Genomic DNA, 72,089 nt, shown 5'->3' on the forward strand with positions numbered 1-72,089 from the left:
GGCAGGATTTGTGGTGAATTGTATGAAATGAGTTGTTTAATTTGGAACTTGATAATGATGATTGTTTCACAAATTTTGTGAAATGCATGTGGTCCCCAAGATTATTGATAATATGCAGCCCTTTTTATATATATATATAAAGGTGAAGGGTTCAGGAATGCCCTGGTTTTTCTGATGTGTGGTGTGAAGAACCCAGTTGTGGGGAGGCCTGTGGAATGTTTGCATGGCTTTTATAGCAGGAAGGTGTTCACTGGGGTTAGGGTGAGTGGTTGAACACCTGGGATACCCTAAAATCCACATTGTAAGTGGAATAAATAGAAGTGGAATTGAGAGATCAAATAGTTCTGAGCTACCATGGCGAGAGTATGACTGCATGGTTTTGACTGATGGACAACAGTGTTCAATTATTGGAAAGGGAATGGTTTACATTTTTATAGTTTTTCAGGAGAAGGAAGAAGAATGTGATTCCTGACCCTGAATGGCAGTGGAGGAGTCAAAACCACTGAAATACTATGTTTACCAGACTGAAAATATGTTTTTAAAAATGGAAAGAGTTACTTATGTATGGTTATTTATTAGTAGTTTGCTAGTTTATGAATATTACTGACAGGTTTTGTTTCTTTGTTTGACTATAGGTCCTAATGTCACTTCATGAAATGTTCCCTGCAGTTCACGCAGCAGAAATGGCTGTGCAGAGAAATCCACATTCGTGGGAGTCTTGGCAAACTCTGGGGCGTGCTCAGCTTGGATTAGGAGAGATAGTGTTGGTAAGGAAGTCTGATATCTGATTATAATGCTAACATTCTGTTTTCTTAATATTTACTTATTTATTTTTCAAGATTTTTTAAATTGAATTTTAAAGAGAAAGGAAGGGAGAGGGAGAGATGTGATGGAGAAACATGGATCGGCTGACCGGGAATTGAACCGGCAACTTTTTGGTGCACTGGACAACTTCCAACCAACTGAGCCACACTGGCCAGGGCTATGATGCTAAAATTTTATTTTGACATGTTTTGATCAGCTCAACCCAAACGTTAGTCATTTATCAAATCTATGCAAAAAATAAATAGCCAACCCTTAAAGGTATTAAACCACAAACACAGGTCAGAGTTATTACTGTTATTTACATCATAAACACCAATTCAATCAGGGTCAGAATATTTTTCAGGTAATTTGAATCATGAAAGTTAATAAAAAAATTTCACATAGCCTGAACGCATCCTGACCAGGATCGAAACCGAAACCTAGGTCTATGCCCTGACTGAAAATTGAACCTGCAGCCTTTTGGTGTATGGGATGACACTCTAACCAACTGAGCCATCTGGCCAGGGCAAAATTTTAAGTTTTTTTAAATAAGAGTACTCATTGTTTAACTGTTTTATTTTTTTCTATTTATGTGGTTTTGCCCATTATATTGTGAAGTTCTTGGAGGAATTAAAACTTATTTTGTCCTCCTTTAATGTTTTGTAGGGCTCTATTTGAAAAAATTCTAAATTTGTAATATTTATGTAAACTTAACCTGTTCTTTTGAAAGACTGGAATGGTTAAAAATTACTCAATGTCATAATGAAGGGATACTATAAAAAATATATTGAAAGCAAGCTAAAATTTCTGACATAACAATTCTTATTACAGGGGTGGGCAAAAGTAGGTTTATAGTTATTTGTATGAAAAATAATACAATAATTAATAAATAATAATACAAGAATAAACTATTTTGTGCACTCACAACTATAAATCTACTTTGCCCCACCCACATATATAAACATAAGAAAATACATAGTTAAATGGAACGGATAATAAATTAAAAGTCAATAGTTGGTAGATCTCTATAAGTAATTATTTATATTTTTATATAGAATTGGGTGTATATGTTGGAAAATGAATATAGGCTTGGTTCTTCATTTTCTAATTTTTTGAGGTGTAAAGGTAGGTGTTTTTGGGTTTTTTTTTTTACTTGAGATTGTTCTTTTTTAACAGGCATTTAGTGCTATAAACTTCCCTTTTCTGCTTTTGCTGCATCTCATAATTTTAGTGTATTTTTATTTTCATTTGTGTCAAGATCTTTCTTAATTTCTCTTTGATTTCTTTTTGAACTTACTGATTGTTCAAGAGTGCGTTAATGTCTGCATATTTGTGAATTTTCCCATTATCCTTTTGCTATTGATTTGTAGTTTATTCCATTTTGGCCGGAAAAGATGGTTGGCATGCCTTTTTAAATTTGTTAAGACTTGTTTTGTGGTATAACATGTTTTCTGTCCTAGAAAATGTTCCATGTGTACTTGCCAAGATGTCTGTTCTGCTGCTGTTGGGTGAAAGGCTCTGTGTAGGTCTGTGTGGTCCGTTGCTCAAATCTTCTGTTTCCTTATTGATGTTCCTCCCTTCAGTTCTGTCCGTGTTGACTTTATATACACAGGTGTTCTGATGTTGGGTGCGTATGTTTTGATAAGTGTTATATAATTATGGGGAGTCGACCATTTGTCGTTATGCAGCGTCTGCCTTGATCTCCCGTGACACTCAGTGCATGTTAGCATTACTGTGATCTAAACTCTTGGCTTTAGCGTTGTGGGTTTCTGGTACCTTCCTGACCCTGATTTAGCCCTGGAAATCACTGGATTCATGTATTAGCTGATCTGCAGAAGCTGAAAATGTGTTTGCCTTGTTTTGAGCTATAATATCAGTACCTCTATTTTGATGGACTTTTAATCCTCATCAGCAATTTGTCAATCCCTTTCACAGTTTTATAACCTTTGTTTTTTTCTTCATAGTCATCATCCATGGTTAGGGCACCGCCCTAACTTCCATTTTTACATCTATATACTATATTTTATATATATATACATGCAGATATTGTGGATTATGCTAAACACATTCATTTTTTTTTTTTTAAAACAATGCAAGCAGAAAAACCTGGCCTTTTCTTTCCCTAGGCAATTCGAAGTTTTCAAGTAGCCCTTCATATCTATCCAATGAACCCTGAAATATGGAAAGAAGACCTTTCTTGGGCAAGAAAGCTCCAGGAGCAGCAAAAGGTAGCCCAGAGGATTAAAAAAAATGAAGCACCAGCGGAAGTCACACATGTCTCACCCAAGTCCATTCCCGACTATGACTTTGAAAGTGACGAGATTGTTGCTGTTTGCGCAGCTATTGCTGAGAAACAAAAGCCGGTTTCAGATAATAAAACCATGGTTATTGTGTCCGCTTCTGGGACCGTGGAGACTGTAAGTGAGAAGGAAGATGGGGCCACGGCCCCCGATGGCTCTGTTTTTATCAAAGCCCGATGAAGCTTAGCAGGAGCTCCTTGAATCCACCTGTTTGATTGCCACAAAGTTTTAGGCAAACAGGCATTTACTCTGGAGAAACAGGGTCACACTCCTGTTTGTAAAATCAGATTTTCAGATGAGGCATATACAAACTAAAGGGTAGGATTATTATAGAGTGTTTGGACTCTGCTTTGATAAGTTATGATTTAAACTTAAGATTAGAATTCTGACTACAATGGTTTTTGATGAATAAACTTAATCCAAATGTATGAGTGAATACATTTTAAAGACAGAACTTGGAAGTGAATGCTCCAGTAGTGAATAACTTGATGGCCAGTGTTATTAAAATATTGACTTTTTTATGACAAGGAAGTGGGTGATTTCTCTCCCTCCAAAAAAATATACTGCTATTACTGTTCACTCCTCTATTTTTCTTGTTTTATTAGAGTAACTTCGTCATGAAGCTTGAGTGTTTTGATGTTCATGTTTCTTTCAAAATTGTCATTTGGTTATAGGTAAATTCTTTGCAAGTTCAGCTGGAAATGCATGCAACTGTGTGTGTTCCGGACATTTTCTGTAGAGACTCTTACATCGGATTTATGCTTGTTTTGACTTTAAAATTACTATCACCATGATAGTTGCCACCTTCAGTATTTTATGGATGTGGGAATTACTGATACATTGTCAGAATGATGGTTTTAATTTTTTAATTGTTAAAGTAACCAGTCCTTAACACAAGCGAGCCATTTTTGAGATGTGCATTATCTAAATGAATGGCTCTTATAGCTTTATCATAAATTGTACGGCAATGTTGTCCTAGTCAAAAGCAGTATTTCCTTTATTTTTATTTTTAAAAGCTTAAAAACCTTGTCCTGGTCGGTGTAGCTGAGTTGGTTGAGTGTTCTCCCATGCACCAAGAGGTTGCTGGTTTGGTTCCCAGTCAAGCACATGCCCAGGTTGTGGGCTTGATCCCCAGAAGGGTGTGCAGGAGGCAGCCGATCAATGTTTCTATCTCTCCCTTCTCCCTCTCTTTTCCTCTCACTCTAAAAATCAATAAAAACATTAAAAAAATAAAAAAAGAATAAAAGCTTAAAAACCTTGAAAATAACTTATCTTTTGCTTATCTGTTCAACTGATGCTTTGGAATTCTTTTTCTAGATAACTTGTTCGGAACTGCTCAGTAAAATGAGAAATAACCACAATTTTAAATAACTAAATTATATCTTTCTAAAAAGAAAACAAACGTAGTGATGTTATTAGAAATCCAATGAGTTAATAAACTTAGGCACAGCACACATGGAGACTGAAATGTGATTTGTGATAGGATCTTGTGAATAGAGAAAGGTATATTGAAGCAGTAGTTCATTGAAACAACACAGTTATAGCCCCAAATCAGTATTGTCATTGCTAATGTGAACTGTTATTTTTATAGCACACCCGTTGTAGTACAGTTACATAGAGCTGCTGGGCACTGTTACTTCTGACCCTCAGGAAGCTTTATTGGTGTGAAATTACGTTTATCCTTGGTGGAGATGAAAGTAAGTTACTCTGTTTGAAGAAATCTTCTGTTAAGCATTTGTTGGATGCATGTAAGTACTGGTTTCTATTTTTCTGAGATGATTTAAGGTTTTCTTTTAGTAGAATGTTTACCTCTTTTTTTTTTTCAGAGTCTGAGAAGTCAGCACTTGCCTTGAAAGGTATTACATTTCCCCCCAAAGTTATATTAGAAATTTATTTCTGGTTGGAGAGGTTAATTTTAGAATGATCCAAAAAACAAATATCAATTATATTTTATTTTATGAAAAATATTCTCAAAGGGTGGGTAGTTGGGTGTCTAGAGAAGTTGGTATGTTGTTTTGAGTTAATGGGTATTTGTTTATTATATAATTGGTGAATAAGTCACTTTTTTCTGAATTTTAAAGATTTGCCTATTATTTTGTGTTGTTAGCTTTTGGAAAATTAGGTTTTTTCTTTCTTATGTGAAAATGAAATATGTAAAGCACTTTGTATGTTAAGTTGCATATGAAGTACTTGGTAAATGCTAGCTTTTTCTATGAAGAGGTGGAATTAGTTTGGAGATATTTAACCTCAGTTTTTCCTGATCTTAAGAAAGGAGGAGAACTTCTTTGCGATTTTTTTTATCTGAAAGTGAGGAGTCACTACTTTTGATAGTATAGGACAGATGGTCATCAGTTGGGGGATGATCCAGAAGAGACAAGAGCCAGGATGGGGTGCAGGTTGCCACTAGATGCTGCTGAAGAATCTGTGTTCCCTTTGAAGTGACGTCTGTAGGCCAGGTTCGTCTCCTTCTCACTCACATAAAGGACGTAGGATGGTTTACACATGAGATGGAGGAGGAAGAGAAATCCTGAATTATGGAGAAAGAAAGGCAGCTCATTTCTCCAGGCCCCAAAAGATGCTTAGCTAACACTCTTTTGTGCATGAAGAGAAAATGGCAAACATTATTTTATAGGGAGGTGAATACTGAAATGCTGACATTTACTAAACTGACTGAAATAAATTCTTTTGAGTCTGAAGGAAAAACAATTGATATTCATGGTAGGATATAAAGATGTTTAATATACTTCCTGAAACAACACTACACATTAAAATTACATGGAATACAATTTGTATTTTTCTTGGTGGAAAATTGTATGGCATAGATACTCATTAGTCAGAACACTATACATCCAGACCATGCCTGCTAATTTGAGAGTCATGTATTATTCTCTAGACAATAGGTTCTTGTCTTGTTATTCATCTGAAATCTAAGAAATGCTACATAAACATTGAAAAGTCATGCAATGTATAGATCACAGAACCTAAATCTCTTGTAATTGGGGTTTATGTACAGTATTTTATGGTAGTTTTAAGTTGATGTCATATGGCAAAACTATAATGAAGACTTACATAAAAAAGTTTGTCTCAGAAAGCTGGAGTTTCCATGATTATAACTTATCAGTACAGCCATTTGAATTTGAAAATAAAGTTATGCTTTATTTCATGCTGTCAAAAGCTAGTTTCATTGCCTTTCCCAGCAGTAGGAAAACGGTCAGTCATTTCTTAATTTCAGGCTTCATGAGTCAGAAGCCCTTCCAAATTGACTTTGGACTTTTATTTCATGACATAACGTATCCAAATGATTTGTGAATTGACACAAGAACCAAAGTTTCATAATTATCTTCAAATCAATGATAATATTAAATGTGTTTTTTTTCCTGAGAGATTATTAAACTGATAGTGGATTTTGTAATTGATGGCATTTTAGGATTGAAAAGGTAATGTGTTGTTGTTTTTTAAACCAGTAATATAGAAAGGATGCGAACTTCTTTTACCAAAGTAAATTGAAATATGTCACTTTAGTCATTTGCAATGCAGTAGGCCCACAGGAATGGAAGGGAAGGGGCAGCCCATAGCTGGCCTCCTGTGAATCGTGCCTTAATGTGTGTTGTGTGGGAACTTCACCTGTTGTGTGGGCCAAGGTGGGAGAAAGGTTGAGAAACGTTGGTCTTCACTTTGTTGGGAGGCAAAGGGTAGAGATGGCTTCTTTTCACAGTGCTTCTTTCGACATCTGTTAGCCAAGGAATCCTGATCTCTCTCTTCCCTCCCCCCTCCCTCCCCCTCAGGAGAGGGAATTTAGGATAAATAACTGGACATAAAAGCTCCTTTCTCTCCTTCATTTGGATTCATCTTGCCTGCAGAGAGCCAAGCTTAACAGATACGTAAGCTTGGCCGTGAAGGCTCCGTGCCTCTGTGGTTGGGCAGGACTGCCCACGCTGGTGAGTAGGTCTGTCTAATTCTGGGTTTGATATTAGGTGGTCGTTGTTGGCATGAATCTAAATTACATCCTTTAAACTAGACTTCTTCAGCAGTACATCCGCCATACTGGTTCTCCACCTGCCTGACTCCTTTTGTCTCGCAAATGTTTCAGAAGTCAGGAGGGGGCATGGGTACTATATGCCCCCTCCTAACCCCCACAAAAAATGAGTGCCGATTTTATTTCAAAGTAAGCACGAGACAAAAACCAAATTAGGAAATTTTTTCTAATTCTAGATTTTTGTGGTAAACCATGGAAATTCTATTGAAATGGGTAATGTTAATTACAAGGTAACATGTAAACATTTGTTCAGGATATTTAAAAGGTCTACTGACTTGGAATTGTGATCGACCACAATGTTGACTCTAGTTTTAATTGGAAGGAAAATTTGAGACGAACCATGATATCCTCTGTGAACACGGTCAACTTTCTTACATATAATAAAAACACCCATTATAAACTTACAGTTTGAGGAGTTTAGACATGTGAATGCCTATGCAATCACCATTACCATCAAGATAAAGAATATTTCCATTGCCCAAAAAGTTCTCTTGGGCTCATTTGCAGTCATTCTCTTCCACCCCAACAACCAGTACTGTTCTGTTCCCTGTGATTATACATTAGATTTAACTTATCTAGAATTTCAAATACAATATGTACTTTGTGTCTGACATTTTTTGCTCAGTATAATACTTTTGTGAACCATCCATGTTGAGATTTATCCATGTTACTGTGCATATCAGCAATATGTTCCTTTTTATTGTGGAGTATTATTCTGTTGTGTGAATATACCACAGTTTGTAGCTTTTCATATTGTTGATGGACATCTAGGTTGTTGATGAATATCTTGAGTTTTGATCTGTTATGAATAAAGCTGCTATGTATTACTAGTATGTGTTACAAGTTAGTGTGTGGATATGTTTTCACTTCTCTTGGGTTAACTACTTGGGGGTGGATTTGCTGAGTTTTATGGTAAATATATATGTGACTGTAGAAGAAACTGACATTTTTCCAATTTGTTTCGTACCAGCAATGTATTAAAAAGTTTCAGTTGCTCCATCTCCTTGTCAGTGCTTGGTATTGCCATTGTTTTTTATTTGAGTCACTTTAGTGGATGTGTAGTGTATCTCATTGTGTGTTTTTTTAAAAATTTTCTTTATTGTTTAAGGTATTACATATGTGTCCTCATCCCCCCAGAACCGCCCCCCCCCCATGCCCTCAACCCCCCTGTATTTCATTGTGGTTTTAATATACATTTCCCTGATGATGTTGGGCATCTTTTCATTTTACATTTGTATCTTCTTTTGGGAAGCACTTGTGCAAATCTTTTGCACAATTTTTATTTGGGTTATCTTTATATTGAGCTGTAAGAAATCTTTTTCTATATTCTGGGTAAAAAACCTTTATGAGATCTATGGATTGTAAATATTTTGTCCCTATCAGTGACTTGCCTTTTTGTTTTCTTTTTAAAATATTTTCATTGATTTTCAGAGAGAGAGGAAGGAAGAGGGAGAGATAGAAGCATCAATGATGAGAGAGAATCATTGACTGGGTGCCTCCTGCACACCCCTACTGGGAATTGAGCCTGCAACCTGGGCATGTGCCCTTGACTGGAATCGAACCCAGGACCGTTTAGTCCATGGGCTGTTGCTCTATCCAATGAGCTAAACCAGCTGGGGCCTTTTTTGTTTTCTTAATGTCCTTTGAAGAGCAGAAGCTTTACATTTTGATGGAGTCCAATTTTCATTTGTTTTCTTTTCTGTTATAGTTTCTTTGGGCTGAGAATCTGCTTACTCCAAAGTCAAGACAGAGTTTGTATGTTCTGCTAGAAGTTTTGCAGTTTTAGCTTTTATAGTTAGTTAGGTCTGTGATCCATTTCAAGTTAATTGTATGTATGGTTGGAGGTAAAGGTTGAGTTTTTGTTTTGTTTTTATAGCCAGTTATTCAAGCACTGTTCATTGAAAAACTCCATCTTTGTTGAAAATCAATACATTGAAGGTTTGTCTGAGCTCTGTATTCTGTTACACTGGTATATATGTCTATTCTTATGCCAGTAACACACTGTCTTGATTACTAGCTTCAAAATTGTAGTCTTAAAAAAAATCAGTGTTTTTTTTTTTTCCCAATAATGTCCCCATACACCCATTTAGTTCATCACTTAATTTTGTTCATTAGGTTCCACATATTAGTGAGATCATATGGTATTTGTCTTTTACTGACTGGCTTATTTCACTTAGCATAATATTCTCCAGGTCCATTCATGCTGTCACAAAGTGTAAGATTTCCTTCTTTTCTATAGCTGTGTAGTATTCCATTGTGAAAATGTACCATAGCCTTTTTATCCAGTTATCTGCTGATGGGCACTTGGGCTCTTTCCAGATGGTGGCTATTGTAAATAACGCTGCAATGAACATAAAAGTATATACATTATTTCTGATTGGTGTTTTTGGATTCTTGGGCTATCTTCCCAGAAGTGGGATTGCAGGGTCAAAAGGCTATTCTCTTAAGAGTGAGCCAGAACGAACAATAAAGACATTGATATGGACTGGATTGTGCTCCCACCTCCCAATTCACATGGTGAAGCTCTATCCCCAAAATTATTATTTGAAGACTAGAGGCCCAGTGCACGAAATTTGTAGGGCCCATCTCGCTCAGTCCCAATTAGCTGGACTCCAGCAGCAAGCTAACCTACCAGTCAGAGTGTCTGCCCCCTGGTGGTTAGTGCACGTCATAGTGAGTGGTTGAGCAGCCTTAGCATATCATTAGCATATTACGCTTTAATTGGTTGAACGGATGACTGGACACTTAGCATATTAGGCTTTTATTATATAGGGCCTTTAAAGAGATAGTTAAGGTTAAATGAGGTTATAAGGGTTGCATCCTAATTCAATATGACCAGTGTCTTTATAAGAGAGACACCACGTATTTTGTTATGGCAGCCCTAGCAAACTAATATAGCCATATAATCCAATTAAAATGATTTGAATAGGTCAAATCAAATTTGTATGTTTTTCCAGATAAGACATACAAATGGCATATGAAGCATATGAAGAGATTCTTAACATCATTAGTCAACTGGAGAAATGCAAATCAAAACTACTGCGTGACTACTTCACACCCTTTAGGGTGGCTATAATCAGAAACATGGACAATAACAAGTATTGATAAGGATGTGGAGAAATTGGAACCCTTGTACATTTCTGGTGGGAATGTACAATGGTGCAGCCACTTGGGAAAATTTGCAGGTCTTCAAAAAATTAAATATAGTTACCATATGACTCAGCAATACCACTCCAAATATATAGAATTAAAAACATGTTAACACAAAAACTTGTATGGCATTATTAATAATTATGCTATTGGCATTATTAATAAAAGCCAAAAAGTGGAAACAACCTCAATGTCTATCAGCTGACGCATGGATAATCAAAATGTGGTATTTATACTAAGAAAAGGGTAATATGCTAATTAGAGTCGAACAGACATTTTCCAAATGTCTGACTTCCTTTTGGACAAAACCATGATGGTGGGAGCCGAGGCAAAGGCAGTTAGGGGTGATCAGGCCAGCAGGGGAGCAGTTAGGGGGTGGCCAGGCCGGCAGGGGCAGGGGGGCAGTTAGGGGGTGACCAGGCCAACAAGCAGAGGCAGTTAGGGGTAATCAGGCTGGCAAGCAGAGGTAAGTTAGGAGTGATCAGGCAGGCAGGTAGAGTGGTTAGGGGCAGTCATGCAGGCAAGTAGGTGAGTGGTTAGGAGCCAGTGGTCCCAAATTGCGAGAGGGATGTCTTACCCCGAGGGGTTCCAGATTGGAGAGGGTGCAGGCCTGACTGAGGGACCCCCCCCCCCCCCCCGCAAGAATTTCATGCACCAGGCCTCTAGTATCCATATAATGCAATATTATTCAGCCATAAAAAGGAATGGAGTACTGACTCATGCTTAAATATGGATGAACCTTGTAAACATGCTAAGTGAAGAAAGCCAGACGTTGAAGGCCACACACATATATTGTATGATTCCATTAATGCCTAGAATAGGCAAGTCCATATGGTGGCTGCCAGGGGCTGGGGTTAGAGATTAGAGAGCGAATGCAAATGGGTACGTGGTTTCTTTCTGGGATGATGACTATGTTCTGGAATTAGATAGCAGCGATGGTTGCACTTGGTGAATGTACTAAAATACAGGGCAAATTATAAAATATGTGAATGATATTTCAATTAAAAATAATCCAGAATCAGTGATCTGGATGGTGAATCTGAAGAAAAGGATGAGTGATTTTATGCTTTGATAAATTAGTAATGCTAACTTATGAATGTGGCTTTAGTTTTTCCTCCATGAATGTGGGTGATGAATATATACATTATATATTCATTTACATATAAATCTAGGTGTTTCATTGTGTACATGGGAGAAAAAAGCCTCTTTCACAAGTGAAATATTCTCTGAAAACATTTCTTAGGCACTGATTAGTATAAATTGAGGAAACAAAACTATTTTCAGCCGAAACCGGTTTGGCTCAGTGGATAGAGCGTCGGCCTGCGGACTGAAGGGTCCTGGGTTCGATTCCGGTCAGGGGCATGTACCTGGGTTGTGGGCACATCCCCAGTAGGAGATGTGCAGGAGGCGGCTGATCGATGTCTCTCTCTCATCGATGTTTCTAACTATCTCTCTCCCTTCCTCTCTGTAAAAAATCAGTAAAATATGTTTAAAAAAAAAACCAAAAAACTATTTTCATTGGTAAAATAGGACATTTTAGAAATTTGAGCTGGATGCTCTCTCTCTCTCTCTCTCTCTCTCTCTCTCTCTCTCTCTCTCTCTCTCTCTCTCTCTCTGTGTGTGTGTGTGTGTATAATTTCAGAGAGGAAGGGAGAGATAGTAGAAACATCAGTGATGGGAGAGGATCATCCATCGGCTGCCTCCTGCACACCCTCTACTGGGTATCGTGCCTGCAACCCAGGCATGTGCCCTTGACTGGAATTGAACCTGGGACCCTTCAGTCCACAGGCCAGTGCTTTATCCACTGAGCCAAACCAGCTAGGGCTGGATGCCCTCTTTTTGAGCCATCCCTGCCTCAGCTGAGAATCACTATTGCATCACGTCTGTTAAAATGAGTCGTTTGGCTGACATCATCCAAAAATACATTTAAAAACTTGTGAATAGCAAATCATGACTTTGCTCCTGGGGACTATTGCTCCTTGAAGTGTGTCATTCAGGCAGAGTCAGCATCGCCTAGGAGCTTTTTAGACATGTGCATCCTCCTGCCCCTCTCCCCTGCCAAGACCTCCTGGATCAGAAACTGTGTTTTCAAGCTCTCCAGGTGACATACATGCTGAAGTGTGAGAACCGCTGAGAATTTACAAGCAGGAAGTCATACTGTCTCTCCCACCACCCATACAAACAGGTGAGTTAAGTACCTAGATCTTGGTTTCTAAATACCGTTCTCCACTAAGTCTATCCAAGATTTTCTACTATTCTTGTAACTTTTCTGTAAATTTGACATCGTATCAAAATAAAAATTTAAAAAACTATTCCAATTGAAAAAGATAGAAGATAACCTAAAACAAAGGAAAGTATCACACTGTTCTCTCCAAAACCGAGGATAGGGAACTCAGAGTGAGTGTATTTATTTATTATCATCTCCAAAATAATTTTAGTTGGTACAACTGCTTCTTTAAACCATATCACTATCAGGCTCAGAATTTAATTACAACCAGGCAATTCACAAAAACACTTGTAAGCAACAAAACATGCCTAATATTTCTTTGAGAAGGTTTCCTTCATACGTGTATAGCATTACGGGGCATGACACAAAACAGTTAGAAGGTGACCGCACGTGCCCACGCACTGCACCCGTTATCTGGTTAGACTTCTAACATCTGTGAAAGGTTAACCAATCCTTTCACGTTGCAAAGTAAAAGTCATATGGTGCATGCATTCCGTCTTCCTCTTAAGTTTTCAAGGATGTTCTAGATCATTTCTTAGGAAAGTAAAACTATACACAATTTCAGGGGGAAAACAAGCTGCTTAGACTTTTTATTTTTATATTGTACACTTCAACTACGAGTTGTTTATTAAAGACTTTTAAAAGTACCAGTTTGTGGGGACAAAAGTAGAAAATACTGGCCAATATGTTAGGTTCTCCTGAAATCACAGATTTCTGGATAAATACATGTAGCCAGCACTAACCATTTCTCACTATGAAGTACACATAGGTTGGGAAGGAACTTCAATAGTTTGGACTGTAATTTTCATGTCTTAAAATAGTATTTTTCTTTATTCTTTTAATAGTACTAAACTCTTCCTTTTAAAAAAATCTATATCCATTTTATAGGTATTAGTTTCTCTGTTTTCAACACCTCAGCCTGAACTTACTTATGAAAATAAAATCTAACATCTATAACTTCAGCTTGTTATACTGGGGAGGAGAGGGGTTACCATACACTTATACCTTGTATTAACAATAAACCTTCTCACAGAGAAGAAAATACTTTAAATACCTTAAATCATATTTACAACGATAAAATTCACATTTCATGCTTTAGTGAGACACTTCAATCATCCCTAAGACAGATAGTCCTTGTAGTTCACTGGCCTGCAGCCCCGCAGCCCCGCCGGCTGTGCGCAGGTATAACGCTCCGCTCCAAATGTTCTGACGGGAGCAAAACTTGGCCGACTTCCCCTGAAGCAGGAAACTGAGGGTAGATCTCTGCAGTCGAGTTCTGACCCAAATCCACCCCTACAGGTGCGACCAAGAGTTTCAGGCCTCAGGAGCCATGTGAATCAGCTTGATTGCTTGAAACGTGCTCAAAACCCAGATGCCCCTCATGGGAGTCCCAGGACAAAAACAGCCCTTCCGAGCACAGCTCAATAAATGCTTCACCGCGTGTCTGTTGCACAGGATGTTGTGAGCTTCCAGACACAGCTGTACGCCTTCCTTGGCCACTAGATACACTTTTCTGACAAGTTCAGTGTTTCAGTGGGGAATGTGACTTGCAGGGAGCTGCCCTTGGGGGCGGGCCCGGCAGTGCCCGCAACCTCGTCCACCAGTAAGACGCTCTCTGAGTCGTGCCCCTGCGAGGAGTCCGAGGTCTCTGAGATTCGCAAAGTCCTCAGGGAGGTGGTGTCCGCTTGGGGCAGGCTCATGCCAGGCACCCCCGGCAGCAAATTCCTGCCCGCCAGGCCCGCGTCACCGAGGTCTGGCATGTACAGGAGAGTCTGGGACGTGCTGCTGATCTCCCTCAGCTCCCGGGACAGGAAGGAGCGCGAGTGGCCGGACAGGGCGGAGGATGTCCGCCGGCTGTCCGAGCAGTGCTGCCCGGAGGGGTCTCTGCCGGACCCGCCGATGCGGCAGAAGAGGCACTTGATCTTCTCCATGGCTTTGCTGAGCACTGTCTTCCGCAGGAGGATGTAGATCCAGGGGTCGAGGATGGGGTTCACCGAGGCGATTCGGATGGCCTGCAAGTCTGGGTTTTTGCTGATCTCTTTCACTAAGTCCGGCTGATATAACTGGTTGATGAACACTCGCACCTGCACAAACGAGATGGCCACGATCAGATTTTACTTTTGGTCAACCGGGAAACGTTTGCTGCAGCGTTTAATTTAGCAACAGTAGGTAGCTGCCCTCTTCTCTGGTAATAAGTGCCAAAGAAAGAGTATAAGCGTCAGAAACACCATTCGCTGTGCAATTACAGTTATGTTTCGAGTCCATGTAACTTCAAATATTTTTGTAACATGCCTTTCCTAGATCAAAGATGCCATACAAGAATGCAACAGGTGAACAGGTAACAGTGCATAAAGTTCCCTTGAAAAGCATTTTATTAACTTCATTTCTAAGTGCTTTTAAGGTTTGGTAATTCTAATGAAGTATTTTTTAATTTTTTATTTATTGATTTTAGAGAAGCAGAAGAAGGTAGAGAGAGAGAGAGAGTGTGTGTGTGTGTGTGTGTGAGAGAGAGAGATGTTTGTTGTTCCACTTACTTATGCATTCATTGGTTGACTCCTGAATGTGCCCTGACTGGGGACTGAACCTGCAACTTTAGATCCCACAACCTTGGTGTATTGGGACCATGCTCTAATCAACTGAGCCCCCTGGCCAGGGCAATAATTCTTTTTTCTCCAATAGCCTTTTATTTTCCTTATTCCAGCTGCCTCTTATATTGAAGTGAAACTCATTTTGTAAGTCAGCTAACCATCTAGTCATCACAGACAAGCCCAGAGATTCCTTTATTTTAGAGTCTAGAAAGAGTATACTGTAACTGTTGAGCCAATGGCTGAATCTGCTGTCATCCAGAATGACCAGAGAAGTTTTTATTTTTTTTCTGAGTCTGTTCCCCAGTCATAATAAACTCTTCCTCTAAAAACCCGTTCCAATCTTTTTCCTAACTGCATTTCTCACCTGGATTATTGCATCAGCCTCGAAACTAGAGTTCCCACCACCAAAAGCTCCCCTCTCCAATTCACCCTCCGAACTGCCACCAGAAGATTATGTCTAAAATGCAGATCTGATCATGCTACTTAGCTCCCTGTGGCTTTTGAACTCTTGTTCTGCTCTGCAACTCTGCTCAATGACTCCACCCTGAAACTCCAATCAGAATCCTGCCTTTGTGCCTGTCCAGCATTTGAGCTGGTAAATAGCCAAGAGCTAAAAGAACACTCTGGATGCACCAGTAGGGATGACGGGTCATTCTAGTGCAGATGGAGCTGTTTAGGGGAAGAAGCACCTGGGCCAGCCCGCAGACCCACAGGCCAGGTATGGCTTAAACGAAAGAAACACAAGGAGACCCTAACAACCTGCTTGCTGTTTTGGAGCCTTATTTTTGGCAGTTAGAAAATTTTGCTCTTACTATAATCACTTATTTACTCACTTTTTTGGGGGGTAATTTTCTCTCCAGAATGTAAAGTTCTTTCTGATTAAAGTACACAATCCTGTGGGACAAAGCCACTTGGTTTTTCCCACCACAGCCTCGATTGAGGTTCTCAGCTGTCTGGATAGATTCCCTCCCTTACATCTACGGGCCTCTTCTTGGATGAAATGTTGCTGAGATCTAGAGGTTTAGAGGAACTTATCCAGGTCTCCACTCTCTTGGTGGCCAACTCTGGTCTGGGCCCCAGGTCTCCAGATGACTGACCTCCATGTTGCTTTTTCTGTTCTACCAGGCTGGCTGGCTTTCTGTTTAACAATTATTTCCCAGCAATGGAATTATTGCTCAAAAGAATGGGGTTTACATTTTGCTCATATCCTATACTGTTGTTCCTAAAAAGAAAAGAAATGATGGATTAAATCAGGGGCACTCTGGGCGTACACAGACTCCAGGAAAAAGAAGGACCTATGGCCGAGTTTATAGAACTTGAGACTTGCAGCCTCTAGGTGGCAGTGTTGTTCCACTTGGGACTCTGGTCGCACGGAGCATTCCTAGGAAGCATTTTGCCCAGCCAACTCTAAAGACTTTTCAGAACAGAATTTTGGTGAAGTCTGAATTTAGCATTTCTGATATTTTTAACATTTAAATGTTTTGTTGCTGGTTGCTTCTCCCACTACAACCTCAAAGAAAACATGGTTACTAATGAAAGGCAGTTAAAATGGATATAAAAGGAATGAAATTTGTAGCTATTTAAGGGAATGTATTAGGGGTTAGCATTTTATTTTTAAATTTCTACGATCTTTTAGAAAGATCAGAGTTTTGTAGAAAAAAAAATTTAACAATGGGCTTTCAGAATCAAAGGTGATGATAGGCAAGGAAAGAATTATTTCTAAGCCGCACTTCATCCACAGCAGTAATTAATTTTGACTACTGTAGAGGAAATGAAAGGAAGCCCTCTTTATTTATTTTAATAGGATAAAAGAGATACAAATTTATTAATATTTTTTTATGTGCACAGGCATTCACAAAAAAAGTAAAAGAAGTGTATGTATCCTTTTTAACAAAGAAAAGAGGGTTTGGGCTTCCAGAGAGGTCATACATGGGGCAGTAACTAGGGGAATATATGGGGGACTAATGGAAGATAAGAGGTTTTTTAAGGAGGTTTATGCAGGCTCATCTTGGTGCTGGCTGGTTCTGTCTCCCGTGATAAGGGTCCCTCTACTCACCCTGGTTCTGGGAGGGAGGGGGAAATCTATGCCACCTTCATGAAGGGAAATTCATGCCATGCTTTTAGTCAGATAAGGGCAGGAAACTGAGGAAGCCCAATTTTAGAGTTCCATTTCGGGAGTGCGGGGGGAAGCTTACAATTAACACAAGGCACTGAGCCTGGTCATTTAACATTGTTTCAGTAAGGGGGAGTTGACAGAGTGGGAAAAGATAAATAGAACAAGCAAAATGCCAAATTCAGGTAAGAACATTCTCAAAATTCAGATAAATTATTTTAAAAGAAGACGAATGAGTTTGCCTTTGCAGCATGTTCTCAGTGAGACTGACTTAAGTACAAAAAAAAAAAAATAAAAGACAAAAACGAACACAAACTCTCCATGCACTCCATGACACTCGAAAATTATAGCAATGTCTGCCTCACTTTCAAGGCTACTTGATTTGCTCTTCCCAAAGGGGGAACCCCAAATTAAGATGGGAATATCCACAGCAATGTCACGTGGGTAGGTAGATGAAAGCACTTTTCTGGAATTTTCTCTCATCAGGCCATGTATGTAACACAAATAAACATGTTCAGGCAGTTTTCAGTGTTGGAAGAGTGTGCTGATGATTAAAACAGAACCTCTGAGTCAGGAGGGAAAAACACCATAAAAAAAAAAATCACCGAATACAAACATACATAACCTCTTGCAACTTTACAAGTTAGCCTATTTTTTAGTAGCTGCAGATTTGTGCATGTAGTTAATTGTTAGTATTGGCATACCTCACAAGAATCTCAACTTCCTGAAGATGACTACAGCATAGGGTGAAGGAGAAAATATGACACATTCAATGGAATATGTGACTACAGCAAAGTTATGAGGAGGCTGTTTGCTATAGAGGTAAATGCCTGAGCATTGGAGTCAAACCTCTATTCTGGCTCTGCTCCTTCTAATTTATGTACAAATTATGGAAGCACTTAGTAAAAATGGCTAACAGTTCAGCTGGTGTGGCTTGGTGGTTGAGCCTTGACCCGTGAACCAGGTGAACACCAGTTCGATTCCGGGTCAGGGCACATGCCCCTGTTGTAGGCTCAATCCCTAGTGGGGGGCGAGCAGCAGGCAGCTGATGGATGTTTCTCTCTTATTGATGTTTCTCTCTATCCTTCTCCTTTCCTCTCTAAATCAATAAAAAATATTAAAAGTGGCTAACATAATATATCTGTAGGCTCTTCTCACTCTTTTGGTAACCCATATGTAGAAGCTTGGCCACTGTGCAATCTATCAGTAATTTGAAAACTGCAGCTTAGACATAGCTTTTGGGTACAGCTAATGACATGGTATCAAAAACATGTACTTCCTGTTTAAGAAGAACCTGTTGGCAGGGGATGTCTAATTGGAAAAGAACGCTCAAGTCTTGATTGAACCGATTTTTAGTCATCGACTGTCAAGGTAGAAATGCTTTCCAATAAAGGACAAGATCCCGTAGGTGGATCTGTGCATGTGTCTACTTGTTTGTGCACATCGAAGGAATGTCCCGTGTGTGCTCAGCTATCCTACTGCCCCACATTGATACAGCTGTTACTAGAAATTATTACCTTTTTTTGTGTGTGACAAAAACCCACTTTACATAAAGAATAATGAAAAGAGTTCTTGCCTGGGTGGCTGGAACTCAGTTCCCCCTCCCTTTGGGTCACTAACTGGCCACATACTGCAGGCAGATTGCTTAATCCTACAGACAGGCTCTACACTGAAAATTTATTTCAGCATTCTACTAGGAGTCTATAGGAGTCACTCCTGCTCTGGGGAAAAATAAATCTTGTAGATGTTCAATAAAACCCAGCCTAGGCAGGCAGCACAGCATGGTGGGAAGAGCCTTAGAGGAGGACTCATCCACCACCACCGGGTTAGCTGCGTAATAATGTAAATTCTTCGTCTGCAGTTGAGGAAACAGGTGCATAGAGAGTGAAAATGTTGGCCAGCCCTGAATTCTCAGAGCTTTTGTCAATGAGATGCTGGATGCAGTTTTCAAGGTACAAGTCCTGGCTCTGCAATGTGAGGCTATAACTAAACAACCGCTTTGAGGAATTGTTAATTTTTTTAAAACAAAACAAAACACAAAGCTCAATTTATTTGGGGGAAAAAAAAATCCTCATTTCCTTCAGGTTCTGCTGTAACGCACCCAAATCTATGGGTCTCTTGGACCTAGAGAAGGGAATTTTACTCAAGTGAAATCCCAGTAGGTGTTTTATGACTCTACTTCCTGTTTGCCTAAGGGAAACAAGTTTATCTCTCTATGTAGTTCCCATCTGCCCTAATAATCAGAAACACTCACAGGACACTATTTACCTAAAGACCTAAATTTCAGGCAGAAGACTAACCAAATTGGCCAGGCTACCCCTAACAGATGAATACTTATTACTTCAGAGTGAGAAGAGCGGAAATACAAGGAACTGTAAACAATAAACACGGCGGTGCTTGCGTGGGGAAAATGCCTTTCCCCGTCCTACAGTGTAACTGTTTAGTTCCGTGGCAGAGATTTGATTGTAATTGTTCTCTTCACACCAGTGACGGCAAACTTAGGCACCGGGGTTGATCCAGCTACGCATTCACACTGGACCTTAGCAGGCTGTCTTGCTTGCATATTTCTAAAGAATACAATCCCTTTTATTTATCTTTCATTTCTTCAGCTTCTCCTGTGTTTCAAAAAACCGGAGGCTGGTTGACAAGAAGCACCTTCCCACTCTATCCTGTCAGGTACCGTCCCTTGTCGGTTGCATTCACAGCTGCAGTTAGTTGAGTATGACTCACTTTAGAAAATCTGGCAAGTTCAGCACACTTCTTCATGGCCACAACTAACGTCCCAACCTCCCTCACATTTCCAATCCCAGCTCCACTTGTGAGCCATACTCCTGCTGGATAACAGTATTTACTTTGCATCCTGGACTCTGTGTCAACCGCCCTCTAAGAGCCACCCGGGCTGCTGCTTCCCTTTTCCCCAAAAGACAAAAACTTCGCTTTTCAGTGGCTGTGCCAGGCTCCCTGAAATCCTAAGTAAACCGTGTGAGCTCTATGAGCCTTGCTGGAGCTTTTCAGTGTTTTTGAAGGATTTGATTTTCCTTAAATAGAATTAGCAACCAACTTGCTTTGATAAAGTTTTTTTAAAAAAGATGCTTCATTCGTTTTTCTTTGGAACTGAAGATAGGCCCGGCTGCTTTAAATGTCAGAGAAACATCAAAACAAAACAAAACAAGAAAGTTGCAAACAGATGCCAAAGAAGACTGTAGTTGTGGATAAGTTTCCATTTGAATTCTTCCGGTAATTGCAAAGCTGTGGGTGGGTGGGGAGTATGCATGTCATGTCTTGCGTATCATTAATTTACGATTCAACTGACTCTGAAATTCGATTTTCAGGGTGAAATTACTTAATATCTACTACACGTTAATGACTTTCTATAGAGTGGACAGGATTCATTACCTAAAATATGGTTAATCTGCAAACCACGAATAGAGCGCCTGTAATTTCTTGCCTCTGGCTTCTCCAGTAGTTTCAAAAAGGTTTTGTAATAAACGGTCCTGCACCACAGGGCCACATTGGCCCCTTCAGCTGGAAGGAAGCACCTGTGACTGTGCAGTAGTTGGTAGCTTCACAGGCTCACTCCAACCACAACACAACGAAAAAGCAGTGCAGGCTGCTAGCCTTCCAGCTCCAGCGCCTCTGTGCCTGCGAGTGTAAGTACGGAGCGCTCCCTTTGTCATGTACGGTTCTGCAATACATCAGGCAGAGGCCCAGGGAGGGGGCCCCCGCCGGAGCTGCGTTGCCTCTTCCCGAATCTCCCTTTCTTCTGAGTTGCCACTGCGCACACTAAAAGATATTTATGTGGCTCAAGTGAGACTTAACTCCCTAAATTATATCGGGTCCTGGAATGGTTCAAAGGCCCCTTTGGCCAATTATATTTACTTCTGTTTATACAAACTGGCAAGAAGCTACTACTGTGCGCTGGCTCTCAGCCCCCTCCAAGCTCCTTCGTCTACAGTCACTTTTAGGAGAGAGATACTATTTTACATCAAAATCCCTGGGCAGTTTTAGGAAGGGGAAGAAAAGAATATATTACATTTATTTGCTCTTGCTCCCAATGAGCGTAAGAAAGAGAAGTCCTCTCCTCTTGAGTTTGTAGTTTAGAATTTCCAGGCATGCAGTGTTTTGAGAGATGAAAAAACTCAGAAGTAGCTGCTTTTAAGGGAAACTCTAGGTGAAGTATTATGTACACCTGCCCATGGGTTTCTGGTGCATTCCATTTTAACGACAGGCAAAGTAGAGGAGAGCTAGGTAGGTCTTCAACATTTCTGCTTATAACGTTTTAAAAGTTAACCCAGAGGCCATTTTAAGAAAGGTGATGCCCTAAAGACGAAGTGTATGGAAACCGAAGCACACACTGGCAGGAAGGCCAAAATTAGAAGCGTCTGTAAGGGCAGGGCTGGGGGTCACCAGCTGCAGAGTGGGGGCCCACAGTGCCTGAGCACCTTTTCCCTAGAATGGTCCTGCACCCCTCAGTTGCTGAGATTCCAATCCGGCACCCACGGCCCTCAGCCTGCCGGGAATAGGTCCCCTGAAGAACCCTGCTTTCCTAACCCCCAGAGAATGCCGGACCTGCCTGCCTGAGCCGCCCGCCCCTGTAGCACCTGTCCCCACAGTGCACCCAGATGTCCTCCCAGGCACTGCGGGTAGAGCAGGGAGTTCTCTAGATTGTTGTAAGCAAGTCACTTCCCATGTAACCTCAGAGAGTTGGGTTCCAGCCCTAAAATTCTGGAGTTTCCCTCCAAACCCTACATAAATCAACACCCCCTAAACCCCCACTGCTCTTAGGCACGGTGTACGCCAGAGACCAGCACCCTGATGTTTCGGATCCTGCTGTTCTCAGTCACCCTACAGCGGTTTCCCCTCCACATCTGACTGAGGCGGGGTTCCGGGAAGGCTCAAAGCCAATGTCAGGCAGCCGGGGGTAGGGGCTGTCCCAGGGGAGAGAGGAAGCCAGGCAGAAGCACCTGCTGCACTCATCTCCTTAGGGATGCGGCCTGAAGGGAAGTCGGGCTGTTCTGAGCTGAGGGTGGGATCCCAGCCCGACCTGGCGGGGATACCTGGAGGAGACCTGCCTGCTGCCCGGGAATGAGCGGGAAAGGAGGGGGGTGGGAGGGGCGAGAGGGAGGGAGGCGGACGGGAGAGACGGCCGGAGCGGGGCCCCAGGCCGGCCACTCACCACGAGCGGGATGGAGCAGATGAGCACCACCAGGGAGGTGGCGATGAGTAAGATGACCATCTGGATCTCGGCGCCCGCGATGCGGCGGAAGCTCCGGCGGCGGCGAAAGTCGTGGAGGCGCGGCAGGGCGGGGGAGGCGGCCGGGGACCCCCGGCAGGCGGCCGCGGCGGAGGCGAAGGCGGAGACCGCGTGGTGCGCCTCGGTGCCCAGCGAGGTGCGGCGCATGAACTGGCGGTGCATGCGGAGCAGCGCGCCGCACACCAGCACGTTGCAGAGCACGGTGGCGAGGATGAGGAAGGAGCTGAAGCCCGCGTACATGTAGGAGAAGGCGGCGTGCGCCGTCACGTTGGTGGTCCAGTCGATGAAGCACCAGGTGTCCGGGTACTGCAGCCGCGAGCTGCCCAGGCCCATGTTGGGCAGCGCGCAGAACAGCACGTTGGACGCATAGACGGCGAAGAGCGTGAGGCCCGCCAGCCGCTTGTCCACGTAGTGGCTGTAGAAATAGGCATGGTTGATGGCCAGGTAGCGCTCGATGCTCATGGCGCAGATGATGCTGAGGCCCGACAGGCCGAAGAAGAGCAGGATGAAGGTGCTGTACTCGCACAGCGCCGGGCCGCCGGGCCACTCGCCCTTCATGTACGTGGCGATGGTCACCGGGCTCACCAGCAGCGTGCCCAGCAGGTCGGTGACGGCCAGCCCGCACACCAGCGTGTAGAAGGTCGTCTCCTTCTGCTCCTTGCGCGATTTGCACAGCACCACGATGGCCACCAGGTTGCCCACCACCCCGAAGATGAACATCACCGCCGGGATGGTCACCGGGCTGTTGGGGACCACGGATTCAGAGGCGGAGGCATTGGCCACAGGGGCGGACATGGTGGTGGCCGGCACGGCGCGGCCTGGAAGTGCGAGGCTGGGTCTGGGGAGGAGAGGAGAGACACAGGAGCTGTGAGATGCAGTCACCACCAGCCAGGGGTCCGATCCGCGCCCCACAAACAGTATGTAGAGGAGAATGGCTCGATCCTACTTTGTGAACTGTAGCCACTTGCCAACTGCGGTTACCCAACTCTCCCGGCTCCCGATGCGTCCTGCCGGCGGCACCCTCCACGCGCATTAATATTTATAAGTGGATGCAGCCATTCTCTCCTCCCCACTCCCCCCCCAACCCCCCCCCCCCCCCCGCAACTCAACTTCACTCCACTGCCAAGATGAACAAGGCCTATCTCAAGGGAAAAGTGGTTCGCTCTAATTCCCGACAGATTCTGAGTCAATAAAATCCTCACTGAAAACAGTTAGGAAAGACAATTTGGAGAGCGCGCGCTCTCCTCCGCGGCTCCGCTCTCTGCCCAGTGCCCCCCGCCCCCCCGCCCCCCCACCCCATCTCACCTGTGGTGGCGGCGAGAGCTCCCAGAGTCAAGCCTCGGATGTGCTGGACACGCCTCCAACCTGCCCTCGGCCTCGCCCCGCGCAAAGGGGAACCTGCCAGCCCTCGCCTCCTCCGAGCCGGGTCTCCAGTGGCTGCCAAGTTTCTGGAAGTGGGGTCAGCGTGGCCAGCTTTCAGAAACGCAGGGAGCCAGACGGGCAGCGGGGAGGGGTCTGTGAGGCCGGCTCCGGGGTCTTGTCCCTTCTATGTTTCCGGCCCTTCACCGATGATCCCAGCTTGGCGGGTCCGGGGGTGGAGAGCCCGAGGTGCGCGGCCGCGCGCAGGTGGCACTGAGCGCCGGTGCCCGCTCGGCCGCCCTCCTCCGCGGTCCCGGGCAGCGCGGGCGGCTACCGGGGCTGGCGGCTGCCGCGGAGGCCGCCTCTGGCTCCCTGGGGGCGGCGTGAGGTCCACTGGGCCGGAGGCTCTGACCCGGGGCCGCTCATCTTCTTCCTCTCGGGCCGCCGCGCTCCGCGCTCCGCGGGTGCCCTTCCAGCCGGTCTCTGGACAAACTTTTCTCCGGCTTCAAGTTTCCCTGCGGAGGCGGGGCCACGGCGCGCGGCCCGGGCGCCCATTGGCCGGGCGGGCGGGGGCGGGGCGCGGCGGGCGGGGCTCGGGCTGTGCGGGTCCCACCGCGCCGCGTGGGGACGCTGTCCGTGGCTTCCCCTCGTCGCCAGGGCGGGAAGGTCGCGGGGTCAGGTTCCCGCGCCTCGCGCTGACGGCGCGGAGAGACCGCCATAGGCGGGGAGTCTGGGAAGCCGGGCGCGCTCCCGGGCCCCCTGGTAGCCCCTCTGGACTCGGCATCCCGGGGGCCCAGCGCTGGAACCAGCATCTCTGACTCGCTGCCTCCCGCTCCCGGGGGCTATTTCTCGCACCGCTACACGCAGGTCGCAAACCCGGTTGCTGGGAGGTGTGGTCCACCGTTCTAGGACTCTCCCTGGCGCGGCCCCAGGTTAGAAGTAGGGTGCGCGCTACGGCCCCCCAGGGCGGGTGGGTACCAGGCTTGGGCGGGGAAACCACGAAGTCATCCTCTCCCGGTGAATGGGGTTAGTTGGCAGTTCCCACGCTGTAGGCTGCGCTGCGTAGGGTAGCCCCGGGCAAAAAAAAAAAAAAAAGGGGAGCTGGGATAGAAAGCTCTCCCAGAGCAGGTGGCAGCGCCCAGCGGCTTGGAGAGGTGGCCCGCGGGTACCACGTGGGAAAGGAGAGAGCGTGGGAGGGCTGTCTAACCGCGGAGACCTTTCTCCTCTAGGCACTCCGCCCAGTAGGAACGGCTTCACTGAGGTTTGGGCCTTTGCCCTGTTATATTCGCGTTCGAGACCTTTACCATGAATCCTTGGACAGGCTGATGCAGGGTGAGACAGGAATGGGAAGTCCTGAGAGTAAAGAAATTCTCCAGGCATTACCTCCATGATTAACTCTTGGAAAAGCCAATCTGCTCTACCTTCTTTTGAAGTAGAGTTTGATTTCTTTTAAGGCAGGAACAGTTTTTCTGTATACTCATTATTCACTTCTTTCTATTCCATTTCCTAAATTCAGAACTGAAAACAAAAAAAAAAAAAAGAAAGAAAAAGATTGTGAAACTTCATGGTGTGATTATAACCGTTTTACCATTTTTTTAAACCGTAAAGTGAGACGTGTGGGCCTTCACAGAATTTAAATTCCTAGAAAAACCTCTTTCCTTGTGCCCCCTTATGCATTTTAACGTATTGCATTTCCTCACAGTTAGTGAATAACTCTATTTTTTAATGTCTGATAAGCAGTCACTGAGTCCTTAAATGTTATTTTATGAATGAACAAACCTAAGACTTTATCTGGTTCTCCAGTTATTCTCAAATGGCACAGTAACAACTGAGCAATATAAACAAAGAGGGCATTGCAGGGTTCAATGACAGGACATTAACTGTCTAGAGCAGACTTACATTGACTGTGGAAGGCACCATGTGGATGTATTACTACAGCATCATTCTATTTATACCATTTCCTCATGAATATCAGGGATTCAAAAACGGAAACATTTGTTATCCAACAAAAAGAATCGATGGCTATTGGTCCATCTCTGGGAGTCCTTGCTTAATCACCACTGTGATCACTTCCTTTGCCCATGCTTCTTTTGAGTAGGAACTTCTGTGATTGTGTCAGCACTGAAAACACATCAACACTAGAAACAGGAAACTGCACATTCTACCCCCATCCTTCTCTAACCACATTGCATCACTGTCACCCTGTCAGGTGCTTGTCAGTCAGTATGTGAAGGTGAGGTGGGAAGTCCCACCTCTTTCACTTTCTGCTGATAAAAGCATCTTTCCATCTGAAGTTCCCAAAATGGAAAGCAATCAAGACTGGTAGATGTTATTTTTTCATGATAGAGTATATTAAATATTAAAAAATGTAGGCACATGGCAGAGATGATTACATAGTAATCAGAGATAACAGGTATTACAGGTTTTAGCATGTCATTGATAACTTGGGCTAATTATCAATGGAGCTGTTTTTCTTTCTAGTCCTTAAAAGTTTTTTTCCACAGTAGCTTTAGGAAGATGAAAATAAATAAGAATCCAGGACACAAAACTAAAAAAAAAAATGTAATGAGGTTTACCTGTTTACCTGCACCCTGTTGGTGCATGATTCTTACAGGTTAAGTTTAGCCTTCAGAAGTAGAAGTTAAAGATTTGGGAAACAAATCATTCTTAATTTGAAAAACTGGGACAGTATAGTTCTATTTCCCACACACTCTGCCAGGAACCCACATTGCAAAATGAAGAATTGTCATGTGTAGGTGGACACTGTTTGTGTATTTCCTTTGAAGAGATTTTTATTTTAAACATTGTTTTCTATCCTCCCCTGCAGTTTCTGCCGGAATCCCACTTCTCTGCACTGGGAGACCTTGGCTCAGCTCTTTAGAACTATCTTGAGTTCCTCTCTGAAGGTTTGAACTAGTGCAAGAATGGCCTGCCTGACCAGTTCCATTGCTCTCTCTGGGCTAATTATTTGACTACTCTTTTTAGTAAACACCATAAGGTGAGAACCCAAAAGTGAAGACTGCTTGGGGCAGCCAACCACATTCTCTTTGACTCGGTTGAATTGTCCTTGGGTCAAAGGAACGGGTAAGAAAGGGGATACTTGCTGGAGGAAGGCAGCAAGATGAATCAGATCTGGCCTGAACCCCTTACTGTACTAGGCCAAAGCTGGCCAGGTCTGACTTAGAGCATTTCTGCAGCACTAGCGTTCGTGGAGCAAAGCCTGTGCAAATGGTGTTTGCTCTCTGTCTTCCATGACAGGCCATGCAGATACTCAAAACAGAGTGAAAAAGGCATCTATCTGGTATAAATAACCCATGGCCTTGGCCACCTTCGCCTTCCACATGCTCACCCAGTTGGTTCGGTGGATTACAAGCATGCCAAGCACTGACCTTGGGCATGAAAAGAGGTCCTGGAGGGTGTTTGTGGTCCTGATGACCGCCCTCCCATGTTAGTGGTGCGTGTCAAATGTGTGGTCTCCAAATAATTTTCATTTTCTAAGCATGAATTTTATGCTGAGTCTAGTGCGTGGATTTGTTACTCACGTGGGTACTAGGATGAACTCCCCAACATCTTCATGTGGTGATGAATTGCTGCCGGGGAGGCTGGTTGCCACCAACTGATGGCTTCGGGCTGCCTCCTTCTCTGGCAGTTACACTCCTCCAAATGATGGCTTTCTTCCCTTTTATTCTTTCCCCCATTTTGCTCCAAATAAATATTTTCACTGTACACCCCTTGTAGATTGAGCTAATGAACAAAGAAAGGGGATTGTTTACTTACTGTTGCTCATTTTTGAAGATACAGTGGGGAGATAAAGCCTTATGAGTTCAGGTGTCTCATCTACAGGATGATGGACACTCTGATTATATTTCAGTTTCCTCTCATCCCTTCCCCCCCACCCCCACCTCCCCCACCTCCCGCCCAGAATTGCTGTATATTTTAGCACTTCAAAAAATACACAGAGTCTCCCTGGTTGAATCAACCACACCACACACTACCATAATCGGTAGCTTGTTAGTCACTTTCCACAGCGTTTTCACACTTGCTATGATCTTATTAGTCACCCCTGAGGCTGTTTGGCAGGTGTGCTGCAGATTGTCACGTTTCACCACATGCTGTTTCCCTTTCTTCTGGAACCTGTGGCTGGATGTCATTTCTCATACTCCTGTGGTTACGTGTGGCCCGGTTGACTGGCCTCCAGCCAGTGGAATACAGGTAGAAGTGATGTGTGCCACTTCTAGGCCTGGTCCTTAAAAGACCCCCAATCCTCAGAGGTGCTGTCTTCCTTCTGCCAACAACATACAAGGCCCTGGTGTATCGCAAAGCCATTAGATAGAAGGTGACTGGGTCGCTGAATGCCTGCATGGAGTGGGGACCTCATTCCAATCCCAGTGGCTCTCATGGGACAATGAAGTGAGAGAGGAACACTCCATTGAGACTGGAGGGGCTGCCTGTTTCAGCAGGTAGCCTATGCTTCATACAGCATGATTGGAATCATCTCGTTTTACTAAAAACAATGTAGGCATAGAAAAGCCATGGAACTTGCTCAAAGGCATGAGTGGGAAGACCAGCTGAAATGTATCCAATAGTTAGTCTGTGTGAGACACTGTGCTGAATGCTTTATGCATGTGCTCTATATACCTAATTCTCACAACAAAGCTACGAGGAAGGTAATATTCCCATTTTATAGATGAGAAAGCTGAAGTTTGATTATTTTTAAGAAGACAGCAGAGCCTTTGGGGATGATGGTGCTGAGGTTCCTGCAGTAAAAGCGGCTGCCGGCTGAGGCATCTTGACGACCCGTGTGCTACTGCCAGGCTTCCCATTGACCCTGTGTGATTGGTTGTCTTTCCAATAAATTCCTTTCCTGCTTAAAGACACCAAACTCAGTTTCTGTTGCTTGTGAATCATAACCCCACCCAGTACAAGGAGGCTGAGTGAATTACAGATCGCATTGTTGACAAATGACAGGGAAAAAAAATTTAATCTAGACCTGTCTGATCCCCAAACCTGCACCCCTAACCTCTGTATTTCTTAACCCAACTGGAACTCCAACCGTATGACTCTTTCATCTCTTTCTTCCTCAGTGTCATGAGCTTTGAGATAAAGAAAATCAGAGTTCAAGGCCATAGTACATAAATTGCCATAGTGAAAAGTAGTTTTTATTAAGTTGGTTCTCTTTAAAATATATTTTTGATTTCAGAGAGGGAGAGGGAGAGAGAGGTAGAAAATTAATGATTAGAGAGAATCATTGATTGGCTGCCTCCTCAAACCCCCCCCTCTCCACCACACACACACACGAACCCTGGGGATTGAGCCCGCAACCTGGACATGTGACCTGACTGGGAATCGAACCGTGACCTCTCTGTTCATGGGTCACTGCTCAACCACTGAGCCATGCCTGTCAGGCTCTAAGTTGGTTCTTTTGAAGTTTAAATAATATAATAATGAATACAAATAAAATGTCATTTCCATATTAAAAACAAATATTAGCCTATGATTGTATTTATTATATACAATTACATCTCCAAAATTGACTTCTAATGATTGTATGATTAGTTGTTGGGCATAAATTGTTTAGAGGGTGTTGTGATAAGTTGAGGATATATAACTTTGATAGAACTTACTTTTGCCTGGGCCTAACCCAAAACACCCGAAGACTGATTTTGTGTATAATCACAAAAGAGGTAATTAAGGTAATTATTCAGATAATTTCGGCAGTCCCTATCCCTGTCTTTTGATGAGAAGGAAATAATTGCTTTCAATGAGATGATTTCTATTGCCTGCTGATACCGCTGCACTGCATTAGCTAATTGCTCAGGAGTACATTTAATATTTATTATGTAATCACTGTGTTAATTAAAGAGATATTAGTGAATTCTACCCCAGACACCTGGTTCTTTTCCAGGTGAATTGTTTTTTTGAGATATTTGTAAGAAAAACTGAGACACATTTGTTTGGGAGAGATGAGTATAAATCTGTCTGGAAACAAGGAGTCAATGTGATGACCATCTGCTTCCCCTTCCCCAGGGCCCACTCAGAAACACCCCTCCCAGTCTGGTCTGTTACAAAACCAAAGACTGCCCTAGCCGGTTTGGCTCAGTGAATAGAGCGCCAGCCTGTGGACTGAAGGGTCCCAGGTTCCATTCAAGTCAAAGGTACATGCCCGGGTTATGGGCTCGAGCCCCAGTGTGGGGTGTGCAGGAGGCAGCCAATCAATGATTCTCTCTCATCATTGATGTTTCTCTCTCTCCTTTTCCCTTCCTCTCTGAAATAATAAAAATATATTTAACAAACAAACAAACAAAAACACCAAAGACCAAAGCCACCACATCCCAATAAAAGATAAGGTCAAACTATGACTAATAATGGTATATCCATCTAGCAACTCACCACCCATCACTGCACTCCTAGGAAGAAAGTGCCAAAAGCAAGAAGCAGAAAATCCTTTACAATATTTCTGACGCACTTATAACCACTTAATTTAATTTTCTATTTTGTGTGAAGTAGTTTACAACTCCTGCAGCTATCAAAGGGACAGACAACAACTTCTATGATGTGTTTTTATTGTTTTGTTTTTGACCACCACACAGCTTTATTGGCACAATCTACATGAGGTGCTGCTGGCCCGTCCCAAGGAGGACGAACAGGCCTTTTCTCTCCTACTGTTACTGAAATGTAAGGCAACACCATTGCAAAGCAAACTTAATACATTCTTGGCAAACGATTCTTAGCCCCTGTTTTAATTATGATCATATGATCATTGGGGGGCGGGGGATGGGAAGGGAGGAGAACTCTGGTTCCCAAGACACGTGGCTGCAGAGGGCAGGTGTGGCCGTGTCTCTCAGTGGTCCTGCACCTCTCTGGAAAAGATGCTTTCGGGCTCCTTCCCATCCTCCAAGACAGCAGCAAATCCTCCCTCTCGCCTCCTTCTGGCCAAAGCAGCCAAGGATTTAAAAGTTTTCGGTTCATCGATGGCCAAATCAGCCAGCACTTTCCTGTTGAGCTCCACCTGGCACTTAATTAAATTGCCAACGAACGCTGGGTAATGCAGGCCATGTTCCTGGGAGGCAGCTGTAATTCGATTAATCCAGAGCGTCCTCAGGACCCTCCCCTTCCGTCTCTGGGCTTTCGTGCATTTCACAAACGCTCTGATCACAGCCCAGACAGACGGCCAGGCCAGCCGGTAGGTAGCAGCAGTTCTTCAGCACCTCCCACACCTGCCAGTAGCAGTTTGTGACGTGGCTCCACAGCCAGAGCTGCGTCTTGAGGAAGACCATGACGCCCAGGTGATGTCCCTGCTTTTTTTGTCTGTTTTTTTTTAAAAGTGGAATCAAACAGCATTTGTCGTTTAAAAAAAATCTTTATTGCGATTATTACAGATATCCCTTTTTTCCCCTCATTGCCCCTCTCCACCCGGTTCCTGCCCTGCCCCAGGCCTTCGCCACCCTCTTGTCTGTGTTCATAGGCAATGCATATATGATCTTTGTTTAATCTTCCCAACTCCTCACCCCACTTCCCTCTGAGAATCCTCAGTCTGTTCCATTTCCATGCTTCTGATTCTATTTTATTCACCAGTTTATTCTGTTCATTAGATTTCTTATTCATTAATTTTGATTTTTAGTTTCAGTTGTTGATAGGTATGTATTTGTTGCCATTTTGTTGTTCATATTTTTTATCTTTTTCTTTTTCTTCTTCCTCTTCTTAAAGAATACCCTTCAACATTTCATGTAATACTGGTTTGGTGGTGATGAACTCCTTTAGCTTTTCCTTGTCCATGCAGCTCTTTATCTGATCTTCAATTCTAAATGATAGCTTTGCTGGGTAGAGTAATCTTGGTTGTAGGTCCTTGCTATTCATCACTTTGAATATTTCTTGCCACTCCCTTCTGGCTTGCATAGTTTCTGTTGAGAAATCAGCTGACAGTCGTATTGGCATTCCCTTGTAGGTAACAAACTGCTTTTCTCTTGCTACTTTTAAGATTCTCTTTTTGTCTTTTGCTCTTGGCATTTTAATTACGATGTGTCTTGGTGTGGCCCTCTTTGGGTTCCTCTTGTTTGGGGTTCCCTGTGCTTCCTGGACTTGTAAGTCTATATCTTACACCAGATAGGGGAAGTTTTCTGTCATTTCTTCAAATAGGTTTTCAATATCATGCTCTCTCTCTTCTTCTGACACCCCCATAATGTGAATGTTGGTATGCTTGAAGTTGTCCCAGAGGCTCCTTACACATCTTCATATTTTTGGATTCTTTTTTCTTTTTTGCTCTTCTGGCTGGGTGTTTATGCTTCCTCATATTTCAAATTGTTGATTTGATTCTCAGAATCCTCTAGTCTACTGTTGAATCCCTGTATATTCTTCTTTTTAACAAAATTTTTTTTATTGATTAAGTTATTACATATGTGTCCTTATGCCCACATTACCCCCCCATATTCTTCTTTTTTTTATGATGTTTTATATCAACAAAGATTTGAAATATAAATATTCACCAATAGGGGAATTTTAGCTAAATTATTTTTTAAAATTTTCATTTTCTTTCTTTCTTCCTTTCTCTCTCTCTCTCTCTCTCTCTCTCTCTCTTTCTCTCTTTCTTTCTTCCTTTCTTGTCTAAAGTTTTACATATGTCTCCTTTTTCCCCGATTGACCCCCACCTCCAGCCATTCCCACCCTTGGCAAGCCCCCACAGTGTCTGTGTTCATTGGTTATGCTAATATGCATTCATACAAGTCCTTTGGTTGCTCTCTAACCACCCCTTCCCCTGCCATTTGTCTCTGGATCTATTCTTGTTCATCAGATTATGTTGATCATTATATCCCACATATGAGTGATATCATGTGATCTTTATCTTTCTCCAACTGGCTTATTTCACTTAGCATAATGCTCTCCAGTTCCATCCATGTTGTTGCAAACAGTAAGAATTCCTTCTTTTTTACAGCAACGTTGTATATTAATTGAGCATAATGGGGTTAATTTCTGGGTTCTCTGTTTGTATATTATTTTTTATTTCAGTCAGTGTATGCTTAAATTCTGACTGGTGTTTTTCCATTTTTTTGGAGGTTTCTAGAAGATTCTTGAGTAACCTTATAACCATGGTTTTGAACTCTATATTCAGTAGTTTTCTTTCTTCCATTCCTTTCATTTGTGACACGTTTCTTTGTCTCCACATTTTGCTGCTGTTGTTGTTACTGGGAGAAATTGACCTCCAGGCCAATTGGCTGTGAGGATCAGCTGCGACTACAGTGGGAGAGCTGCTATGCAGGAGACACCCCTATGGAGCAGGACTTGCTTCAGTGGGGCTTTAGTGCTCATTGAGTCTTCCCCTTGAGTGTGTTGCTTATGGATGTGCAGAGTTGTAATCTTGTATGGTCTGACACTGACCACTGGGAATACTGGCTCTGGGTCTCCAGGGAGGTGCAAAGTGAGCAGGAGCTACCGAGAGATCTGCAGATTCCTCCTCTTTGTATCAGGTTTGGAAGTGCCCAGATGAGGTCCAGCTGTGAAGCAAGGCAGGCTGGTGGTGGTGCCAGGTCTTTGGCCTTTTCTTGATAGAAAGGCTCCCTGAACCAGCTGCAGCTTGTTTGAGATATTTTAGCCTGAGTAAGAACAGGCCATTCATACGCAAAAGTCGCTGCACACAGCTTGAGTGGGGTCTTAAGGAATCACCAGGGTGGAGCAAACAGAAATGGCTGCCAGTCAGCCCTGTGACTGGGGAGGTCCCAGTATAGGAACAATGACCCCTGTAAGCACCTCCATCTGGGAGAAAGCTGCCCCCAAGTTCCTGCCCTGAGGCCAGACAATCCAGTTCCTTCTTGCATGTATCTGTGTTCTCCAGAGCCTCATCCTGGTGCTGGAGCTCAGAGGAAGTGGGACCTTGTAAGTTCAGTTCATGGTGCTGGCAATTTAAGAGAAACAGTTGGGTCTCCAGCAGCCTCTATGTCACTGAGCCCGAATAGCACTGGTTTTACTGCCCATAGGAACTTCTTTTCTCAGCCCTGGGACCCTGGACTGGGTGTCTGGTGTGGGGATGGAACCCCTTGCTCCTCTGGGTGGCCTCTGCAGAGACGCTCTTCCTCCTGATTAAAAAAAACGGCACATGTGGGTGCCAGACCAGCTGGTTCCACACCTCTGCACCTCCTATCAGTCTCAGTGTGCTTTCTTATTTACTTCTATAGTTGTAGGACTTCAATTCAGCCAGCTTTCCAGTGGTTTTGGATGATGGTTGTTCTGTTTTTAGTTGTAATTTTGATGTGTTTGTGGGAGATGGTGAATACAGGCGTTTACCTATGCTGCCATCTTCTTCTCTCTAGGATGTTTAAATGATGAAATACTTCCTTGTGAAGCCCTGGCTTATTCTGTTCACAAACACACAGCTAAAAGCAACTTCCTTGCTTGTTTTGAGCCAATGAACAACAATAAAGTGGAGAGTGTTGTCAGTAACATGAAAAAACACCAATAAAGTATAATCTATGTGCCAGGGATTATACTAAGCCCTTTATCTTTATCTTAGATAAGCCTATGGAATGAATACCTTCAAAGGAGGTGACATTATTGCACTTGCAGCTCTATCAGGGTATAAAGGCACTGAGAAAATCTGTTCATTTGGTGCATCTCTTTTACGGAGATGGTGTGGGGATGGGCATAAACAAGGCTTAGCGTAAATTTTGGGATGCAAGTAAGGGGAGTGGGAGATGATCATCTATCGTTTTTGTCTTTCTCTACTCATTATAGACCTTGCTAATCAATAATATCCTCACTTTCTTCAGGGGCCCAACACCAATCTATGAGAGATGGCAGAAGAAAGGAAAGTTCTTTGCTCCTTTGATCTAGCATATAATGTGTGCAGAGCTGATTCAAAGAGATCTAATATTGTGCTTTTGTAAACCTGCATAGGTAGGTGTGAGGTCCTCCTTGCCTGGGAAGTTCTGGAAGGGCTGTGAGAAAATTCTATCAAAGTTTTTTTTTTTTTCGTGTGTGTTGGAGGGCAAACTTTCTGCCAAGAGAATATGAAAGGGGTATATAGCAGGAGAGAGATCATGATCTTTAAATATATAACTAGAAAAAAAAATCTAATCTAGGATAAAGGGTCCTGCAAAGTATATGCACCTATAAAAGAGGAACTTCAAGGATGCCCAGCATGTATCTTCATGCAGAATACCCACATTTACAATTTGGGGAGCAGCAGGACACAAACTGAAGAGGCAGGGATGGACTGTACTTGGGTCAAACTGTGACATTTCAGTCTGAATGTCTTCAGCTCTTAATCAACTAGCTAAATCTTTCAATAACTCATATATAATGTGGGGGAGCCAAGCAGGGAGTAAATGACTGAAAAAGATGAATTGTAACCATTAAAACTAGATTTATGTGATTCAGTAAATACTTTATGATGTTTCAACACACATAAAATGAATATTTGGAAAATGGATTCATTTAAAACCAATGGCATACAGTTTCCTATAATAATGGAGTCCTTTGGGTATTATTTCCCTAAAGGATCAAAAATTTATTATTTATATCTATTTTATCTTTTGTTCTTGATGCTTGTACACTACAATAGTTCTTGTGTAAAGTGGGATACATACATGAATATATATATATATATATATATATATACATATATATATATATATATATATATATATATATATACAATTTTTAAAAATTCCTACCAGAGGATATTTTTCCATTGATTTTTAGGGAGAGTGAGAGAGAGAGAGGGAAAGACAGAGAAAAACATGGATGTGAGAGAAACACATTGATTGGTTGCCTCTTGCAGAAGCCCTGACCAGGGCCTGGGCCAGGGAGGAGCCTGCAACCAAGGTACGAGACCCTTTGGTCCACAGGCCCACTTCTTTCTGCTGAGCCAAACTGGCTAGAGCTAGAATACATATTTTTAGTTATATTTATACAAGGTGAACTCTTGCTGATCTCCTTTGCCAAAAGGATAGAATGTTATTCATTTCTTGATTATGAATGTAGTGCAGTGCTCAGTTGACTACGACCAGAGAGAGGAGAAAACTCAATATTTAGTCTCAGTTTGTATCTACCTTAAATATTTCAAATAACTGAGCTCATTTGGGCTGATCTCTTTGCATCAGTGTTCAACATGGACACTTGCAAGAGCTGAGTCATTTTCTTAAATGTTTTTCTGACCTCCAGTGTTTGGTAAGGAACCTCAGAAGAACACAGCTTTCCAGTTAAATAAACATTTTTGAATAAAAAGTATTATTGGTGGGGTGTTTTCTGTGTCCCCACCTGTTGCTGGCAGAAGTAGGCTTCTTTTGGTGCCATGGGAATGCCCTGAGGCCCCCACGGGAGGATGAGGTGTTGGTGTTGCGGAAAGCTTTATTGGTGATGTAACATGAAGGGGGTTTCCCTTCAAGGCCCTGTTCCCCTCTGTCTCTCCATGGAAGAAGTCCCGTTTTGTCTTCAGCATGGCTAAGATCAAAGCTATTGCCCAGGGCTTCCGCTCCATATTTGCACAATGCAGTCCAGCACCTGATAGCTTAGCTGTGTTCCCAGCTGCAGTCCATTGTGTGTGGAGTCTGCATGGCCTATGCTTCTAGTGTCACATGGCTATGGAGGGAGCACAGGCGAGTGCAAGGAAGCAGGAGTGAAGCAAAATGAATAATAAGAAGAGGATTCCTTTGTCTGGGGATTATGTGTTACTAAATTTTCATGGGTTTGCATTGGCTCCACCCCTCTAGCCAATCCATGGTTCCTCGGGCGAGACCGACAGGCAAGCATCTTTCCTAGTCACCCTGACTTCACTGCACAGACATCCATTTCTCCCTTTGGTGGGCCCCTTCCCCAAGTGGTTTGCAGGGAACAGCCGGTGGTTCCCTGTGGAGCATGAAGTTGCAGCTTCCTGGTGAAGCTGCTCAGATGACCGTGCTTATAATGTCTGGCCTTCCCTTGGCCTTCTTCCTATTATTAATATTATTAAACTGACTAGTTATGATGGTAACACAAGCATTCTATAGAATAAAAATTAACTATATAACTTGATAACTGTTGTAAGGAATGGAGGAAGAATATAGTGAAACCTTGATTGTTGGGAAAAATAAGTAAGAGCAATGTACTCAAGAAGGTCTGTGAATTGGTGCATGGTTGGGTGAGGGCACACCTTGTTCTTTTTAAAAAATATATATTTTTATTGATTTTAGAGAGAAAGGGACAGGGGGAGAGAGAGAAACATCAATGATGAGAATCATTGATTGGTTGCCTTCTGCACGCTCCCTACTGGGGATCGAGCCGCAACCTGGGCATGTGCCCTGAACAGGAATCAAACTGGCTGGTCAAGGAACACCTTGTTCTTAATACATAAGCATTCTTCCTTACTAATGTGATACTTAATTTTATTAACATGAATACTGAAGGTATTATAGCATTTCTTTTTGCTTTGAGTCTTAGTTCTTAATTTTATTTGAACATGCAATAGAAAGAGATATTAATATACTTTTGCTTTAGAGCATTAATTTAGTAACTATGGGATGTTTTCTTGTGATAACACAAATACTACAGGTAAAAATGCTAAAGATGAAGCATTTGAAAAGTAGGAGATCTGGAAAGAGAGAAAGGAAGGAGGAAGGCAGGGAAGAACCCAGGAGGGAGGAAAAGAGGAAGTTAGGGAAAGAGAGGGAGGGAGAGGGAGAGAGAGAGGGAGAGAAAATGACTGGATGGTAAATCAGTTCTACATTTTCTCACAGGTACACCCACAGATCTAAGGTGGTATGGAGGTCCACCTAGAAGTCTTCAATGCAGCAAAGAAAAATCCTGAAAGGAAACCCTGTGTGTCATCAACTACTAATAAGGTAGGAGCCCAACTGGTGTGGCTCAAGGGTTGAACGTCAACCTATGAACCAGGAGGTCACAGTTCAATTTCTGCTCAGGGCACATGCTTGGGTTGTGTGCTGGATCCCCAGTATAGGGCATGCAGGAAGCAGCCAATCAATGACTCTCTCATCATTGATGTTTCTATCCCTCTCTCCCCCTCTCTGTTCCTCTCTGAAGTCAATAAAAAGTATATAGAAAGAAAATCATACAGTAATTAATAGATAATAACACAAGAATGACCTGCTTTGCATGCTCACAACTGTAAGTCTGTTAGCATAGGGAGGTAGTTAGTTAGTTAATAAAGCAAGGGAGCAAATGAATCAAACATTAAGCCTAATAAACTAGGAGCTGAATTGGACATTAAACCTGATTTACTGGGAAGCTGTAACATTCACAAGTTCCTCAAGGGACTGTTGCATCATCTGCCCTTGGGACTTAATCCCTGAGCCATTCGCAATTTGCTAGCCGGCAAGTAGGTACAGGGATTATTGATGGTGGTAGAGAGAACACGTGTGGGAAAATTCCTCTGCTAGGCTCATGAGCAGAAGCCAAGATGGCAACCATAAAGGGGAGATATCTAAGTGGGGAAATAATCAGATTAGATAAGGACATGGAAGGTCCAGGGAAGGAACTGGTTGAGGGAGGGCCTTCCCTTTGCAAGTAGGTTGGATAGTTTGAAAGAAAGCCTGCTCATTCCTGAAAACCAAGAAGATGTATGGAGGAGTATCAGGGATCTTGGAGCAGTTGCTACTAGAGCCTGCTCCCTCTCTACATTCTTGAGGGCATATTATTTCCCTTCACCCCAATAAATCTCGCCACTACACTTAAACTTCTCCCACGCGTGTGCACTTTAAAATCCCTTTCTCATGACACCCCAAGAACCCCTTTTCACCAGCAACAAGCCTGCCCACCCTGTATGTGCAGTAATTCAGATGTATATATTCAGAGGGGTCAACAGGAAACTAAAGAAAGGCAGGTAGTTAACTTTCTAGTTGCGGCTTAAAATGATTTTGTGACCTAGGAGGAAAAGCCTGTTCCAGACCTACCTTTTCTTATCTGTAAATAGAGAGGGGTTGGAGAACACCTATGGTGATGTCTGCTCGCTAGTGTAGATGTGACCAGAAGGTTACTGTGGTGGTCGGATCTGCGCTCTGGGACTCAGGGAAGGCTTTTGCATTTCTGCAGACTGGAGAATTGTAAGGTCCATCGCTGTCTTTGCCAGGAAGACAGTGGGTGAGTTTTGCAGTGACCACACCTTAGTGAATGTTGACCAGGCTGTCATGCTAGTACTTTGTTCCTGGGTGTCAATGAAGCAGCATGTTTCATTGCTTGGCTTGTCGTTATTTGGGATTACCTTAAGCCCTTTTCTCAATCTAGCTGAACCGGATCCAGGATTTGAGCTACCTTTGTGTGAATGGGGCACCTTGCTCCAGGCAGTCCCCTAGGTGTCTGGCCAGAGGGCCAAACTGCCTGGACCTCAAGGCTTACTCTCCTTTTGTTCACCCCCACAAAGTTTTTTCTTATTTTGGAGAATTGACATTCATATAATATAATATTTAGTCTTCTAGTCTGCTTTTGTTTTAAAATTTTAAAAATACGACTTTTTTTTGGTTAAATTTATCCCTTTTGGTTTTGACTTTTGTTTATTTATTTTTTTTAAAATACATTTTTATTGTCTTCAGAGAGGAAGGGAGAGGGAGAGAGAGATAGAAACATCAATGATGAGAGAGAATCATTGATTGGCAACCGGCATGCTCCAACTGACCAGGAATCAAACCTTGATCTCCTGATTCATAGGTCGACACTCAACCACTGAGCCCCACCAGCTGGGTGACTTCTGCTTCTTTTAAATTATTTTTGGTTGTTTTTTGAATGGGATCCTGTGTCCTATTACATTTTCCAACTGTTTAGTGGAGTTACTAGGTTAATGGGTATAATTGTTTTAAAAGCTTTGAACAAATATTGATCATCAAATTGCTTTTCAAAAGGCTTGCATTAGGCCCTAGCTGGTTTGGCTCAGTGGATAGAACGTTGGCCTGTGGACCCTTCAGTCCTGGGTTCGATTCCGGTCAAGGGTACGTACCTCAGTTGCTGGCTCCTCCCTGGTTGGGGCACATGCAAGAGGCAACCAATCAATGTGTTTCCTTCACATCAATATTTCTGAATTTCCCTTTCTCTTCCATTCTCTCTAAAAATCAATGGAAAAATATCCTTGGGTGAGGATTAAAAAAAAAGAAAAACTTGCATCAGTTTATATTTCCAAAAAGCAATGTATATGAGAATGATCATTGCAGTTCAATAGCTGTCAACATAGAGGGTTATTAACATGAAAGGCAAGAGATATACTCTTCATGGGTTGGAATTAAAAAAACACACAACAGTTTAATCTTTTGAAAGATACTCTGTACACAGAAATGTTCACATATCACAAGGGTTTAATTTGCTAAATTTTTGTAAAGAGAACCTCTGTAAATAACAAGTTAGATCAAGAAACAGAACATCACAACATAAACTGATGAACAAAAACAGATCAAGAGACAGAGAAGCATCGATCAGCTGCTCAAACCTCAGAGGGAAGGTAGGGGAGAGTGGGGGTAAGGGGGAGAGATCAACTGAAGAACTTGTATGTATGCATATAAGTATAAGCAATGGACACAGACAACAGGGGGTGAGGGTGAGGTCAGGACTGGGGGAATGAGAGGACAATGGAGCGATAAAGACATATTTGTAATATCTTAATCAATAAAAAAAAAAGAAACAGAACATCATCTGCACCCCAGACACTGTCCTTGTGCTCACTTCCAGTTTAAAGACCATATTCTGCCGAAACCGGTTTGGCTCAGTGGATAGAGTGTCAGTCTGTGGACTGAAAGGTCCCAGGTTCGATTCCGGTCAAGGGCATGTACCTGGGTTGCGGGCACATCCCCAGTAGGAGATGTGCAGGAGGCAGCTGATTGATGTTTCTAACTCTCTATCTCTCTCCCTTCCTCTCTGTAAAAAAATCAATTATATTTACCATATTCTATGCTAAACCCCCTGAAAAGAGAAAACAGACTTTGCTTTGACCACTTTAGGTTTTTTAAAAAATATTTTTTAATTGATTTTTAGAGAGAGAGGAAGGGATAGGGAGAGAGAGAAACATCGATCAGCTACCTCTTGCCTGGCCCTCACCAGGATTGAATCCGCAACCTGGGCCTGTGCCTTGACCAGGAATCAAATTGACGACCTCTTGGTGCATGGGTTGATGCTCAACCACTGGGCAACACAGTCTGGAATGACCGCTTTAGTTTTGACAGCCAGCAGTAAGTTTTTAAATTATGAAGGCTGAAAGATTTTAAATGTTTATGTGTTTTGAATCCTGTTACTCTCCTCATAAAGTAGTGGATTTATAATTCTACTGAAAATCTCTCTTTTTGGGGGTAATGATTTTATGTCTGTCTATCAAACTAGATAATGTTGCATTTACTCAGAAATTTTATTCAAGCCATGATAGTGTATTTTCTGTGGTGCCAGCACTTAAGTTCTAGTGTAAAGAAGTAGGGATTACTTCGGGGGCTTAAGACAGAGTTTAAGGGGCTGAGCTGGAATAGCATCTTCATTCCATGCGCACCTTGGGTGATGTTGATGCATGCAGATGGCCCCCACACCACACTTTTAGGAACATTGCTCTGGAGGATAAATGTCTTTTTTTGACAAATGAAATTCTGAAGCAGATACCTAAGAAAACCCTCCTCAATTGCTTGACCTCAGTTTCTAAAATGTGCAATCAAATAATTGTTGTCCTTTAGTCCTGTCTAGGCTGTCTCTCTGAGGTCCTAGATGCTTGGTGTTTCATGTGGGAGAGATTCAATTAGTGTAACCAGAACAGGAAGCATCTAACTCAGAACATACCCCTTCATTGCACCCGCCTTGGAACCGACCTGGGGGAAAGGGCCAGCTTTTCAAAGGATCACCCTTAGCTTATTTATATCAGCAGTCTTATGGGTCTGTTATCTGTATTATCGCGGTAGCCAGGCAAAACACTATAACTTAAGGTTTTACATGACTACCCAGTAGCAATAAAATGGAAACACACAACTGACTCGCCTAAATAGTATTCTGTATAATGTAAGTTCATCTTGGGTGCTGCAGTTATGTAACTGGATTATTTTATAAAAGCAATCCAAATTTCTAGTAAAAAAAAAAAGTTTAGAAAATGATCCCTCTGTTTCCTTTCTCTAGACATGGAATAACACCAGGATGCATCTATTTTTGGAGAGTAATTTTAGAAAAAGCAGAGTCATGACTAAATAGTCCAACGTTAGGTAATCACTCAGAAAAATTTTAATGGGGTTTGGCTTTTGCGTTCAGTGATCTTAATAAGAAGTTTAGCTTGTTCTGCTGGACTCAGTGGATTAAAGTCTTATTGACTATATACCTCTCAATATTGTTTAAATTCATGTACATCCCTCCATCTCTACCTCCACCTGGGGACAGTCCACCCTCTGTTCCACAGCCAGAGGCTCTTGGGAGGGCTCCCCTTCTGTTCCTGCTCTCCCAGTCAGTTCTCCACATCACTTTCAGAGTGGTCTTTTAAATGAAGTATATTCAGTCATGCCATTCTTCTGCCTCAGATCCTTCCCAGGCCCTGCAAATCCTTATGATGGCCCACAGGTTCCGGCGTGGCCTCCCTTTCCAACTGGGACTAACTCCTCTTGCTCATTATGCCCACGTCACATTGCCTCCCTCGCCCTCGCGGTTTTTTGACCCATCAAGCCCTTCCCTCACTCGGGGTCTTCGTGCAGGTTGTTTCCTCTGCCTGGAGGTCTCTTCCCACAGCTCTCACCTGGCTAACCCCCACCCTCTTTTAGATCTACGCTTAAAGGACCCATCCTTAGACGGAGCCTCCAACTCTGAATTCTGTCTCTCCTTTCTCTCCTCACGGCATGTTCTTTTCTCTTAGTACTTACCTCAATCTATAAATATAAATGCTGGTGTTTATTAATATCTGCCTTTCCCGTTAGTCGGTATCGAGAGAAAGGATTACAGCTGTGTTGGTCATCACTATAGCCTCAGTGCCTAGCATAACACCTGGCCCTGATGTTGGCTACAAAATTAGGTCCAAGGGTGGAGTCTCCTTGGGTGTGGTGCCTTAAGTAGAGCTGCTTTAATACAATTCCTCTAGATCCTAAGACCTACAAACTGAAGAGACAAGTTATCTCATCTTCCCACAGCCAGCCTGCAGTGGGGGTCTGGGCTAGCCTAACCACTGTAGACCAGGTTGTTAACTAGGGAAAATGGAATGTGCATAGGAGTCCTGGGTTCATGGGACTTCTGAAATCCAGCTGGGCACAGGTTATAGTTCTTGATTAGGAATCAAGGCCTGGAAAGAATTTTTCATGGCTCTTGGCTCCACTCTCTGCTCTTATTTCCAACCTCTGAACCATTGTTTTTTTTTTTTTTTTTTTTTTTTTTTTTTTTTTTTCATGAAAAGTAGTATGTATTTGCACCCAAGCAGGGGTGGTTTTTTTTTTTTGCAGCCTACTTCCTGTTTGCAGAAGTTTCTTTCATTTTGTATTCTCTCTGTCCCTCTCAGTCCCAGCTGGCAGTATCTCTGCCAATGTGGTATATGTAAAAATGTAAGTATTAACTGGCACAGAAATTATATGGAGAAAGAGATTAGTTCTGCTATGGGCAAGGAAGGACTGGGAAGGATCTTAGATAGATGATGTCTCAGCAGCATTCCCAAGAATGACTAGCTATCCATTAGGAAGAACACACATAGAGGAGCGATCTGAATGCAGGGAAGAGCATGTGCAGAAGTATGATGGACTAAAACTGTAATGTAGCCCTAGCTGGTCTGGCTCAGTGGATAGAGCGTCAGCCTGGGGACTGAAGGGCTCTGGGTTCCATTCTGATCACGTACCTAGGTTGCAAACTTGATCTGGCCCTGGTCAGGGAGCATATAGGAGGCAACCAATTGATGTGTCTCTTTCACATTGATGTTTCTCCCTCTCTGTATCTCTCCCTCCCTTCCACTCTCTCTACAAATCAATGGGAAAATATCCTCATGTGAGGATTAACAAAAAACAAACAAACACCAAAAAACAAAACTAAAAAAACCCTGTAATGTATATTTAGGTACATACACATAATTTGGTAATAATAGAATGTATGACATGCCAAGACTGGTGTGTGTGTGTGTGTGTGTGTTACTTTGCAAAATCTCTACCTCAGGATGAGCTTGGGACTTGGAGCCAGATGGCCAACTCATCAACTTCACAAACATTTGTTAATGATGTGATTTGGGGCAAGCCACTTAGCATTTTTAGACCTTGATTTTCCTCATCAGTAAAATAGGGACAATAATAGAACCTACCGCACAGGGTTGTGGTGGAAATTAAATGAGCTAATATATGTAAAGCACTCAGTAATGCCTGGTGTATAGTTAGCACCCAATAAATATCTGCTGTGTTAGTATAGTCCTTAGGAATGTGTCCTTCCTACTCCATGAAACATGTCATCCATCTCTTCTTTGTACACAACATTACAAATATTTTCACACTCATTATCTAAGTACTTAATTTAAATTATCTTGTTTGGGACTGTATACTGTATATAGCCACAGTCACCTGTCCCATTTATATGTTTGACTCTGCAAACAAAATTTAGCAGCTATAAAATTTGCATTTCCTCCTCATCTACTTATTAATTCTACTTCCCATTTCTTCAGTGTCATTTCCAGCAAGTTTTAAAATAGGCTCAGCTATCACATGATTATGGGAATGAACACAGAGATTTCAAACACAGAAGACACATACACACATATACAAAGCAATTCTCATGAGAAATAACCTAAAAATTATATATATATCTTCATGTTTAAAGAGACAGAATTTTATTTTCTTAATGGCTTTGCATCTTTTTCCTAAGGCCTGTCTTCATTTCTTTCAGTTCCTGGTAGTTTGACCTACATTAATTTGCATGACTGTATAAAATGTTATCAGAGATCTTTAATGGAGCAAAGTAGATTATAACACAGTAGTCTTTTGATTCCCAAAACTATAGCTCTTGGCCACACAAAAAGGGTGGTTTTAATATGGTGTCTATTACTTCCTACGTGTTTTCTGCGATCTGGCTGGCCCCCTTGGTTTTACGGAGACTGAACTCGCCCTTACGTTGTTGGGAATCAGGGCTTAATTAAGCCGGTGCCTTACAGCAGGAGCAAGGATATCGCTGCCCCATTGTTACCCTTGGCAATCCTCCCTCTTCTTTTGTGATAAATCACCTACCCTTTGGCCTCTGGCTATGTACCAGGGAAACAGGTTATTGCTTTATGGAACAGAAAGGGAAGTGTCTCATTGTTTAATTTTCAACTGCAAGGGTTGGCATGTTGTATCAGGAACAAATAAATCTGACTAGTTACTTATCTAATGTTTAAGCAATTCTGGGCTTCTTTTATTAGCACTTTATAGAAGGCTGTCTGTAAGGGCTGGCATTCTGCGCTGGCTGGCGGATACGTAGGGGAGGGAGGCACCACTGGGTCTCCAACTCTCGAAGCCAGGGAGGTATCTTTTCTCCCAGGCAGTGAGACCTTTGCTAGAGCAGTGCTTACAGAACTAAAAGCAGGAGTTCTACACACTAAATAGCCGATAGTGGCTGTTTTTTTGGAGAAAGATTTGGCGGATGGTCAGCATGTAGGGGTAGCTTCTATTTTTAAGTTTATATACTCAGATTGTTTGATATTTAAAAAATAATGAATGTGAATTAACATTTTTAATAAAAACGACCTGTGACCAAAGCTTCTGGCTCTGAAATGCTTCTGATTTTGGAGAGCCACTCTGACCCTTTATCCTGACCTTGCTAAAAAGAAAAAAGTTGTCCGCATTTATGCGTATCTTTTAGAAATGATCCTCTCCCCAGAGCAGTAGATGGCATTTTAAAACTCGGCATGATCGCGTAGAGAAGAGGAGGAGCAATTTGACATGCGGAGGGAAGGTAAAGAAGGAGATGGGGTGGACAAACCAGAATTCTAGAAACATGACAGTAAGGACTGGCCATTGAGGGAGAGGAGAGCCGTGTCTCCATGGCTGTATTCGTTTCCGAGGGCCGCCGTAATCAAATACCAGGCGGGTGGCTGAAACGACAGAAATTTACTTTCTCACGGTTCTGGAGGGCGGAAGGTGAAGGTAAAGATACCAGTGGATTCTGTTTTTGTCAAGCGCTCATTTCTTGCTTGCAGATGGCTGCCCTCCCACTGTCATTACACGATCTTTCCTCATGGCCACACATCCCTGGTGTGTCCTAATCTCTTCTTATAAGGACACCCATCGGATGGCATTAGGACACACCACAGCAGCCTCATTTTAACTTATTTACCCCTGAAAGGTCTTATCTCCAAATGCAGTCGCATTCTGAGGTTCAGGCTTGGACATACGAGTTTTGGGAGTCACAGTTTAGCCCACAACAATACATACATTCCCCTAGAATGTTTTATGATTATTACAGATTTCAGTGAGAATGAGTTGGGAATGAAAATGACTATAAACATTAAACTCAAACTACCTGATTATACTTTACTGAAGAACAGCAGATAATCATCAATGCATTGTGCATCTTATATCCCCAAATACTTTAACCTGAATTGCTTATATAATGGACATTAAAAGTTTGTTTTAATTTCTTTTCTCAGATTACCTGTGTTAGGTGTAGCATGGTGGTAAAAATATGTGCGGTGCGTTCATCGTCTTGGCGTTGCCACTTACTAGCTGCCTGACAATGAGCAAGTCACCTGCTGACTCTGTGCCTGGTTTCTCATATAAAGTGAGGTAACTAACACCTACCTCTTAGGGGTTTTCTCAAGATGAAGTGAGTTGATCAGTGTAGAGCTCATAGAAGTGTGCCTGGTGCATCATAAGTGCCATATGTGTTTGCTTTTCCAGATGTTTCATCAGTTCCCGGAAATGGCTGTGTAGACACTCCTTGACCCCCAACCCAGTTACTTTTTCTGTCTCTTGCACTTGGTGATGTCACTCAATTAAACAAACAAAACAAAATTATTTCACCGATAAGTATATCCCACAAGCAAAGTACATGTTAACCAGCTTCCCAGGCCAGCTCTGAGGGAGTCTACCAGCCAACAACAAAGGTGTCCTTCTGAAAGTCCCCGGTCTCTGGAGTGTTCTACAGGGAGTGCTGTGCATGACAAATGCTCAGGAAATGAGCCGATGAAAGGGAAGTCCAGACAGGATTGATCTGAGTTTCCCACAAAGGAATCACTTCAGAATTTTTTAAAATATATATTTTTTATTGATTTCAGTGAGGAAGGGAGAGGGAGAGAGAGAGATAGAAACATCAATGATGAGAGAGAATCGATTGTCTGCCTCCTGCACACCCCCCACTAGGGATCGAGTCCACAACCCAGACATTTGCCCTTGACGGGAATTGAACCTGGGACCCTTCAGTCTGCAGGCCAACGCTCTGAGCCAAACCAGCTAGGGCTCACTTCAGAATTTGATTGGAGCACAGAATGAGCTTTTCTCAGAGCTCCACGGGCAGGTGGGCCTTCCATGTTGTGAGTTACCTAACAGAGAGGGTGGAGGACTTGGTAGGACCCCGGGGGCACCCACTCGGCAGCCTCTCTAGGGCCAGCAGGGCAAGGTCAAGCCATTAAAAATTATATTCACCCAAATAGGTTGTGGGACCACAGGGAAGCTGTGTCCATGGGTCTTGATTGCAGCACCTGAGAGTCACGGGCAGCCTGCGGGTCTCTTGTCCTAGGATGCCCTTGGGTGCAGTCCTGAAGGTAACCGTCCAGACATTGTTAGAGGTCCTGACACTGGCTGCATGGCTTCGGGCTGCTCACCTAGCCTCTCTGGACTTCAGTTTCCTTGTGGGGAAGTGAGAGGGTAGGGTAGGGTGTTCTTTAACTTTTCCAAACCCAATAGTCTGCGATTCGCAGTGGAAATGGAAGCCAATAAGATATCCTGCCCTGACCGGTTTGGCTCAGTGGATAGAGCGTTGGCCTGGGGACTGAAGGGTCCCGGGTTCGATTCCAGTCAAGGGCATGTACCTTGGTTGCGGGCACATCCCCAGTGGGGGGTTTGCAGGAGGCAGCTAATCGGTGTTTCTCTCTCATCGATGTTTCTGACTCTCTGTCCCTCTCCCTTCCCCTCTGTAAAAAAATCAATCAATCAATCAATAAAAAAAAGATATCCTTCACCAGTCACAGACAGCTCTTCACGAACACAAGACTGGAGTTTCTGCAATGATATAGTTACTTACTATTTAAAAAAACACAGTCCTGTTTTGTGATGATAAAATGAGAACTGGAAATGAACTAATTTGCACTTCTAATTTAATTTTTTAAAGCATCTTGACTTTTCAGAGAAAGCAAATCCAAAGAAAAAAATTTATTATAAAAACCAAGTAGCCTCAAAATCCATTGCCAATAACCTTGGGGTTATTGATCCATGGAATCTTGTTTTGCTCACTGTTGCACTCCCAAGGTCCAGTTTTGTGGCCATCACACAGTAAGTGCTTGAATCACTGAGTGAATATGTGCTAAGCATTTTGCACGCAGTATCTCATTTAATCCTTACAACAACCCTATAAAGCACATTGTATTATTAATCTAATTTTACAGATAAGGCAAGATATCTTACCCAAAGTCACACAGCTGCTATGTAGCAAGACTGGACCTTGAATTCTGGTTTCTCTGAATCCAAAGTTGGGATTTTTAATTTCTGGGCTATTTAGCCTCTGCCGGATGATTAAATATATAGGAGCCTAGGTGCATGAGCACAACTGTAAGAATATGGAATGGAGGAGATATAAAAGAAAGAGTAGGGAGTTTTAGGGAAATGGAGGTATTTGAATTTGAAGGACTCATAAAGTCCACAGAAACCAACCCTTCATTGCACAGGTAAAGAAAAGCGGTGCCGGAGCTTAGATGCCCGTGCCAAAGCCACACAATTGGTCATTGTTTTATTTTAGCTTCTGGCTCTGTGCCCTTCCTATAGACAGGGCAGATGGGGACAAGTTGTCTGGGGCCAATGAGTAGGCAAGGCACTTCACTGTAAGCCCCAAGTTGAAGGCAGAAGGAAAAGAAATGTGTGCTGTGGGTAAATGAAGTGTTTTATGGAACCTTGTTTGGCTCTGATGACACCGTAATCATCCTTTGTTGTAGCAACAGACTGAGCTTGCCTTTGCCTTTGGTGCCTCAGGTTCCTTGCACTTTAGTCCCCACACTTTGCCGGGATGACTGGGCTAGGGAGCTAATAGGTATGCCTTTGCCTCATGGAAAAGGGTGGGGCTTCTCGAATACTCAGGCTTGTTGTTGCCTAAATGTAGTCCCTGTTCGGCTCCCAACTGCCCCACCAACTTTGCTGATGAGAAAACTAAAATATGAAGAGGTGAAATGACTTGTCACCTTTGGGTAATAAAGTGGGGTAGCTAAGAAGTAATAAAGAGGAAAAAGGGAGATATGTGAACCTGTTACCAGAATTAAATTTTGGATATAGGTCCTACTCTTTATAGGTCTGGGGTGACATAAACTTGTTAATTTGACATAAGTGAATAAATTTCATGTCCTCAGGAGCACCTGCCTGGTCACCTTGCTTCGCACTTTCCCTAGGATCAGACCATGTCTCCAGAGCTCCTTTATTGAACTTGAGACATCTAGGATTAAGCAGGATGAACTTACCCTGGGGAAGAAGGGAGGTGGTGCTTCCTTTTCGGGGACAGTGTGGGGGCTGCCACATACCTGCTTCCATCACTGCCAAGACCAGAGCAGAGGGGGGATTAGAAACCAGAAGTCGAAGGTTCAGTGCCCTGACCTGAACTTTATTTATATAACTACAAACAATGTGGACTGCTTTTACTTTAGTTATCTTCAAGGTTATTCCCTATGTTTAAAACTTGGCTGCTCCTGCGAGCATTTCCTGACATAACAGTCGTGTGCCGCCATTTTCCCGAGGGGTTCCCTCCTTGTCCACTTTCTCAGCACTGCTGTGGGTGGGAGTCAAGCTCCTGTATTATTACTGCTACATGTATTCGATGGAAGCTGAAGGCTAGATCAGGATAATCTCCCCGAAGTTCTGACCAGGGAGAAATTCTCCCACAGCCTGGTCTTTGTGACATTTCTCTAACAAAGCCAGGAACTGATTTGGCATCTGTTTCTCTGGAAATCAAAATGATTAGCAGATGTGATCCAATTATCCTCCTAAGTCCCCAGACCCGCCTGCTAAACCTGTGGGGGACCTGGATGGAGGCGAAAGGTTCCCCCCAGGTCATGTGCTTATTTGGGGTGGAAACCCGAGATTTCTTGCCTTTCAGTGGAGCTTCTTGGTGGCCTTGTCCTCACAGGGCAAGGTGGGCTTGTGGTTCTGCTTAGTCTCCCAAAGACAAACTTTCCCCCTAAGGGTCTGTAGTCCTCCATACAACCATCATAAAAATGGAACAGGGATACAGTCCTCAAGGTCTACACTTATCCTATTTGCTCATAGAGTAAAATAAAGTCAGGATCTGAGCCAGAATGTTCTAGAATTCCTTACCTTAAAAGTTGTGGAAAAGTAGAGAGAACATGACAAAGGCTTATGATTAGAGCAAAGGTATGATTTCTCTTGCCAAACATGACCCTTTGGGAATGGAGGAGATTACTATTACCTTACAACAGGCTTAAGCTGGGGCTGTCCTGAGTGAGCCAGGGTTGTGCAGCCACTCTCTTTCTGATGGTGCTGGCAGGGGGGGACTCTCTGTCAGAGTTGGATGCTTGGTACATTCCATACATTAAGTTAATGTGGAATAAAGTCTTATTGTAGGTGCTGTGAGAGAAATCTATATATATAAAAGGCTAATATGCAAAGTGTCTCCTTGGGAGTTCCACTGGGAGACCAGGAGTTCAGTTGCTCACTATGAAGTGTGCTGACCACAGGGGGAAGCGTGGAAGGAAGGAAGGCCCAGGCTGGCAGCTGGAAGGCCCCAATCAGCCCTGATCACCAGCCAGGCCTAGGGACCCTACCTGTGCATGAATTTCATGTACCGGGCTTCTAGTAGATTTATAATAGATATATGCCTCCTGTCCACAAGGAGATTGCAGTATTGGAAAAGATAGCCATTACTAAAAATCAGAACAATACTGGTATATTTTTTTCCCATCAGTCGTCTATGCTCTCAAGATTTTAATCTCACAGATGATCAGCACTTCCTTATTTGAAAGGAAATGTTGTCATATCTTTCTTAACTTCATTAAGTGAGATATACATATTACAGAAACTCAGTTCTCTTTATCAAGTGTTTTACTTTTGCAGTTGCTTATACAGATGTTTTTGACTATCTTCTTTTTATGGATCATAACAATAGTAGGCCTGATAGAAAAATTTTAATGGTAAATATGAAATTATTTTTTACAAAACTGTGTTCACTTAACATAAGTAAGCATAATGCCTTGTGTAGCACTTTTAAGTTTACAAATTACTTTAACATAAATACTCACTCAAATATTTGCCTGGTAGTGGGTTTGATCCCCGGTTGGGGTGCATACGGGATTCAACCAATCACTGTTTTCCTCTCACATCAATGTTTGTCTCCTCTCTCTCTTTCTCCCTTCTCTCTCTAAAATCAATAAAAAAAATATTTAAAAAGCCAGTTACAGAAGTCTTCATATTGTATAACATCAATTATATGAAATTCTAGAAAAGGCAAACCCATTATGATAGAAAAAAGATCACTATTTGCCAAAGACTGGGGGCTGGGGTGATGAGACTACAAAGATGTATGAGAGAACTTGCTGAGATAATGAAATTGTTCTTTGTCATAATTGTGGGAGTGGTCATACAACTGTGTCCATTTGTCAATGCTCTTTAAATTGTATACTTAAAACATATTTTTTTTTCTGTATGGAAACTGTACATCACTTTAATAAAAAAGTAAAGTAAAAATGATGGTATCCTATATTTTAGGAAATTTGGATTTTCATTTTTATTTTAAAACTATTGTAGAGAATACCAAAGGCAGAAAGAAGGAGAAATTACTTAGAGTTGCACTACACAGAAATAACTATTTTAAAATGTTACATTTTTCCCCTACTAATCTACTTTTACATTCCCTGCCTCCCCCCCCCCCCATGCATAGTTATATCATAAATGACATTCCTAACTATTTTCCTTGTGGTGTTAACATTAGACACTGTACGGATGGAATGAGGTTTCCTTGCCTTCATGGTTGTTGACCTTAATTGGGCTAAAGTATTCAAAGGCTCTTCATGTTTAGGTTCCTATAATGTCTCTCTGTGGAATATGACTCAAGGAATTGGAAATATTTATGATACTTATTTTATTTTTTAAAAATATATTTTTATTGATTTCAGAGAGGAAGGGAGAGAGAGAGAGAGAGAGAGAGAGAGAGAGAGAGAGAGAGAGAGACAAATATTAATGATGAGAGAGAATCATTGATCAGCTGCCTCCTGTATACCCCACACTGGGGATTGAGCCCGCAACCCCGGCATGTGCCCTGATTGGGAATCGAGCCGTGACCTCCTGGTTCATAGGTCGATGCTCAACCACGCCAGTCAGGCTATGATACTTATTTTAAATCATCTCCCCGAAGGATATTGGGTTTTGATCATTGAGAAAGAACTGTAGTACAGAACAAAAATATATTATTTAGAGGGGATTTTAGAACTAAGGCCTAAATATGATTCAATTGTATATATGATTGAATCATTAGGTACAATTATATATACAATTCTAATGACCTGGTGCACAGATTCATGCACATTGAAAGGAAATTAATTAGAAGGTGGCTGGCGGGATGAGACTGGGTGAGATGGGCTGGATGTACTGGAGGCGCCCTGGAGCCAACCTCTCACGGTCCCTCCCAGGCCAGCCACACCTGGGGTGGCACCAAGGCTTGAAAGGTGTCTGTGGAGTAAGTGGGGCCCCTCTGGCAGGTGGGGTCCCTCAGCCTGGCCTGCGGGGATCGGTCTGAAACTGGGTCTCCGACATCCCCCGAGAAGTCCCAGAGTGTGAGAGGGCACTCTACAAAGTTGCTGTCATACCGGGTGTGGAACGCAAATGCCAGTGTGCAGTAAACCAGATTCAGGGCCGACAGTGCCCCAGTAACAACCTAACCCACGGACGAAGATGGAATCACGTGGTCCCATGAGGAATCAGTCTCCCTCCTCTCCGGTTTTGGGGTGCCTCACCTAAGAACCGCTGCTGCCAAGTCACTGCAGCTCAGCAGCTCCTCGTTGAGCATTTGCCCCCTGGTGGTCAGTGTGTGTCATAGCGACTGGTCGGATAGTTGGATACTTAGCCTATTGGCCTTTATATGTATAGATATATATAATAGTTGGGTGATGAGTGAACCTTTTTGAGTGGCTTCATGGAAACTTTCGGTTTAATTTTTACTTGCTTAAAAAAGTTATGTAACAGATTCTATAGCTTTTCGTCAGCAATACAGGGATTTGCCATGGCATATACAGAATTATTCCCTACTTTGACTCCCTGCTCATACCTACCTGATAGACTTATATAAGGGGAGATCGCTTCAGCATGTTTGCATTTAGCTCGTGGTTGTGAGCTCAGGCCCATCAAGGGTTGGGGTGAGGAAGTTTAAAGGAAGAGAAGATTGTTGTCCTTGGGATACAGAGCTATCTGACATTGAATTTTGGATGCACCTTGTTTTGTATAATGAACTGTGTTTCACAGATGGCCCTGTGGCTATGAATGGGGTGCAGGGAAGGCCTATGTAGGATCAGGTGACTTGCTCCTAAGAGCCAGGAGGAGGGAAGTGTTCCTGGGACGGGGCATGGGCGGGGACAGTGGGTTCCAGCCCCTTCTGGTGCTGACAGGGGCCAGTAGCTTCTGAATGTGGAGACTGAGTTATTCCAAGATTAAAGGCTTCTGAATTCCAGTTTCTGAGCCCCAGGACTCTCTCTTCCATTGATGATTTGGTAGAGTTTCTTTTATTCCCAATTTTCTTTCTTTAGTGACGACTACATAGGCTTTTCATAGGTTATCTCATTTAACCCTCACCACCAACTCAAGAGACAACTCTTTCTCATTTCCATGTTATTCATTCTTACCTGAGGATATTTTTCCATTGATATTTAGAGAGAGTGGAGAGAGAGAGAGAGAGAGAGAGAGAGAGAGAGAGAGAGAGAGAGAGAGAAGTGTATCGATGTGAGAGAGACACATTGATTGGTTGCCTTTGCACAATGCCCCGATCAGGGCCAGGGATTGAGCCTGCAACCAAGGTACATGCCCTTGACCAGAATAGAACCCAGGACCCTTCAGATCCTCATAAAATAACAAGTTTAAAGACTAATATTCAAATTACTAACATATCTTATTTGACGCTCCACTGAGTAGAACAGGCTAGGGTCTTCTTTCCATGTTAGAGAGAAAAAAGTTGAGACCCAAGATGGCTTTAGATCCCGCCCACAGCCACACTATTGGTCAATGAAAATGGGCTCCCTTTCCCATCACCCAGGGGCTTCTTCCTGTTTGATGTGTGAAAAGGAGTCAATACCTTTCAACTGGGAGGAGAGGAAGGAATCTGATCTTGTCACCCATGCTTCCATGTAAATTAATTTTCTTAGCATCATTTTCCTCAAAATTTTAAAGTGGCCCAACCCTCTCTCTTTCATTTTCTTATGGTGTGAAATTTTGGGCAAGTCCTTCTTCTCCCTTTTCTATAAGAAGAAAGAAAAAAGTTGCCAGAAGAAACTTGAGCAAGTTGCTTTACTTCTTTAAGCCTCAGTTTCTCTATCTGTAAAATGGGGATAACAAGACTGATCTCATAAGGTTGTTCTGGAAGTTAGATGAGATAATGTGTGTAAAGCTTTGAGCAAAGTTGGAATTTCAGATTGTTGTTACTATCACTACTGTTTTCAGAGAATGTTTTGCATGCAAAGGGAAGTGGGGACAGATACTTGTATGTGGAAATATTCCCCTTACTTTTGTACTTAACCTCAATGATCAGAGAACTTGAGATATAATATTTTTGACCTGAAAAACTTCTCCTGACTTCCTTACTTTCTTTTTGTGATAAGAAAATGAACTTAGAACAATTTCGTAAGTAAGAAGATTATTAACTGAAGGTGCTATGGAAAATTATGTTCAGTTTTCTCTCAATTTGGCTTGGTTAAAAAAATTAAAGGAAAGTCTTTGGCTGTCATTCAGGGTGAAACAAACTGTAATTAGAGTTTTGAAGTAGAAAGAGTGTTAATATTTATGAACATCTAAAGTGATTTTTTTGTCATGTAGAATTGCCGAATTTCTCCCTCGCCCCACTTTTTCTGATATTAGAATAAGAAGAAAAGGCTTTGAAATACCAACTTTAAAGACTAATATTCAAATTACTGACATATATTACTTGAGTGCTATACATAAAGTAAGGAAGTCAGGAGAAGTTTTTCAGGTCAAAAATATTATATCTCAAGTTCTCTGATCATTGAGGTTTATGGCTATCTGGCTTAAAACTTAACATCCAAACCATCAATTTGTTGCAAGAAGTTCCCACATAGTAGTCATGCAGAGCTGGTCTGTATGTGTAGAAACAGGTCATCTCATCAGTGTACTTGCAATGAAAAGAGCTGTGTTAGTAGAACAGGCTCCATTTAGAGCTTTTAATCCAACAGGCACTTATTGCAAAGCACTGCATGACAGTGAAAGAAAGACGACTAAAACCTAGCCTCCATGGAAAGTAGTAAGTTGAGAAAGGGAAAGGGGAAGGGAAAGGGAAAGAAAGAATGTCCTGTGTGCACAACTGGTTGGGAAAGGAAAAATCCGGGCTGTGTGTTGGGCACAGAACTTTGCATGTTGTGTTCTGCAGATGGCAGGACCTCGGTCTCAGCCTCCTCTAGATATTAAGGGCAATGACCACAGGGACCCGCCTGTGGGATCAACTCTCTTCCCCCAAATACTTTCATTTCCATGCACCGAACTTAGACGAAGACCTTGCCTCTCTTGGTGGTGTTTTTCTCCATTTGGGGTTTGGTGGTTTTACTGTAGCAACTTGTTTTATGGTTTGAGTTCTGCCTTTGATTATGTAACCTTTGCACTGTTTTATCATCGTTCACTTCCCCTTTTTTTCATTTTGAAATGAAAAAATAGGACACAGCGTGAATGAGGATGAGACGTGTAGGGAGTGAAAATGGAAAGAAATGGAATTTATGGCTATGATATAAAGTGACAGTCCCTGTCCCTTGCCAGGAAGATTTCTGTGTCTCCTCCATGCAACCCTGACGAGGCCTGTATCTTTCTCAGAGCAGCCCTCCTAGGCTGACCTATGGAGAAGCCCCAATCTTACATGCTATATGGTAGAAAGACCCTTCCACTCTCAAAGTACCCTTCCAGGTAATCCGAGAGACCCAGAGGGTAAGTGTCTCTGCCAAAGGGCAGTCAGCTAGTGCTAATGTGAGCTCAGATGCTGCTGTTTTCTTTGAGACTGTCACAGGAGCATCGCTGAGTGTCCCCAGTGCAAAGAGGAAGCTCCCAATTCGAGTATTGAAGCTTGGATGCCAGTTATAAACAAACTAGAGGCCTGGTGCACAGATTCATGTACTGGTGGGTCTCTCAGCCTGGCCTGTGCCCTTTCTCAATGCAGAACCCCTCAAGGGATGTTGGACTGCTGGTTTTGGCCCAGTCTCCACAGGCCAGGCCACGGGACCTCACTGGTGCACTAATCTGTGCATTGGGCCTCTAGTTTGCATGTGAGATCTTTGGTTAATCTCTTCCAACCCTCCCCTCTCCCCACTTCCCTCTGAGACTCATCAGTCTGATCGATGTTTCCATGCCTGTGCATTAAGCGTCTGGTCCCTGGCGGTGAGCATCATAGCTACTGGTAGAATGGTTGAACGGTCGGATGGTCGCTCAGGCTTTTATATATATAGGTGGTGCTCTTTATAATAGAAAGAGGGACATTAAAAGCTTGTTATTTAAAAAGATGAGCACATTTCATTAATGAATGAATGAACCTTTCAGAGAGAGTAATTACTGAGATGGAGCTTAAACTGTTAACAGGGAATTCAAGGTTTTCAAGTGCTAAGATTATTAATACAAAAAGGAGGTAGAGTGGAAAGTATGCAAAGTTTGTATGTATTTTTGTGGTTGAAGTCACAAAGTTGAAGTGTTTTAGAAGAGAAGCACTTGGCTGTGTTTCCATTGGCAATATGTTGCAAATGTGGTTCATGTAAATTGGCTCCTGCTTATATCTAAACACAGAGCCTCTCAAAAGATCCTGTTTCTGGTTCCCCAAAGAATCACAGAGCAATTAATGTGCTTCACTTGTTTATATCAATGTTGCTCAGTGCTGATAGGATGCTTTCCCATCTCCTTCCTTAGGATGGCTAAGTTTTTCATTTTTTAAATTGGGGTCTTTTATTTATCCTTGGTAGGGATAATATTAACTAATATGTCCTCAGTTTTAGTTAATTTTAAAGCAAATTTACTGTTTTGAGTGGCTGGCTCTCTTGTAGTTCCCAGTGTAAGGTCATGCAGAGCGACCTGTTAAATTCAATCTTAACCTTTAACAAATGAGTGTGAGGAACCCTCCAGATCAGTGACTTCTTTTTTCCATTGACGTGCAGTCCTGCTGTTCTAGGTAATACCCAGCGCCAGGTAGAGTGGAGCTATTTCTTTTCAGATGAGCTCCGAAAGGATGAAAGGAAAACGTTTCTTTACATGTAAACAGAGAAACAATGGCTGGTAAACAGTTGCCCCTAAGTTACAGAGCAATGATATTTCCTATTTCAAAACAAAGTGCAATGGGATGTTTTATTTTCTATTACATTTCTAACAGAATCCTATGTGAGAAGGATCAAAGCCATAGAAATGATTTTCTAGAAACACCAGATGTTGACCCACCTGCCTGATTACTCTTAAGAGCTCTAATCTTGTAGTTAGGTAAATACCTTAATTAAATCACATGCCACCTCTGCATCATTTGATTAGGTCAGAAGCTGGAACCCTGTTCGGAAATTTGAGCCTGTGTTGGTTTGTATACTGTCCGCTTATATCCAGTTAGACCCCCACCATAGTCATTGCGTCATTCTTACGAAGCCAGATTCCAGCTTTGCTGTTCATCAACAGTGAATGATTTGGGGCCTCAGTTCTCTCAATAGAGAGAGTAATGTGTACTTAATTGACTGGTTTGAGTATGAAACAACATGCAGCATGTGAAGAGCCTGGTACATAGGGAGCACTCAGTAGATGTTAGCCACTGCCTGTCTCTCTTGCCTTCTGTGTAATATTGAAGTCATCTCTCTGAAACATTGTCATTGTCTTACCCATTGGCTCAAGTGCCTACAGTGATTTTTTTTTACGTATTGTATTTATTCATTTATCCAACCATTTATTAAAAAATATTAAATATTATGTTTGTACAGAAGTGAATCAAAATGTGACCCCTGCTTCTGAGGAATTCATAGTCTAATGAGCTAAATTAATTATGGAACTTAAACTGTCTTTTAACTACGTTGCAAATATGTTTCCCACTTCAAGCACATCATTTCCCCTTTTTCCGTTACAAGGTCTCTTTACCCAATGCCCTCAACAATGGCTGAACACCAGATCTGTTGGCTAATTTTCTTAAAAATACGGATGCCTGGGCCCTGCCCAGATCAATGAAGTCATAATCTCTGGGCATGGGTATATTTTAAAAGCTAGAGTCATTGCACACTCAACCTCCTGGCTTTATTCTGCGCATCCCTTTTTATTTCCCTCCCATCAAGCGCCATTCCTTTCTTTTCTCTCTGTCAATGTCCCTCATTACCTGCAGAATGTAGCTTCAAATACATCTTTTCAGTGAATGTTCCATGATTATGCTTTCTGTTCTATATGGTGCCCTCTTTATTCCCATGTATTATTGTTCCATTTGAATTTATTGACAAGTGAAATTTATACAAGTTTTCTTCATCTATTTGTTTTGTTTCCCAAATCAGTGCAGAATCTTATTGTGGGAGAAGATTGGATGCTCTTTGTGCACTTTTTAATTGTTGACACTATTACAGATGTCCCCCACTTACGCCCTCTTTGTCCACTCCGCCCAGTCGCACCATCTCCCTCCCCTGGCTTTCAACACACTGTTGTCTATGTACATGGGCTATGCATATATGTTCTTTGGCTACAATAGATGCTCAACAAATGGCTGTAGCCAACTGATTCACTTCTGGTAAGCTGACTTCTTCCTCCAGCCTGTGTTGGTGTTAGCAGCTGTGGTATCTCTGCATGAAATATTGACTTTCTAACTCCAAATTTTAATCTCTTTTATCAGCCAGTCTTTGGAATTTAATTTTCTTTCCTGCCTACTAATCCAAATGAAATACTTTAAAATTCCTTATTTTTAGGCAGTTTTGGGGAAGGGACCTGCATTAGTTAAATCCAGATAGAACAAAAGCCATAGCACTGAGCCACACTCTGCTAAGCTTCTAGAAGGCAGGGACCATGTCATATCTATCTTTGTGTCCCAGACACATGGACAAGTACCTGGCATACAGCAGGTTCTCAATAAAGATTTGTTGTCTTAATTTAATTAGTCCTTTGGTTAAATTCATCTATAGTGCAGAGTATTTAGGAAATGAGAGGCACTTTGAATAGCACATTTTTGCTGTATTTATCTTTTTATTACTCATAAGTTCTGGGAATCCAGCGTTCCTGTTTTATGTTACTGTGCCTCCCTCTGCTTTTCAGTTCACTGACATCTTTTCGGGTTTTGTGTTGGCTCATGTTGGTCATCGATCTGTCTGGCTGTCTGTGGATCTGTGAATATCTAATGTCACACCTAAACACAGCCATTCCAAGTCATTGGATTCAATGCTCTTAATTTTATTTCTCGAACTTCATTAGAGAAAACATGGGAAATATTAAAAGTAAAATAATATAAATCTCAGTCAATTAATTGCACTCACAGACAACCACTGAGAGGTTTTTTTGTTTGTTTTGTTTTGTTTTTTGGTGTATTTCCTGCCAACCTTTTTAAAATTTAATTTAAATTTTTATTGTTTAAAGTATTACATATGTCTCCTTTCTCCCCCATTGACTTCTCCACAGCTGCTCCCACTCCCTAGAACATGCCCTCACTCCCCTACTGTTTGTGTCTGCCAATCTTTTTTTAAAATATGCATTTTTAAAGCATGGTTGTGATCTAAAATTCAACTGTTTATTCAGTTTTGCATTTTGGTTTATTCCTTTACTACTGTAAACTATGTGTTTTCCAAGGGTTTATAAATCCTTTGTTAAGTTTTACTTAATGGATTGATTGTATACTAAGATATAAATAATTTTAGTAAGCCATTCTATTGTTAAACTTTTGGATTTTACAGCATTATTTTCTTTTACCATAAACTACCTTATGATGCTCTCGTCATGCATAAAGATTTTCCTATAAGTGAGATTACATACCAGAAGCTGTGTCCAAGAGTATGAGCCTTTTGAAGTTCTTGATACAGGTGAATAAATTACTTTCCAAAGGGTTGCAATCTTCCACAGCCCTGCCAACCGTGCATAAGAACTCCCACTTTGAATAACTCTTGTCAGATGTAAGGATTTTTCATTTGAAAAGACTAGTTTTCATTTTACCTAAGATCCCACTGGAGGGGCTCATTGTGCACGTCTTTAAGGTTTTACTCCATTCACTTTGGCATATTGCCACACCAACCTGTGACTCCACACCACTGTTCTCCTGATGCAGTTGTTGCTATGCAGAAACTGGTGAGTTGGCTTGGACTGAATACACTGCTGTGGGTCTACTGATAGAGAAGGCTGGTTGGAATGTGCTGCTATGGATGTCCTAATAGAATTGCTGGAGCCACCATGTCACGTGAGTGTCAGTACATGTCCTTATAGGTTGAGCATATCCCCAAAGAGAAATGGAAGTTTAATTATTTTGTCTAGAATTCCTTACTTAGAAGTTTGGGTATGTAAACTATAAAGTCACAGGGCATCTACAGACTTCTAAAAATGGAGTTTGCTAATGAGACAGGGGGCTTTTTGGATGGCATCAGTTAACTCTATTTATATCTTCAGGCCACGTCTATATTCTGTTTCATTTACTCTTTCAAACTCATTCTCAAACCAAGAGATGAAATGTGGTTTTTACTTTGGCAACTGGTCAGGGGTAAATTTTATTTCTGGCCATGGTTGGAGCACTGTTTTTTATTTATTTTATTTTATTTTTAAAAATTTATTTCAGGGAAGAAGGGAGAGGAGAGAGAGATAAAAAGACCAATGATGAGAGAGAATCATTCATTAACTGCCTCTTGCATACCCCCTATTGGAGATTGAGACAGCAACCTGGGAATGTGCCCTTGAATGGAATCAAACCTGGGACCCTCCAGTCCTCAGGCCCACACTCTATCCACTGAGCCAAACAAGTCAGGGCTGGAGTACTGGTTTTTAAAGATGTCATGAAAGAAGACCAAAGAACCATTAAAGTAGTGGTGGGCAGAAAGAAGGACAATATTATGCAAATATATAAAATATCTACCTTTAAAGGCACTAATCCAATGTTACATCCTCTCTGAAGTCTTTTCTGATCACCCTAATTCTTTTGATTGTTGTCCTGTAGCACTTGGGCCCTCTCCCTGTTATAGCAACGATAATATTGCATTAGAGTTACTTGTTGACTGTTCCTGCACCCAGTTGTGGTCTTGTAGAAGCCAATAGAAATGTTTTCTACAAATTGTATCCCTAGTACTTAGCGGGGTGTGACATTAGGTGGGTGTGTCTGATCATTGATTATTAGGTGATGGAAAGATGAAGATGAAGATGTAAAAGAAGTGGGGAACATTTTTAAATAGAAGATCAGTGGCATGTGTATACTAACTTCACTTTTTCAGTCAAGACAGACAATAAGAAATGTGCTCCTCATTTTATAGATGAGGAAGTGGGCCATAGAGGGGTTAAGTGACTTCCCCAAGGGACACAGCTGGCCAAAACCAGCTTCAGCATTCAGGTGTTTTAATGCTCAGTTCCATGTTCTTTCTAATCTTCTTCAATGTAATTAGCTTGAGAACAATTGATGGAAATAAGTTATCATCCAATTATATGGAGAAAACAGCCAGAAAAATATGTTTCCTTATGTCAGGGTGCACTTGGATTCCTTCTGGCATATTTTCTTTATCCTCACCCAAGGATATTTTTCCATTGAGTTTTAGAAAGCATGGAAAGGAGGAAGAGAGACAGAGAGAGAAACACTGATGTGAGAGAGACACATTGTTTGGTTGCCTTCTGCATGCCCCAACCAGGGCCAGGGATTGAGCCTGCAACCGTGGTATGTGCCCTTGACCAGGATCGAACCTGGGACCCTTTAGTCCATGGTCCAATGCTCTATCCACTGAGCCAAACTGGCTAGGGCCCTTCTGGCACATTTTAGAATAATACAAATGGAGAAATGCTTTTATATTCAGTGTTAGATTCATGATATTAAGGCTTTTGCCAGGTCCTAGCTGGTTTGGCTCAGTGGATAGAGCATCGGCCTGCAGACTCAAGGGTCCCAGGTTTGATTCCGGTCAAGGGCATGTACCTGGGTTGTGGGCACATCCCCAGTAGGGGGCGTGCAAGAGGCAGCTGAATCAATGTTTCTCTCTCATCAATGTTTCTAACTCGCTATCCCTCTCCCTCTCCTTTCCTCTCTGTAAAAAAATCAGTAAAATATATTTTTAAAAAAGGCTTTTGCCAGGAAGATTAAATAACTGAATTCTCTGGAAAACACTATAAAAAAGGTAATGTTTTAGTGTTAATGTCACATAATGATGACTTTTACTATGTCCCATTTTGGACAACTGTCACACCTATATTTATACTTTATAATTTTTTGTGAGTTAATTACATGATTAAACTTATATAATATAAATTAAACTGTGTTTTTCCCATAGTGTATTAAGTGCTCAGTAAGCTTTTTTTCCCCTTAACATTCTATAACCAGATTCTTTTCTGTTGCGAGACATGCAGAGGAGGCAAATGAAGTGCTTATTATGGTAGCTGGAAGACTCAATTGACAACTTAAAATAAGTTATTCTGAGTAAAGGATAATTAATATGGACCAGTCAGTTCATACTCATGACAGGTTGAATAGAATTTCACTGGATCTTAGAGGGGCAAGAGCCATGAAATAAACCCTCCCTTTCTCTCCTTTCTTTCAAGAGCAGCCACTGGAAGCAGCCAGTGGAGAAGGGTCACCGGGCAGTCCTCCTGGTTTCCCCGCAACTCAAAGGCAACAGGTAGATGCCATGGAAGCAAAAGAGGCAAAACCAAAAAACAAAAATGAACTTTTGACCATTTGAAAACAGGAAGGTGACATTCTGAGAATGCCAGTGGAAAGGGACAAAGGGAAGGAACATGGGGACTGGGAGGGAGCACAGACCCCACAGATAAACCCAGGGTCCACCTGGGTTTCAGTCTGCTACTTCTTCCATGTTTCCCACCCAGAGAGCTTCCACACCCCTGCATTTTCCCTTTGGTAAAAAGAGTGTGAATGATAAAAGAAGGTTTGCTGGTCTTGAATAAGATAAAGGAATGAGTGTACTGGCTGAGATGACAATTTAACCACCGCCCTAGTTCTAGCTTATGGTTTTAATTAGCATTATTTTTTTGATTATGTTTAATTACCCTTATAGCCCCTAAGCACTTGGGCAGGGTTGTGGTAGGGAAAGTTACTACACACCAAATTATGAATTTTATTGCTCTAATTGGAGTTGAAACCTATGGCATCAATTAAATCGTTTCTTATTCTCTTGGTTCATATGCTGATCATCATTGTAGGTAGGTATAAAAACTCCTCAATGTGAAATAATTATGTACTTCCTTCAGCAACACAGTCCTAGTACATTAGTAACACCCTGGTTAGGCGAGGCAGGAGTCTAAAACCTTAACTGGGGACATCACTGGGAGCATAGTGAGAGCTTAAATGGTGTCGTTTTCCTTCTTGTCTCTCCATATTACATGACTCAGGCCAGAACATAGGAGATTAATACGACACTGGTGCTTGATCTGCAGCATGACCCCCATGTGCAGTTGCTGATGGTCTATCACAACTTGTCAGACAGTTTCAAGTCTGCATTCAAGGCTTCAAATAGCATTGACGTCACAGAGTGTTTGAAGGAACAAGAGTTCCAAAATGTATTAGGATGACTGGACCTGGCTGCCAAGACAGATAAGACCTTGAAATTGAATAGACTTACCAAATAAAATGCTTATCTCTTGCTTACTTCCCAGTCCATCTCGCAGCTATGGAATCTGGATCGTGTGACATCTGTGCTTGTTGTGGGTGGGAAAAGAGAGGTGGCAGAAGAGCCTTAGCCTGAAGTGACATGATTTCTACTCAGAGTTGTTAGGCTAGAGTTAGTCACATGACTCCAAATGTCCCTGCGATAGAGGCGATGAAATAGAGAAGCGCTCATAGGCTATTTGATGAGCGTTAACAGTCTTTGACACATTAGGATTTCTGTAGAGCCCTGGGGATTCCACTGTAGCTTTAGGTACAGATGAGCAAGTCAGGTAGTTCTGTGGGGAGCTCTTTTATTAAAATAAATTAAACATGCAAGGCAATTACAAAAAAAGCAAGTTGTCCTTTTGCAATGTCATGATGCTCCAGGATCTTTAACTGGACTCTTCCATGAAAGCCCAATTAAAAAAAAAACCACAAAAAAACTATACAATCAGGTTCTGTTGTAGATTTTGGGTTGCGAATATTCTTTTGTCATATGGTTCTCATCAAACCAGTCGAATACGTTCTTTTTAATTTGGTATCTGTATTAGTCTGCTGAGGCTGCCATGAAAAAATATCACAGAGTGGGACTTAAACAACAGAAATTTATTTTCTCATAGTTCTGGAGGCTCGGAAGTAGAAAATCAAGGTGCCGGCTGATTTGTTTCCTGTGCAGGAAGATGGCCACCTGTATCTCTTATGAGGACACTAATCCTGTCAGATCAAGGCTCTACTCTATGACCTCATTTAACGTTAGTTACTTCCATAAAGGCCCTATCTTCAAATGCACATTGGAGGTTAGAAATTCAGCATATGTGCTTTGGGGGGACATAATCATTCAGTCTGTTACAGTGTCTTAGAATTCCTGATGAGACATGAGTTCCACTGGCTAAGGGAAGAATAAGAACAGAGGAGAAGTTACCAGAATACCAATTCATCATCTTCTTGAAGCCAAGGGGGGAACAATGTTTCATACTAGGTTTTTGCTGTTGTTTAGGTCATTGAAATAACTAAACCTTAAGGAGACTGGTTCAAATTGTCCTTGCAATGTTTGTGAGGCCCATTCATCTGTTAAGAGATATGTTGGCTGGATTTTGTCTCTTTCTTTATTTCCTCTGACAGAGGTGATTTCTTGAAAGTTGCATGTAGTCACACTTCTTCACAAAATTCTATTGAGTTTGGAGTACACTTGTGTGTCTGTCAGCTCTAGGAACCCAAGGAAGGTCTCATGTATTTCTCTAGAGTCAGTTTCAAAGTTGTGCCCCTGAGAGACCAAGTTTTCCTACAAATAATGGTCATCTGGAAATCCTTAAAGGAAGTCTTCAAAAAATAGATAAATTAAAAGTACATGCTATACTATTTAACTATTAGAACATGTTACAATAAAACAATTGGTGATATTGGCCATGGTTCCATATAGTTGCCAGGACAGAACCAGAGAACTATTTTTAATAAAAAATATATTTTTATTGATTTCAGAGAGGAAGGGAGAGGGAGCGAGAGATAGAAACATTAATGATGAGAGAGAATCACTGATCGACTGCCTCCTGCACATCCCTCACTGGAGATTGGGCCCTCAACCAGGATATGTGCTCTGACTGGAAATCGAATCATGACCTCCTGGTTCAGAGGTCTACACTCAGCCATTGAGCCACGCTGGCCAGGCCTGGAGAACTATTATTTGGTCATCAGAAGCATGGGGGCAAATCCTCTCAGTTGTAGAGGGATGGTTGGCAGCAAACTCACACATGTGTTTACTCTTAGCTTAGTCTTTTATCCACTGTGAGTCAACTCTTGTTTATAACAGTTCACGAGATTTCAATGTTCCCTTACATCATATACCACATCTTCGTAATTGATGGAAGCCACCTTTTAAAATAGCATCTTTTATGGCTGAAGGAACAGCTTATCAAAACCAGTGCCTTGTGAGCTGCATGGCTACTAGATGCGAAGATTCCCATAAACTTTCAGCCTTGGTTCCCCCTTTACTTTCTGCTCTGTCCTCGTTGTGTTCAGGAGGCTGCTCCCCACAAATGAGAGTCAGAACCCCCTGTGCTGTCAGTCAAGAGTCAGAATTGCTTTACTTTATGACACGTTTAATATTATATTAAATATTATATTAAAGCACCAATTAGTTAATAGTTACAAAGTTCTCTGAGAAGGAAAAGCAGCCATTGTATGAGTTTAAGGAGCTATGTTTTTTTTTTTTTTTTAAACATTTATGAAACACCTCAAAGTACAATTACCCTTGTTTTTAAAAAAACATTGTTTTTTAACAAAAATTTTGTTAGAACTCAGCAGGATGTCTGAATTAGTGAGTCTTCTAAGAGCTCCAATTGGTGAATGGAAACCAGCGGAGGATGGGCTAGATCAGAGGCTTGGCCAAGGGCCCGGATTTGAGAAGAGGCCCATGCAGGGTTCGACCTGGATCTGGAGTCAATGACTGTGGTGGCTTTCCTCCTTCCACCAGCTCTAGAGGGCTAACTCTATAACTTTGTCATAGCTGTGGCACTCTCCTGATCCTCAGTATTACAAGTATGGAAGGAACTAGGGCTTTGGCTCCAGACAGCTCTGGTTGGAATCCTGACTTTGTTTCTGAGGAGCTATGTGACCTTGGAGAAATCACCTAACCCCATTGATCTCAGCTCCCTCATCCATGAAATGGGAAAAGTATTACTTTGTAGTGTTGTATCAGCATTAGAAATAATGCGTGCCAAGGACTAACTAGTGGGCCCAATTTGTTATGGGTGCTCAAAAAATTATATGGATAATTATGACCATTATTACTAATAGTAACATGAGAAAAAGAGGAGGAAGGTAAGCCCAATCAACAGCGACCATTATTTATTTAGAGTTGGACCTTGCAGTATAATGGTTTAATCAGGTTAAACCATTGATTCTAACAGGTTAATTGGTTACTCCTTTAAGAAAACCACTATTTGTACTTTGAAGAGGTTTCCTGAAGGCATTACAGCAGTTTAACCCAATGAATGATTTTTGTAGAAATGTCAAGCACAGAGTCAGGATAGTAGGGAAGAGATTCAGGGATCATGCCTGGCTTTTGCCTTTTAGATCACATTTTATGGGGAAAGTTGACATTACAAAGAAATGCTACATTTTACATTATTTAGTTTAAGAGTTTGGTGTTTGATGTGGGATTAATGCAGAGCCCAGAAAAGGGCATGATGTATTTACAAATCAATCTTGTTACATTAAGATAAAGCATGACAATATTAGCCCTCTGTTGACATATATAATGGGCTTTTCTACCCCTATTATGGCACCTTGTAGTTCTCTGACTTATGCAATCACTGTTCCAGGAGGAAGGAAAAAAATTGACATGGATATTTTAGAAATAATTTAATTATTCTGCTGTTCATATGTGTACTTTTAATTACTCAAATAACACCTATATTCTAAAAAGCTCCCAACAATTCAGAAGTACGTATAATAAAATAGAATATTTTTTACCCCAAAGAAATTCATACCATTTGAACTTTGAAAAGTTTATGGAAAAAAATTAAATCAACATTTCACTTTTCCTTGACATTTGAAAGATAATGAGGGGTCTAGTGTCATTCTGGGGAAAGTTTTCAGGCTCCAAGCATTTGAAACAAGCACACTGTCATCTGTTTATTCATGGATTCTTTCAGGATGGCCCCTCAGCATAGGGGGCAAGGTTAGGACACAGGCTTCTGGCCTGGGGCTCTCCACACAGGTGTCAGCAATTTGCCACCCAGGAATACATGACAGAGGAATTTGAAATTCCTCAAGGAATAACCAACCTCAACCACCAACTAATAAAAGTATGTAGAATAAGCCTTATGGCCACAGTGTGATGTATTTTGTTGTTGGGAAGAGTGGCCTAGGGTTTCAGTGCTCTTTGAAATCAGAAGGATGCCATTAGGCTTTCAAAGTGGAGTTTCTCTCAGAGGTTCCATTCTAGACTTCTCAGTGTGGGAAAGTAGCAAGACTTAGGGAAAACGGCGTTGAGCACTGCTGAAGTCTTCTGCTGAAATCATTAAGGCGGAAAAGCCTTTATGAGAGACCTAGTAGAGCTCTCGGTGCCTGTGCAGCAGGAGTTTACAATTCATGACTGCGCGGATGGAACAGGCATGAAGGACATGTGCGCAGTTGAGAAAGTGTTGAACAAACTTGTGGATGTGCCATTGTATAAAGGAAGGAGTAAGTGTACGTTGGAGTGTGGAATGACTGTCATACTAATTTAGGAACTTCATAAAAAATTATTTTAATTGTTATCCATTCCTTCTTTGTTCAAAGGAAGGATTAGACCAGCTTTTAGAGATGTTTTTCAGTTATCTATTGCAGTATAACAAACCACTCTGAAACTTAATGGATTTAAATAATAACAACCATTTATGGATTGAGCTTAGGTGGGTGGTTCTTTTGCAGGTCTTGTCTGGGGTTATTCATGCATTCGCCATTAGCTGGAGGCTTTCTAGGGCTGGAAATCCAAAATGGCTTTACTCACATGTCTGGTACCTCAGTGGAAATGCCTGGAATAGGTGAGGGCTGGTTGGAAGTCAATCAATCTCTCTGTCTCTGTCTCTCTCTTTATATAGGATGTCCCACAGATGCATACACACACTTTGAATAATTATAAAGGCAGTGTTTTTTTAAAATACATTTCATTTTCAAAATTGAGCTATTAGATGCTAAAGTGTGTACACATTTTTGGGACACTCTGTATATACATATGAATATATGAATATAACTATGACTATGACTAGACTATAAATAAATCTAAATCTAAATAATATAAATATGAATATAAATATAAGTAATATTGCTCCCTCCATGCCTCCTTCCATGTAGTCAGCTAGTATCTCTTTAGTTTACAGAGTGGCTTAGGGCTCCAAAGAGGATCAGAGCAGAAGTTTCCGTGCCTTTAGGGTATAGGCCAGAACTGGCAAAGTGTCACTTCCACCATATTCTATTGATTAAAGAAAGTCACAAAGATTTTATGTCAGAGGAAAAGATAGACTAATCTATATATATAAAAGCCAAGTAACTGGAATGATGGAACGACAGAAAATGACTGGTTGCTATGACACGTACTGTGGTGGCCAACTGGCCCGATTGGGGCCCCAATCGCCCCCCCAACCTCCCATGGCTTTTCCCCCTGGCCGGCCCCCCTCCTTATTCCCCCCCCTCACCTCAATCATGGGTGGGGCTGGCCAGTCAACTGCCTGAGTCCCCTCCCCCCTGGCTGGCCCAGCCCTGATTGGCCCCCATCGGGGCACACCAGATGGACCCCACTCGTGAACGAATTCATGCACCAGGCTTCTAGTTTCTTGATAAGAGGAATCACAAATAATTTTGGTCATCTTCAGTTCACCACAGGGTATATAATATACAGTAAGGCATACAATAATAACCTCTAAAAATTGCTATCAGACTTTTTGATTAAAGGGCAACTATCAGGTCTGACATGTTCATACCCAATAGCAACGATGCAAATGGTCTAATCCAAGGGAACCCAAAGGTCAACTTGCCAACTAGCTCAGCCCAAGGTTTAAAATTTTTCTGATTGGAATTACCTATAAAATTTTATGTTAGAGTTGGGGAAGAACTTGAAGATTACCTAGCCTGATCAAATGTCTTTTGACAAAAACAAGCATTTAAACAACATTAAAGTCCAGCTGGTGTGGCTCAGTGGTTGAGTGTTGACCTGTGAACCAGGAGGTTATGATTTGATTCCTAGTCAGGGTACATGCCCGGGTTGTGGGCTTGATCCCCAGTGTGGGGCATGCAGGAGGCAACTGATCAATGATTGTCTCTCATCATTGATGTTTCTATTTCTCTCTCCCTTTCTGAAATCAATAAAAAAATATATTTTTAAAAATTATGAAAAAAGAAAAATCATTACAGATATTAAGCTGGGACACATCAGTGTACCACATCTGCTAGCTAATTTGTTTATATGACTAATTTATTGTAACTTTGGTTGAGGACAGGATCTAGGGACATACAACATAGGACAAAAGGGAAAAGGTAGGCAAATATTTAGAGCATGAGGTGTGTTCACACCCTAGTAAGGTCCTAGGAGTAGAGATGTGAGTGGTTAGTTATAGAAATACAAAGGGCTTAGACTTGAGGAGGGATCAGAAAATCTGTAAGAGTGTTTTACCAAGATTACAATCTTGCCTGAGAGAGGAACTTTAGAAGTGACTTGATACATGAGTCTCTTCCCATTAGTCAGAGGGAAGACTTCTTGGAAGAAGTGTTTCAACATCATTGGAAATGAGAAGCAGCTTTTCTGTGAACTGACCAGCACGTGTAGAGAAGTGCTTAATTTTCCTCCCAGAGAGTGTCTTTTTCATATCCTCATATTAGCTCAAGGATGACTGCTGGGGTCCAGCCCCAGCAGGTCCAGGGGTCCCCAAAGGTGTGGACGGAGTAGGCGAAGAAGGAATGACACAGAGACAGCGTACAGTTGATCAGCAGCCTAGCCAGTATCTCTAGCCAAGTTCTGTCCAGGATCTCCAGCCAAGTTCTGTAGCCATGTTCTCTCGCTAGGTTCTCCAGCCAGGTTCGGTCTCCAGGTTCTGTCTTTTATTGTCTTGTTACATCTGTATTTATACCAGTTGATTTTAATCCTGTCAATTTCTATTCCAAAGGTTAGGGCGTTTCATATCTCCATTCCAGGGAGTAAAGATTATGTAGCTTAAGGGTGATTGTTTGTAGTTAAAGTGATTAACTACCCACCTGGCACCTAGTTAAGGGATTTTATTCCCTCCCTAACTTCAGGGAAAAATCCGTACCTGGGGAAACAACCTTTCTCAGAGAGGTGACCTTGGTTAAAACACATAGTGCCAAGAAGGGGAGCAAACATATTAAGAACAGTATGCCATATACGCCAGGTCCCTTGAAACATATGCTGTGCAGATGTTTCTTCCCTGCAGTGACTGTGTCAAGCAGCAAGGATGGACCGGCTTCTGGCAGATGACCAAAAATTAGATATTTGCTTGATCCTCACCTCTGCCTTTCTATAGTACCTCCTTATCATCCAGGAGGTGGAGGGTGGTAATTGAGTGATCTGAGAGTGTGCTGCTCCCTGGCCTCCTCTGTTATTTTCAGAATTTATTGTCTTTGGTGTGGGCTAGTGTTCTGCCATGGTCGGCAAACTGTGGCTCACGAGCCACATGCGGCTCTTTGGCCCCTTGAGTGTGGCTCTTTCTAAGCCTTAGGAGTCCCTTAATTAAGTTAATAACAATGTACCTACCTATATAGTTTAAGTTTAAAAGAATTTGGCTCTCAAAAGAAATTTCAGTCATTGTACTGTTTTTTTTTTTTTTCAACAATAAAGATTTATTTTAAAAAAAGAAACTTGTCATAAGTCAACCAGCTAATAGAGGGCAGAGCCATATTTCAAGTTCAGAAAACCTGGCTCAAAAGCCCATGCATATTAACAATGCATAGCAAAAATAAAATTTGTAAAACAGTAAACAGCTTGTGGAGGGGAGTCAAGAAAAGTAATCTCAGAAGTGATTGTAATTGTTTTGTTAAATTTAAAAGATACATTAGGCCTGAATAAAAGATAATAGTGTATATCAGAGGTACATAAGCAAATTAATAATAGTCTAAGCTAGACAATAATACAGTTACCCACAAAACTATATCCAGAAAACTATAAACTTTTCTGAGTGATATAAATCATTGTACTGTTGATATTTGGCTCTGTTGACTAATGAGTTTGCTGACCACTGTAGTGTGTGTTTATCATAATAGGGCCCAGGGAAGCCCAGCCCGCTGGCCTTTGGTCCTGGGCTTGTTGAAATACATTTCCTATGCCATTCTGCAGTTGTCCTTGCAAGCTGGGTGGGCCGGCTTTCCTGAAAATCATGGGAAAGCTTTGAGGTATAAATATGCCTCAACATTCTCTTAAGGAAGCTTCAAGAGGAGCTGGGGTCCCTGGGAAGCCAAAACGTTTTGGCTGGAGAAGGAAAACTCTGTAAAAGAGAAAATAATAGGCAAGGGATTTCCCCCTGAAAATGATAAAGCCAGGGATTCCCTCCACCTCCCAGCCCTGCCCCTGAACTGGCTGATGGCATTGAGTTCTTCCCACAGTTCCTGGCCTCTGTCTCCTTGTTGACCGGCGCAGTATCCATAGCAGGAGTTCCTAAGTCGGATAGAGCCCCTTTTCATAAAATTAGCTATGCTCTTTCTGCAACTATTTTTTTCCCTTTACTGTTTTTAAAAACATTGAAATTCTTT

The 72,089-nt window shown here is 42.1% G+C and overlaps 2 protein-coding genes and 1 pseudogene across 4 annotated transcripts in view; 1 reads left to right on the forward strand and 2 right to left on the reverse strand.

Moving 5' to 3' along the window:
* TTC33 (tetratricopeptide repeat domain 33) overlaps window positions 1–4,371 on the forward strand; it is a 22,489-nt gene extending 18,118 nt beyond the window's left edge. For all 3 annotated transcript variants that reach the window (XM_059694876.1, XM_059694877.1, XM_059694878.1), the window contains 2 exons: window positions 636–767; window positions 2,931–4,371. In XM_059694876.1, the coding sequence (XP_059550859.1) occupies window positions 636–767; window positions 2,931–3,284 (486 nt within the window). In that variant the 3' untranslated portion in view covers window positions 3,285–4,371. The remainder of the gene's footprint in view (window positions 1–635; window positions 768–2,930) is intronic.
* An 8,296-nt stretch (window positions 4,372–12,667) lies between these two features.
* Window positions 12,668–24,330, reverse strand: PTGER4 (prostaglandin E receptor 4). The gene is made up of 3 exons (XM_059694875.1): window positions 23,778–24,330; window positions 22,395–23,310; window positions 12,668–14,601 (listed from the first exon to the last, which is right to left on the reverse strand). The coding sequence occupies exons 2-3, from the start codon at window positions 23,265–23,267 to the stop codon at window positions 14,017–14,019; spliced, it is 1,458 nt and encodes a 485-aa protein (XP_059550858.1). The 5' UTR covers window positions 23,268–23,310; window positions 23,778–24,330; the 3' UTR covers window positions 12,668–14,016.
* Window positions 24,331–30,672: 6,342 nt separating this feature from the next.
* LOC132232461 (large ribosomal subunit protein bL20m-like) lies at window positions 30,673–31,108 on the reverse strand (annotated as a pseudogene).
* Window positions 31,109–72,089: the final 40,981 nt, after the last annotated feature.

Source organism: Myotis daubentonii, chromosome 4 (assembly GCF_963259705.1).
Source record: "Myotis daubentonii chromosome 4, mMyoDau2.1, whole genome shotgun sequence".
Classification (NCBI taxonomy): domain Eukaryota; kingdom Metazoa; phylum Chordata; class Mammalia; order Chiroptera; family Vespertilionidae; genus Myotis; species Myotis daubentonii.

Bases quoted from the DNA above. Each gene is read 5' to 3' on its own strand.
- PTGER4 (XM_059694875.1), bottom strand. From the start codon at position 23,267: ATGTCCGCCCCTGTGGCCAATGCCTCCGCCTCTGAATCCGTGGTCCCC. The intron at 14,602-22,394 runs GTGAGTGGCCGG...TCGTTTGTGCAG, and splicing joins TCTGCTCCATCCCGCTCGTG to GTGCGAGTGTTCATCAACCA.